Source organism: Urocampus carinirostris, chromosome 10 (genome assembly GCF_059441175.1).
Source record: "Urocampus carinirostris isolate Australia breed hairy pipefish chromosome 10, RoL_Ucar_1.0, whole genome shotgun sequence".
Taxonomy (NCBI): domain Eukaryota; kingdom Metazoa; phylum Chordata; class Actinopteri; order Syngnathiformes; family Syngnathidae; genus Urocampus; species Urocampus carinirostris.
Genome location: NC_142358.1, coordinates 11,747,031 through 11,819,119, shown reverse-complemented (window position 1 = coordinate 11,819,119; position 72,089 = coordinate 11,747,031). Strand labels below are relative to the sequence as shown.

Below are 72,089 nucleotides of genomic sequence, written 5' to 3'. Positions count from 1 at the left end.
CCATATCCAGATATTGGTGGAGCACCAAGCTAAATAGTACCAGAAATTACTGAAGTTCAGTTTTTTATTGAGATGAACCAATACAGAACCCCAGTAAATGCACATTTTGTCACCAGTGGAGAAAAAGGCGACAAAGCAGTTCCTATATCAGCTTGGGTAGCTCAGTTGGTAGAGTATCAGACTTTTAATCTGAGGGTGCAGGGTTCAAGTCCCTGTTCAGGCAAATTTGTTGATTAAAAAAAAACAAAGTTGTCTGAGGCTTCACTAAAGTCAGATCTTTCTTAAAGATCCATGCATCAAGTACATTGGTAAAGGCCATATTCAGATATTTGTGGAGCACCAAGCTAAACAGTACCAGAAAATGCTGAAGTTCGGTTTTTCTTTAGAGATAAACTAATAAAGATCACCAGTAAATGCACATTTTGGCAACAGGGGAAAAAAGGCGACCAGAAATTACTGAAGTTCAGTTATTTATTGAGATAAACCAATAAAAAGCATCAGTAAATGCACATTTTGTCACCAGGGCAAGAAAAAGGCAACAAAGCAGACCCCTTTAAGCCTGGGCATCAGACTTTAAATCTGAGGGTCCAGGTTTCAAGTCACTGTTTAGGTGACTTTGTTATTGAGAACAGAAAAACACTCCTGACATTCAATCAGGTCAGATCTTTCTTAAAGATCCACGTGTCAAGTACATTGGTAAAGGCCATATCCAGATATTGGTGTAGCACCAAGCTAAATAGTACCAGAAATGACTGACGTTCAGTTTTTAATTGAGATAAACCAATACAGAACACCAGTAAATGCACATTTTGTCACCAGTGGAAAAAAAGGTGACAAAGGAGATCCCATATAAGCTTGGGTAGCTCAGTTGGTAGAACATCAGGCTTTTAATCTGAGGGTCTGGGGTTCAAGTCCCTGTTCAGGCAATTTTGTTAATTAAAAAAAAACAAAATTGAGGCTTCACTGAAGTCGGATCTTTCTTAAAGATCCATGCATCAAGTACATTGGTAGAGGCCATATCCAGATATTGGTGCAGCACCAAGCTAAATAGTACCAGAATTTACTGAAGTTCAGTTTTTTATTGAGATAAACCAATACAGACACCAGTAAATGCAAATTTTGGCACTAGGGAAAACAAGGCAACAAAGCAGATCTTAAAAAAGCCTGGGTAGGTCAGTTGGTAGAGCTTCAGACTTTTAATCTGTGGGTCCAGGGTTCAAGTCCCTATTCAGGTGACTTTTTTGATACGAACAACAAAGATGTCTGGGAATTCAGAGCTTACTTAAAGATCTATTTACCAAGTACGTTGGTTATGGCCATATCCAGATATTTTCGAGCACCAAGCTAAATAGTACCACAAAATGCTGAAGCTCGGGTTTTTTTTTTTATAGATAAACCAATAAAGATCACCAGTAAATGCAAATTTTGGCACCAGGGGAAAAAATGGCGACAAAGCAGATCTTAGATATGCCTGGTTAGCTCAGTTGGTAGAGCATCAGACTTATAATTGGAGCATCAAGCGTTCAAGTCCCTGTTCAGGTGACCTTGTTATTGAAAAAAACAAATTGGGCTTGGGCTTCAATAGAGTCGGTTCTTTCTTAAAGATCCACGTAACATGTTCATTGGTAAAGGCCATACCCAGATGTTGGTGTAGCACCAAACTAAATAGTACCAGAAATTACTGAAGTTCAGTTTTTTTATTGAGATAAACAAATACAGAACACCAGTAAATGCACATTTTGGCACCAGGGGTAAAAAAAGCGACAAAGCAGATCTTACATAAGCCTGGGTAGCTCAGTTGGTAGCGCATCAGACTTTTAATCTGAGAGTCCAGGGTTCAAGTCCCTGTTCAGGTGACTTTGTTATTGAAAACAACAAATTGGTTTTGGGCTGCACTCAAGTCAGATCTTTCTTAAAGATCCTTTTATCAAGTACATTGGTAAAGGCCATATCTAGATATTGGTGGAGCACCAAGCTAAATAGTACCAGAAATTACTGAAGTTCAGTTATTTATTCAGATAAACCAATAAAGAACATCAGTGAATGCACATTTTGGCACCAGGGCAGAAAACAAGGCGATAAAGCTGACTTCTTAACCCTGGGTAGTTCAGTTGGTAGAGCATCAGACTTTTAATCTGAGGGTCCAGGGTTCAAGTCCCTGTTTAGGTGAGTTTGTTGATACAAACAACAAAGTTGTTTGAGGCTTCACTCAAGTCAGACCTTTTTTGAAGATCTATTTACCATGTACGTTGGTTATGGCCATATCCAGATATTGGTGGAGCACCTAGCTAAGGAATGACAGAAGTTCAGTTTTTTATTGAGATAAACCAATAAAGAACATCAGTGAATTCACATTTCAGCACCAGGGCAAAAAAAAGGCAACAAAGCAGAACTCTTTAAGCCTGGGTAGTTCAGTTGGTAGAGCATCAGACTTATAATCTGAGCATCAAGTGTTCAAGTCCCTGTTAAGGTGACCTTGTTATTGAAAAAAAACAAATTGGTCCTGGGCTTCAATAGAGTCGGATCTTTCTTAAAGATCCACGTAACTTGTTCATTGGTAAAGGCCATACCCAGATGTTGGTGAAGCACCAAATTAAATAGTACCAGAAATTACTGAAGTTCAGTTTTCTTATTGAGATAAACCAATACAGAACACCAGTAAATGCACATTTTGACGCCAGGGGAAAAAAAAGCGACACAGCAGGTCTTACATAAGCCTGGGTAGCTCAGTTGGTAGAGCATCAGACTTTTAATCTGAGGGTTCAGGGTTCAAGTCCCTGTTCAGGCGAATTTGTTGATACAAACAACAAAGTTGTTTGAGGCTTCACTCAAGTCAGATCTTACATGAAGATCCATTTATCAAGTACGTTGGTTATGGCCATATCCAGATATTGGTGGAGCACCAAGCTAATTAGTACCAGAAATTACTGAAGTTCAGTTATTTATTGAAATAAAGAAAAGAACATCAATGAATGCACATTTTGGAGCCAGGGCAGAATACAAGGCGACAAAGCGGATCTCAAAAAGCCTGGGTAGTTCAGTTGGTAGAGCATCAAACTTATAATCTGAGCATCAAGCTTTCAAGTCCCTGTTCAGGTGACCTTGTTATTGAAAAAAACAAATTGGTCCTGGGCTTCAATAGAGTCGGATCTTTCTTAAAGATCAACGTAACATGTTCATTGGTAAAGGCCATACCCAGATGTTGGTGTAGCACCAAACTAAATAGTACCAGAAATTACTGAAGTTCAGTTTTATTATTGAGATAAACCAATACAGAACACCAGTAAATGCACATTTTGGCACCAAGGGGAAAAAAAGCGACAAAGCAGATCTTACATAAGCCTGGGTAGCTCAGGAGATAGAACGATCGTTTTAGGATTAAGGGATCTCGAAGTGTCCTTGGGTAAGACATTGAACCCCCAATTACCCCCAATATGCAGGTTAGCGCCTTACATGGCTTCACAGATCACGGCCGCTATTGGGAAATGTGAAGCACAATGTAAAGCGCTTTGGGAAGTCATTGACTTGAAAAGCGCTATAGAAATGCAGATAATTTCATCATTTCATAGAGCATCAGACTTTTAATCTGAGGGTCCAGGGTTCAAGTCCCTGTTCAGGTGACTTTGTTATTGAAAACAACAAATTGGTTTTGGGCTTCACTCAAGTCAGATCTTTCTTAAAGATCCATTTATCAAGTACATTGGTAAAGGCCATGTCCAAATATTGGTGGAGCACCAAGCTAAATAGTACCAGAAATTACTGAAGTTTAGTTATTTATTCAGATAAACCAATAAAGAACATCAGTGAATGCACATTTTGGCACCAGGGCAGAAAACAAGGCGACAAAGCTGACCTCTTAACCCTGGGTAGTTCAGTTGGTAGAGCATCAGACTCATAATCTGAGCATCAAGCATTCAAGTCCCTGTTCAGGTGACCTTGTTATTGAAAAAAACCAAATTGGTCCTTGGCTTCAATAGAGTTGGATCTTTCTTAAAGATCAAAGGAACATGTTCATTGGTAAAGGTCATACCCATATGTTGGTGTAGCACCAAACTAAATAGTACCAGAAATTACTGAAGTTGAGTTTTTTTATTGAGATAAACCAATACAGAACACCAGTAAATGCACATTTTGGCACTAGGGGAAAAAAAAGCGACAAAGCAGATCTTACATAAGCCTGGGTAGCTCAGTTGGTAGAGCATCAGACTTTTAATCTGAGAGTCCAGGGTTCAAGTCCCTGTTCAGGTGACCTTGTTATTGAAAACAACAAATTGGTTTTGGGCTTCACTCAAGTCAGATCTTTCTTAAAGATCCATTAATCAAGTACATTGGGAAAGGCCACATCCAGATATTGGTGGAGCACCAAGCTAAATAGTACCAGAAATTACTGAACTTCGGTAATTATTTGAGATAAACCAATAAAGAACATCAGTAAATGCACATTTTGGCAACAGGGCAGAAAAAAAGTCGACAAAGCAGACCTCTTTGAGCCTGGGTAGTTCTGTTTGTAGAGATTCACACTTATAATCTGAGAATCCAGCGTTCAAGTCCCGGTTCAGGTGACCTTGTTTTTGAAAACAACAAATTGGTCTTGGGCTTCACTCAAGTCAGATCTTTCTTAAAGATCCATGTATCAAATACATTGGTAAAGGACATATCCAGATATTGGTGGAGCACCAAGCTAAATAGTACAAGAAATTACTGAAGTTCAGTTATTTATTGAGATAAACCAATAAAGAACATCAGTGAATGCACATTTTGGCACCAGGGCAGAAAACAAGGCGACAAAGCGGAGCTCTTTAACCCTGGGTAGTTCAGTTAGTAGAGCATCAGACTTTTAATATGAGCATCAAGCGTTCAATCCCTGTTCAGGTGACCTTGTTATTGAAAACAACAAATTGGTCGTTGGCTTCAATCAAGTCAGATCTTACTTAAAGATCTATTTACCAAGTACGTTGCTTATGGCCACATCCAGATATTGGTGTTGCACCAAGTTAAATAGTACCAGAAATTACTGACTTTCAGTTTTTTATTGAGATAAACCAATACAGAACACCAGTAAATGCACATTTTGTCACAAGGGGAAAAAAAGGCAACAAAACAGATCATATATAATTATGGGTTGCTCAGTTGGTAGAGCATCAGATTTATAATCTGAGGATTTTTTTTTTTAAACTTTTTATTTCTCACACCAATTTTGACAGAGGTTTGATTCCACCATCTTACATCAACACAAAATATATACACTTGACACACTCATAAATAACAGAAGGAACAATAAAGAAGAAAAAATACTATTAATAGAAAAGAAGAATAAATGTTCATACAATACATCCATACAAAAAGAAATATATAAAAAAAAATAAATAAAAATATACACCCAAAAAAACAAAACAAAAAAAAAAACATAATAAATAGGGGGAGGTGATTAGACATCAAGTAAAATTTGTGTGATAGGCTTCCATCTTTTCTCGAATTGGTCAAGTTTCAGTTGAAGTCTTGCAGTGATTTTTTCCATAATGTACATTTGCTTTAATTTGTCTCTCCATTGTTTTATGTCAGGAGGTTGTGGTTTCAGCCAGGACACTGTGATCATTTTCTTTGCTACCAGAAGCATTACCCTTAGTATATATTTCTGTTGACCAGATAGTAATTCTTCTGGCAAAATTCCTATTATGTAAGCCTTTGGGTCCAACCGCAACTCCCAGCCAGTAATTAATTTTATTTCTCTCTGGATACTTCTCCAAAAATTTAATATTACAGGGCAATTCCAGAAAATATGCGTAAAGTCTCCGACCCCCCCACAGTTACGCCAACATAGATTTGAGGTATTTTTATATTTTGAAGTGATAGAGGGTGTATAGAAGAATCGCATTTTTACTTTCCATTCAAACTCCCTCCATGTCGGGCTGTTTTTGTGTCTCTCTTTCAATGTTTTTTTTCCCATTCGTTGTCTTTTATCGCTACATTAGTTTCTTGTTCCCATTTTTCCTTAACTGCCATGTCCTCATTACTGAGATCCATTCTCAGGGCTTTATATAGTTTTGATATAACCCCCTTTATTGATTGTCCTTTTGTATATGATATTAATAATTCCTCTACCTTTGTTGGCTCCTTACATATATTCCCCCATTCCTCGTGTTTCTGGAGGTAATGCCTTAGTTGCAAATATTTGTAAAAATCATTTCTGGGTAGGTCAAATTCTTGTTGGAGTTGTTCGAATGATTTCATTGCCTGTGCTTCCAATACTTGGGTAATCAACATCAGTCCTTTTTGGGCCCATTTTTGAAACCCTACCTCCATAACCCCAGGTTTAAAGTCTGGGTTTTTCGCTATTTTGGTAGCCCTATTCACAGCTCTTGATATTTTTAATTTTTTTTGTATTGTTGACCAAGTTTTAATAGTTCCTTTAATCCATTCATTCTGGATTTTTAGTTTCTTCCACCTCGTGACTGATATGTATGGTAACGATTCCACAGGCATATTTGGACAAGATCGCTGCTCCATGTCCACCCATATCGTATCTTTGTCTGTAGTAATCCACAAGATGAGTGCTTTAATTTGAGCTGCCCAATAGTAATATTTAATATTGGGTAGGTCCAGGCCCCCTTTTTCTTTAGGAGCTAACAGGGTTTTGTATTTTATTCTAGGTTTCTTGTTTTGCCAAAGGAATTTTGTTATCAATTTATTTAACATTTTAAATGTGGATGCCGGAATCAGAATTGGAAGGGATTGAAACAGAAATAATAGTCTTGGTAATATGTTCATTCTAATTGTTTCTATCCTTCCGATAAGACTTAAGGGCAAAATTTCCCATTTTTCCAAATCTTTCCTTATTTCTTTTATCAACATTCCATAATTTGCATCAAACAGCTGTGTGGAATGTGGTGTAATGGTCACCCCCAAATATTTAAACCCTTTATTTGTCCATTTAAAATCAAATCTTTCAATCACCTCTGTTGGACATTTTCCTGATATCATCATTGCTATTGATTTGCTCTCATTATTTGAATACCCTGCTACTTCTCCATATATTTTAAGGCTCTCCAACAGTGGTGGTATTGATAACGAAGGTTCCTTCAGCATTACCAACAGGTCGTCTGCAAACAATGATATTTTATGTTCTGTTCCTCCTTCATCAAATATCCCCCTTATTTGCTCATTTTGTCTAATTGATTCTGCGAGTGGTTCTATGCTTATTGCAAACAAGAGTGGGCTTAAACAATCCCCTTGCCGGACTCCTCTTTTGATATCAAAGAAATCTGAACAGTGACCATTTACTCTAAGACGAGATTTAGGCTTTTTATAGATTATTTTCACCCATTCAACAAATATTTGAGGGAAGCCAAAAGCTATAAGTGATTGATGTAAGAAGCTCCATTTCACCCCATCGAAAGCTTTTTGTGCATCCAAGCTCAGTAACATCGAGGGTTGGGTCTTAGATTTTGTGCTCGTAATTATGTTTAGTATCCTCCTAATATTGTTTGCACCCTGCCTTCCCGGAATAAACCCTGTTTGATCATTTCTAATTAATTTCGCTATAAATTTCTGCATTCTTTTTGCCAGTATGCTTGTAAGATTTTTTAGGTCATTACAAAGTAAACTAACTGGTCTATAGCTTTCACACAATATTGGGTCTTTTCCTTCTTTGTGCAAGACTGTTATGATGGCTTCCGACCATGATTTGGGGGGATCTCCTTTTGTTAGAGCATAGTTAAATACTTTATGCAGTACTGGTGTTAATTCTTCCTTAAAGCTTTTGTAGAACACCCCCGGGAATCCATCTGTTCCTGGTGATTTATTTATTTTTAAGTTATTTATTGTATCTTGTATTTCCTGTTTTGTGATGGGGCGAATAATTTCTAAAGTATCCCCCCCTGTTAGTGTTGGTAAATGTAGTTTTCCTAAAAAGTTTTGTGCCGTGTAGTTATCTAAGTCATTTTCTGAGTCCTTGTATAATTCTTTATAATAATCTGCAAATGCTTCTGCTATACCTTTGGGTTTTACTAAACATTGTTTAGAGATAGGATGTTTTATTTGTGATATAATTCTATCTGTTTGGGCCTTTTTAAGTTGGAAGGCTAGCAGTCGACTGGCTCTATTGCCCATTGCATAGTATCTCTGGTTCACAAAGCGCAGAGCCCCTTCTGCTTTATTTGTCAAAAGTTCATCTAATTTGCTTCTGGTTGTTTTTAATACCTGTAATCTGGATTCATTTGGTGTTTTTTTATGTTCTTCTTCTAGTTCCTTAATCTTATCCTCCAATTCCTTCTGATTCTTTAAGCGTATTCGTTTCAGTCGGGACGATATTTCAATTAATTTCCCCCTTATTACAGCTTTCCCTCCTTCCCATAGTATTGATGGAGAAACCTCATTGTTGTCATTGATTTGGAAATATTCTTTTATACACCGTTTTATTTCCTGTACTACGTTTTTATCTGAGAGGAGAGATACATTCATCCTCCAATACCTAAAATGGGGTTCATTGTCTAAATTTAGTTTCAAAGTAATTGGAGAATGGTCACTTGTAGTAATATTCTCTATACCACACTCTACTACTGTATGCATATGTTGTCTTGAAATGTAAAAGTAATCAATTCTCGAATAGCTGCCATGCGGGTTTGAATAGAAAGTATAATCTTTAGTTTGGGGATTCTTCTCTCTCCATGGATCTATCAATCCCAATTCTTTAGTTATGTTATTCAACATCCTCGACCTCTTTGTATTTGTTCCATGTACTGAAGGATACTTGTCCACTTTGCAATTCTGTACAGTGTTAAAGTCACCTCCTATAAGTAACATTCCCTTCGCACAGTTGGTTATTACTTTAGCTAATACTTGAAAAAATGTCCCCTTTTCCTCAATTGGTGCATAAACATTCATTATTGATATTTCCCAACCGGCCATTGACCTTATAATCATTATATATCGCCCCAGATTGTCCTTCACTTCTTTTTCGACTTTAAACGCCACCCCTTTTCCAAGTAAAATTGCTACTCCCCTCCTTTTACCATAGGATGCGTAGAACACCTGGTTCACCCATTCTCTTTTTAGCTTCTTATGTTCATTCTCTGTCAAATGTGTCTCTTGTAATAAGGCTATTGAGCTCTGCAATGTCTTGAGTTGATTCAATATCTTCTTTCTCTTGATGGGGTGGTTTAGCCCATGTACATTATATGAAACAATATTTAGATTGCTCATGATTTGTATTGAGTCTCACTGATTTTTGAAGCATACAAAAACACTACATTAATTACTAACACCTCCATTGAAAAAACAAACCAAATTACTAACAAACATATTGACAAGCACACATAATTCCCCACCAAAAAGAAAAAAAACACACCCAAAAAACAAAAACCCATGTCTTCCAAGAGTCCAATCGGAGAGTTGTGGCTACCCTCCTGGAAATATGCACTCAGTGCGTGAACAACTTTTGTACCGTCGTCCATAGTTATAACTAACTAAATATTTTAGCGTAGCTCTATGCCAATATATATATATATATATATATATATATATATATATATACACATATATTGTTTTAATTTAAAGATAACAATTTTACTTGGTATTTTACTTACTTCTAACTTGTTGAATTTATAATAGAAAGGGCAGATATGGTCCTTACTCTTTCACCCCAAATCAGAATTTGGCTTCGTTTTTCTCCATGAGAGCTTGTAAGTCACCTTCTATGATGGGGGTGTTCCTTTGTCTTCCTCTCAATTCCGGTCACTGTGGTCCAAATGTTCTTTGACAACATCTTTTGCAGTGTTTCCGTGTTGTCCTCTTCCACTTCGATCCCCATTTCTTTTAGCAATGTTGCTGCCTCCATCAGTGTAGAGAATGTTCTTATTCCTGAGTCCAAAAACATCTTCAGCTGGGCGGGATATGGGGATTGTGCCTTTACGTTCTTTTCCTTTAACTTTTTGATAACGTCCCTTACTTGTTTCCTCTTTTTTGGATTTCTGTGGTGTAATCTTGGTTGAAGTAAACGGTTTTGCCTTTGTACGTTGTCTTCCGCTTCCATGCTTCTTTCATTACGGATTCTTTCACTATGTAGTCGGTGAAACGTACAATAATTGCCCGTGGCAGTGCTTTACCTTGAGACTTGTTCACCAGTGAGCGGTGTGCCCTCTCAATGCGCAAATCCATATGTCCTGTTGTCGGAATGTTCGATTTAATAAAGTTTGTTATGAAGCCGATTGTGTCGTTCCTCTCGGCACCCTCCGGAATGCCATGTATTCTAATGTTGTTCCGTCGTGATCTCGACTCCAAGTCCTCACACTTTGATGTTAGTTTGGCGGTTTGTTGGAGCAAGGAGACTGTTAATTGTTCTAGTCTTGACGTTCGCTCTTCCGTGTTAGCATGTAGCTCCTCCATGCTTTCCACCCTCCGCTCCAGCAACACAGTGCGCTCCAGAAGCTCTTCGATGCTTTTTTCCAGTCTTGCTATCGCAATCTTGTTCGCACTGGCTGCTTCAGTGTGTTCTTGCCGTAATTTACGGATTTCATGGAGGATGGCCGAGTCACGTCCCTCGTCGACCGATGACATTCCTTCTGCTCCCTCGATCTTTTTCTCCTTAGCGCCCTTTTCCTCAACAAGTTTCCCCTTCTTGACCATATTTTGTTGAAGAATTTCTCTTTAATATCAGTCACAATTTGTACCCTTTCTGTCTTTCTCCAAGTAAGTATTACATTACTCTTTAGTGATTTTTGTCAGAGCTACTTTCCTTGCTGCCGTCTACCTCATTGCGCCACCGGAAGTCTGTATCCCAATGTCCGTTCATGCAATTTTGTTGGTTAAAAAAAACAAAGTTGTCTGAGGCTTCACTGAAGTCAGATCTTTCTTAAAGATCCATGCATCAAGTACATTGGTAAAGGCCATATCCAGATATTGGTGGAGCACCAAGCTAAATACTACCAGAATTTACTGAATTCAGTTTTTTATTGAGATAAACCAATACAGACACCAGTAAATGCAAATATTGCCACCAGGGGAAAAAAGGCAACAAAGCAGATCTTAAATAAGCCTGGGTAGCTCAGTTGGTAGAGCTTCAGTCTTTTAATCTGAGGGTCCTTGTTCAGGTGACTTTTTTGATACGAACAACATCGATGTCTGGGGCTCCACTGAAGTCAGATCTTACTTAAAGATCTATTTACCAAGTACGTTGGTTATGGCCATATCCAGATATTGTGGTGCACCAAGCTAAATAGTACCACAAAATGCTGAAGGTCTGTTTTTTTCTTTTAGAGATAAACCGATAAAGATCACCAGTAAATGCAAATTTTGGCACCAGGGGAGAAAAAGGCGACAAAGCAGATCTTAGATAAGCCTGGGTACCTCAATTGGTAGATTGATTAAAAAAACAAAGTTGTCTGAGGCTTCACTGAAGTCAGATCTTTCTTAAATATCCATGCATCAAGTACATTGGTAAAGGCCATATCCAGATTTTGGTTGAGCACCAACTTAAATAGCACCAGAATATATTGAAGTTCAGTTTTTTAATTGAGATAAACCAATGCAGACACTAGTAAATGCAAATTTTGGCACCAGGGGAGAAAAAGGCGACAAAGCAGTTCTTATATAAGTCTGCGTAGCTCAGTTGGTAGAGCATCAGTCTTTTAATCTGAGGGTCCAGGGTTCAAGTCCCTGTTTAGGTGACCTTGTTATTGAAAACAACAAATTGGTCCTGGGCTTCAATTAAGTCAAATCTTTCTTAAAGATCCATGTATAAAGTACATTGGTAAAGGACCTATCAGTATTGGTTTATTGAGATATAGAACATCAGTAAATGCACAAATTGGCACCAGGGCAGAAAACAAGGCGACAGAGCAGGCTTTTTTAAGCCTGGGTAGCGCAGTTGGTAGAGCATCAGACTTTAAATCTAAGGGTCCAGGGATCAAGTCCCTGTTTAGGCGACTTTGTTGATACAAACAACAAAGTTGTCTAGGGCTTCACTAAAGTCAGATCTTACTTAAAGATCTATTTACCAAGTATGATGGTTATGGCCATATCCAGATATTGGTGGAGCACGAAGTCAAGTATTACCAGAAATGACTGAAGTTGAGTTTTTTATTGAGATAAACCAAAAAAGAACATCAGTGAATTCACATTTCAGCACCAGGCAAAAAAAAAAAAGTCGACAAAGCAGACCTCTTTGAGCCTGGGTAGTTCTGTTTGTAGAGATTCACACTTATAATCTGAGAATCCAGCGTTCAAGTCCCGGTTCAGGTGACCTTGTTTTTGAAAACAACAAATTGGTCTTGGGCTTCACTCAAGTCAGATCTTTCTTAAAGATCCATGTATCAAATACATTGGTAAAGGACATATCCAGATATTGGTGGCGCACCAAGCTAAATAGTACCATAAATTACTGAAGTTCAGTTATTCATTGAGATAAACCAATAAAGAACATCAGTGAATGCACATTTTGGCACCAGGGCAGAAAACAATGCGTCAAAGCAGACCTCTTTAAGACTGGGTAGTTCAATTGGTAGAGCAACAGACTTATAATCTGAGCATCCAGCGTTCAAGTCCTTGTTCAGGTGAACTTGTTATTGAAAAAAACAAATTGGTCCTGGGCTTCAATAGAGTCGGATCTTTCTTAAAGATCCACATAACATGTACATTGGTAAAGGCCATACCCAGATGTTGGTGTAGCACCAAGCTATATAGTACCAGTTTTTTTTATTGAGATAAACCAATACAGAACACCAGTAAATGCACATTTTGGCACCAGGGGAAAAAAGCAACAAAGCAGATCTTATATAAGTCTGAGGACCTCACTTTTAGAGCATCAGACTTTTAATCTGAGGGTCCAGGGTTCAAGTCCCTGTTCAGGCGAATTTGTTGATACAAACAACAAAGTTGTTTGAGGCTTCACTCAAGTCAGATCTTACTTGAAGATCTATTTACCAAGTACTTTGGTTATGGCCATATCCAGATATTGGTGGAGCACCTAGCTAAATAGTACCAGGAATGACAGAAGTTCAGTTTTTTATTGAGATAAACCAATAAAGAACATCAGTGAATTCACATTTCAGCACCAGGGCAAAAAAAGGCGACAAAGCAGATCTCTTTAAGCCTGGGTAGTTCCTTTTGGAGAGCATCAGACTTGTTATCTGAGCATCCAGCGTTCAAGTCCCTGTTCAGGTGACCTTGTTATTGAAAACAAAAAATTGGTCCTTGGCTTCAATCAAGTAAGAGCTTACTTAAAGATCTATTTACCAAGTACGTTGGTCAGGGCCATATCCAGATATTGGTGGAGCACCTAGCTAAATAGTACCAGGAATGACAGAAGTTCAGTTTTTTATTGAGATAAACCAATAAAGAACATCAGTGAATTCACATTTCAGCACCAGGGCAAAAAAAAGGTGACAAAGCAGATCTCTTTAAGCCTGGGTAGTTCAGTTGGTAGAGCATCAGACTTATAATCTGAGCATCAAGTGTTCAAGTCCCTGTTAAGGTGACCTTGTTATTGAAAAAAAAAACAAATTGGTCCTGGCCTTCAATAGAGTTGGATCTTTCTTAAAGATCAAAGTCACATGTTCATTGCTAAAGGCCATACCCAGATGTTGGTGTAGCACCAAACTAAATAGTACCAGAAATTACTGAAGTTCAGTTTTTTAAATTGAGATAAACCAATACAGAACACCAGTAAATGCACATTTTGGCACCAGGGGAAAAAAAAGCGACAAAGCAGATCTCTTTAAGCCTGGGTAGTTCAGTTGGTAGAGCATCAGACTTATAATCTGAGTGTCAAGCGTTCAAGTCCCTGTTAAGGTGAACTTGTTATTGAAAAAAAAAACAAATTGGTCCTGGGCTTCAATAGAGTCGGATCTTTCTTAAAGATCAACGTAACATGTTCATTGGTAAAGGCCATACCCAGATGTTGGTGTAGCACCAAACTAAATAGTACCAGAAATTACTGAAGTTCAGTTTTATTATTGAGATAAACCAATACAGAACACCAGTAAATGCACATTTTGGCACCAAGGGAAAAAAAGCGACAAAGCAGATCTTACATAAGCCTGGGTAGCTCAGTTGGTAGAGCATCAGACTTTTAATCTGAGGGTCCAGGGTTCAAGTCCCTGATCAGGTGATTTTGTTATTGAAAACAACAAATCGGTTTTGGGCTTCACTCAAGTCAGATCTTTCTTAATGATCCATTTATCAAGTACATTGGTAAAGGCCATATCCAGATATTGGTGGAGCCCCAAGCTAAATAGTACCAGAAATTACTGAAGTTTAGTTATTTATTCAGATAAACCAATAAGGAACATCAGTGAATGCACATTTTGGCACCAGGGCAGAAAACAAGGCAACAAAGCTGACCTCTTAACCCTGGGTAGTTCAGTTGGTAGAGCATCAGATTTATAATCTGAGCATCAAGTGTTCAAGTCCCTGTTCAGGTGACCTTGTTATTGAAAAAAAACAAATTGGTCCTTCGCTTCAATAGAGTTGGATCTTTCTTAAAGATCAAAGTAACATGTTCATTGGTAAAGGCCATACCCATATGTTGGTGTAGCACCAAACTAAATAGTACCAGAAATTACTGAAGTTCAGTTTTTTTATTGAGATAAACCAATACAGAACACCAGTAAATGCACATTTTGCACTAGGGGAAAAAAAAGCGACAAAGCAGATATTACATAAGCCTGGGTAGCTCGGTTGGTAGAGCATCAGACTTTTAATCTGAGAGTCCAGGGTTCAAGTCCCTGTTCAGGTGATCTTGTTATTGAAAACAACAAATTGGTTTTGGGCTTCACTCAAGTCAGATCTTTCTTAAATATCCATTAATCAAGTACATTGGTAAAGGCCACATCCAGATATTGGTGGAGCACCAAGCTAAATAGTACCAGAAATTACTGAACTTCGGTAATTTTTTTAGATAAACCAATAAAGAACATCAGTGAATGCACATTTTGGCAACAGGGCAGAAAAAAAGGCGACAAAGCAGATCTCTTTAAGCCTGGGTAGTTCAGTTGGTAGAGCATCAGACTTATAATCTGATCATCAAGTGTTCAAGTCCCAGTTAAGGTGACCTTGTTATTGAAAAAAAACAAATTGGTCCTGGGCTTCAATAGAGTAGGATTTTTTTTAAAGATCCACGTAACTTGTTCATTGGTAAAGGCCATACCCAGATGTTGGTGTAGCACCAAACTTAATAGTACCAGAAATTACTGAAGTTCAGTTTTTTATTGAGATAAACCAATACAGAACACCAGTAAATGCACATTTTGGCACCAGGGGAAAAAAAGCGACAAAGCAGATCTTACATAAGCCTGGGTAGCTCAGTTAGTAGAGCATCAGACTTTTAATCTGAGGGTCCAGGGTTCAAGTCCCTGCTCAGGTGAATTTGTTGATACAAACAACAAAGTTGTTTGAGGCTTCACTTAAGTCAGATATTACTTGAAGATCTATTTACCATGTGTGTTGGTTATGGCCATATCCAGATATTGGTGGAGCACCTAGCTAAATAGTACCAGGAATGACAGAAGTTCAGTTTTTTATTGAGATAAACCAATAAAGAACATCAGTGAATGCACATTTCAGCACCAGGGCAAAAAAAGGCGACAAAGCAGATCTCTTTAAGCCTGGGTAGTTCTGTTTGTAGAGCATCAGACTTATTATATGAGCATCCAGCGTTCAAGTCCCTGTTCAGGTCACCTTGTTATTGAAAATAACAAATTGGTCTTGGGCTTCACTCAAGTCAGATCTTTCTTGAAGATCCATGTATCAAGTACATTGGTAAAGGCCATATCCAGATATTGGTGGAGCACCAAGCTAAATAGTACAAGAAATTACTGAAGTTCAGTTATTTATTGAGATAAACCAATACAGACACCAGTAAATGCACATTTTGTCACCAGGGGAAAAAAAGGCAACAAAACAGATCATATATAATTCTGGGTTGCTCAGTTGGTAGAGCATCAGATTAATAATCTGAGGATCTAGGGTTCAAGTCCCTGTTCATGCAATTTTGTTGATTAAAAAAAACAAAGTTTTCTGAGGCTTCACTGAAGTCAGATCTTTCTTAAAGATCCATGCATCAAGTACATTGGTAAAGGCCATATCCAGATATTGGTGGAGCACCAAGCTAAATAGTACCAGAATTTACTGAATTCAGTTTTTTATTGAGATAAACCAATACAGACACCAGTAAATGCAAATATTGCCACCAGGGGAAAAAAGGCGACAAAGCAGATCTTAGATAAGCCTGGGTAGCTCAGTTGGTAGAGCTTCAGTCTTTTAATCTGAGGGTCCTTGTTCAGGTGACTTTTTTGATACGAACAACAAAGATGTCTGGGGCTTCACTGAAGTCAGATCTTACTTAAAGATCTATTTACCAAGTACGTTGGTTATGGCCATATCCAGATATTGTGGAGCACCAAGCTAAATAGTACCACAAAATGCTGAAGGTCTGTTTGTTTTTTTTTAGAGATAAACCGATAAAGATCACCAGTAAATGCAAATTTTGGCACCAGGGGAGAAAAAGGCGACAAAGCCGATCTTAGATAAGCCTGGGTAGCTCAGTTGGTAGAGCATCAGACTTTTAATCTGAGGGTCCAGGGTTCAAGTCCCTGTTCAGGTGACCTTGTTATTGAAAACAACAAATTGGTCCTGGGCTTCAAACAAGTCAAATCTTTCTTAAAGATCCATGTATAAAGTACATTGGTAAAGGCCCTATCAATATTGGTTTATTGAGATATCGAACATCAGTAAATGCACAAATTGGCACCAGGGCAGAAAACAAGGCGACAGAGCAGACTTTTTTAAGCCTGGGTAGCGCAGTTGGTAGAGCATCAGACTTTATATCTAAGGGTCCAGGGATCAAATCCCTGTTCAGGTGACTTTGTTGATACAAACAACAAAGTTGTCTGGGGCTTTACTGAGGTCAGATCTTACTTAAAGATCTATTTACCAAGTGTGTTGGTTATGGCCATATCCAGATATTGGTGGAGCACGAAGCCAAGTATTACCAGAAATGACTGAAGTTGAGTTTTTTATTGAGATAAACCAAAAAAGAACATCAGTGAATTCACATTTCACCACCAGGCAAAAAAAAAAAAAGTCGACAAAGCAGACCTCTTTGAGCCTGGGTAGTTCTGTTTGTAGAGATTCACACTTATAATCTGAGAATCCAGCGTTCAAGTCCCGGTTTAGGTGACCTTGTTTTTGAAAACAACAAATTGGTCTTGGGCTTCACTCAAGTCAGATCTTTCTTAAAGATCCATGTATCAAATACATTGGTAAATGACATATCCAGATATTGGTGGCGCACCAAGCTAAATAGTACCATAAATTACTGAAGTTCAGTTATTCATTGAGATAAACCAATAAAGAACATCAGTGAATGCACATTTTGGTACCAGGGCAGAAAACAATCTTTAAGACTGGGTAGTTCAATTGGTAGAGCAACAGACTTATAATCTGAGCATCCAGCGTTCAAGTCCTTGTTCAGGTGAACTTGTTATTGAAAAAAACAAATTGGTCATGGGCTTCAATAGAGTCGGATCTTTCTTAAAGATCCACATAACATGTACATTGGTAAAGGCCATACCCAGATGTTGGTGTAGCACCAAGCTATATAGTACCAGTTTTTTTATTGAGATAAACCAATACAGAACACCAGTAAATGCACATTTTGGCACCAGGGGAAAAAAAGCAACAAAGCAGATCTTATATAAGTCTGAGGAGCTCAGTTTTAGAGCATCAGACTTTTAATCTGAGGGTCCAGGGTTCAAGTCCCTGTTCAGGCGAATTTGTTGATACAAACAACAAAGTTGTTTGAGGCTTCACTCAAGTCAGATCTTACTTGAAGATCTATCTACCAAGTACTTTGGTTATGGCCATATCCAGATATAGGTGGAGCACCTAGCTAAATAGTACCAGGAATGACAGAAGTTCAGTTTTTTATTGAGATAAACCAATAAAGAACATCAGTGAATTCACATTTCAGCACCAGGGCAAAAAAAAGGCGACAAAGCAGATCTCTTTAAGCCTGGGTAGTTCCTTTTGTAGAGCATCAGACTTATTATCTGAGCATCCAGCGTTCAAGTCCCTGTTCAGGTGACCTTGTTAGTGAAAACAACAAATTGGTCCTTGGCTTCAATCAAGTCAGAGCTTACTTAAAGATCTATTTACCAAGTACGTTGGTCAGGGCCATATCCAGATATTGGTGGAGTTCCAAGCTAAATAGTACCAGAAAATGCTGAAGTTCGTTTTTTTTTTTTTTAGAGATAAACCAATAATGATCACCAGTAAATGCACATTTTGTCACCAGGGGAAAAGAATGCGACAAAGCTGATCTTATATAAGTCTGGGTAGCTCAGTTGGTAGAGCATCAGACTATGAATCTGAGGGTCCAGGGTTCAAGTCCCTGTTCAGGTGACCTTGATATTGAAAACAACAAATTGGTGTTGGGATTCACTTAAGTCAGATCTTTCTTAAAGATCCATGTATCAAGCACTTTGGTAAAGGCCATATCCAGATATTGGTGGAGCACCAAGCTAAACAGTACCAGAAAATGCTGAAGTTCGGGTTTTTTTTTAGAGATAAACCAATAAAGATCACCAGTAAATGCATATTTCAGCAGCAGGGCAAAAAAAGGTGACAAAGCAGATGCTATATAAACCTGGGGAGTTCAGTTGGTAGAGCATCAGACTTTAAATCCGAGGGTCCAGGGTTGAAGTCACTGTTTAGGTGACTTTGATATTGAGAACAGAAAAACTCTCCTGACATTCACTCAAATCTGATCTTTCTTAAAGATCCATTTACCAAGTACGTTGGTAAAGGCCATATCCCGATATTGGTGTAGCACCAAGCTAAATAGTACCAGAAATGACTGAAGTTCAGTTTTTTTATTGAGATAAACCAATAAAGAACATCAGTAAATGCACATTTTGGCACCATGGCAAAAAAGGCGACAAAGCAAACTTTTTGTATGTCTGGGTAGCTCAGTTGGTAGATTATCAGACTTTAATTTTGATGGTCCAGGGTTTAAGTCCCTGTTAAGGTGACTTTGTTATTGAAAACAACAAGGTTGTTTTGGGCTTAACTCAAGTCAGATCTCTCTTAAAGATTTATTTACCAAGTGCGATGGTCAAGGCCATTTAAAGATCTTGGTTGAGCACCATTTAAACAGTACCAGAAATTACTGAAGTTCAATTTTTTTTTTAGATAAACCAATAAAGAACATCAGTAAATGCACATTTTGGCACCAGGGCAAAAGAAAGGTGACAAAGCGCACCCTATTTAAGCTTGGGTAGTTCAATTGGTAGATCATCAGACTTTTAATCTGAGGGTCCAGGGTTCAAGTCCCTGGTCACGCGACATTGTAATTGAAAAGAACAAAGTGGTTCTGGGCTTCACTCAAGTCAGATCTTCCTTAAAGATCTATTTACCAAGTATGTTGGTAAAGGCTGTATACAGATATTGGTTGAGCACCAAGCTTAACAGTAATGACTGAAGTTGTGTTTTTTTTTAATTGAGATAAAGAACATCAGTAAATGCACATTTCAGCACCAGGGCAAAACAAAATGGCAACAAAGCAGAGCCTTTAAAAGCCTGGGTTGCTGAGTTGGTAAAGCATCAGACTCTTAATCTGAGGCTCCAGGGTTCAAGTCCCTGTTCAGGTGACTTTATTATTGAAAACAACAAAGTGGTCCTGGGCCTCATTCAAGATTTTTATTGAGATAAAGCAACAAAAAACATCAGTAAATGAACATTTTGGCACCGGGACAAAAAAAATGTACAAAGCAGACCCTATTTAAGCCTGGGTAGACCAGTTCGTAGAGCATCAGACTTTAAATCTGAGGGCCCAAGGTTCAAGTCCCTTTTCAGGTGACTTTGTTATTGAAAAAAAAAAAGCGGTCCTGGGCTAAACTCAAGTCAGATCTGTCTTGAAGATCTATTTACCAAGTGCTATGGTAAAGGCCATATCCAGTGGACAACGCATGAGCTCTCAACCATGCACCTTCCCTCGAGGTGCACAGCCCACGGAATGAGACACCACAGGCCCACAAATGCTTCCTTCCATGTTTAAATATGTGACTAACAACCGGCCTCATTTATCAAGATAACCTGGGCACTAAATGGACAATATGATGTATGGTTTTTGGGTAGCCGTTAACTTCAACACACATTTGTTCGTGTCATTTCTCAAATTAGACACATTAACACCGAATCCTAAAAAATAACAGCCTTGCCATCTTCACTCAACTCCTTTTCCACCCACACAGTTTCGCCTTTGCTAATTAGAAATGCGGGTTTCCTTCGTCAACAATGTCCTTAATTCTTTTTTCCTTGTCATGTAAATAAATGTAGTTTGTTAGTATCAAACTACTTGCATTTTTATGTGTCTTTGCTATTTTCCTTCTGGACTGATCAATCATTATCCAGATCAGTACACTTAAAAATCACTAATTCATAGCTAAAATCTAAATATGTTTAGAGTATTGCTTCCTTCATGATAAATGCCAGAAACAATATGAGGCTATGTCGAATTACTTCAGGTGGGAAACCGTCAGCACTACCTGCTGGCCAAATAGGTAACCACCCAAACTAGATTCCGAACCAAATAAGTATCATTTAAATTTTCTCTACAGCCAAGAAAATGTTTATACAAAAAAAACAATATAAATTATGGTTTAAATTGAAGTTTTAAGCTTTGAATTTAAAAGAGTAAGACAATTTTATACTGATGCCTTTCCAAATAAATAATCCGTTTTTTCACATTGATAAAAGGTCCAAGATGGTCGACCATTGACCCCATAAACAAAGGAATGTTTAGTGTGGAAAATATGAACTTAGTTAATTTTCTTGCACTGTGTGTTATCACAGAATATTTGAGACAGACACTGCCATCCTAAAAGGTTTCCTGTTTAGACGGTAGTAATGAACTCTTCCAAAATTCCTGACGCCCTAGTTATGTGTGTTTTCTTTTTTATTCACAGTATGTGAGATTTTCAGAAGCTGTGCAAAAAATGCAACGACGACGTTGACACAACTTGCTATCAATTGACCTGTGTTGAATAACAGAAATGCAATACTATCTGATAAATAATAGTACTGTTGTTTGATTCTTTCCTAATCTCATAAAATACACAACAAACAGATTTTTGAGGAACTTGTGATTTACTTTTTTACATCCATACATGCATTTGATCTCTCCATCTGGTCGCTTATAACGTCTCAGATTTCTATGTGGGTTTCTGTCTGTCAATGCTGGAATGCTATGGTCAAACCAATATTATAATAAAAAGACATCCTTTGATCTTGTTATTGTCCAACTGTCATTTGATAATATGCATGGTCGGTAGTGATTGAATGTTATAAAGAGATTATGTTTCCAATTCAATAGTCTTGCACAAAACCCAATAGAAAGAGTTATTGGGGCCATGTAGATTAAAAAAATAATCAGAGAAAACCATGACAAATGCAACATGAAGTTATGATTTTTATTATGGTAGACTTGAAAAATGTCATAACAATTTTTATCTGAACTCAGCTATAATTATGAATAATTCAGTTTTTATTCTCTTATACTCATTCCTCTAAAGCATTTGCTTTTTTTTCCAATTTACTACAGGGTAATGTTTTTTAATTTCAATTTTATGTGTACGTACATAATTCTGGTTATCAAGTTTTATTTTTGGTAAAATGAACTCTTATTTTTTACCATATTAAAGTTTATTAATGTGCAAGGTCCTGGAAAATAGTTTAACCTGATAATACACCAGTTTCACTTTCATTCTTATAATAAGGTCGACATTTTCATTTAGTTACAAATTTATGTAATTCACTGCTAGCCCTTTTAAATCTTTTACGTCGACCATTATCACTTTATTTTTAGATTATTATGAAGTTATTCTATCTAACTGTCACATTTTCCCCATATTATTACAACTTTATGACTGCAAAGCTACATTCATCTTGCATAATGCAAAAAAAAAAAAATCTTACCACTTTAAGTCAAGTCAAGTCATTTTTATTTGTACAGCCCTTAATCACAAAGGGTCTCAAAGGGCTCCACAGGTTATTGCACAGACTATTATTTCAGACTATTATTACACCATCCCCTGATCTGGAAACAACATGAGGGCAAGGAAAAAGTCAAAAGCCTCAACATGAGGAAAATGAAGAAACCTTGAGAAGGGACCGCACATGTGGTTTCCCCTTTTCAGGATTACCAGACAGCCAAGGATGTTGCAATTACAAATAATACAGGGATATTGTCCACAAAAAGTATAGATTATTCATATGCTATAGAGTAGAAGTGTGTTTTAAGCTTAGATTTAAACATTTCCACTGAGGTTGCAGATCGGATCTCATGGGGAAGAGCATTCCACAGCACCAGTGCCCGGATGGAGAACGCTCTCGAACCTGCGGAACACTTCTTGACTCTTGGGATCACCAGTCGACCGTCGCTTTCAGATCGAAGGCTTCGGACCGGAACATAGGGGGAAATCAGATCTGAAAGATATGAGGGAGCAAGTCCATGTATGATTTTTAAAACGGCACCACTGCAGCGAAAGCGGTTCCAAATCAGGACGAAAGGGCACTCCACCTGGACTCAACCGACGTGAGAAAGACCCTGAGAGGGGTCAACACAAGGAAGGCTCCAGGCCCGGACAACATTCCGGGGCGGGTACTTAGGGAGTGCGCCGATCAGCTGGCTTGTGTACTAACAGACATTTTCAACACCTCACTAGACCAAGCCAAAGTACCATCATGCTTCAAAATTGCCAACATCATCCCTGTGCCAAAGAAACCCCAGATCTTATCATTCAACGATTACCGGCCCGTTGCACTGACTCCTATCATAATGAAGTGCTTTGAGAGACTGGTTAAAGAGCACATCACCTCCAGTCTCCCCTCCTCATTCGACCCCTTTCAGTTTGCCTACCGGACAAACCGCTCCACCAGGGATGCCATCTCCTCTGCGCTTCACCTGAGCCTGACACACCTAGAGGAGAAGAACACCCATGTGCGAATGCTGTTCCTGGACTTCAGTTCAGCATTCAACACCATCATCCCGCAACATCTGGTAGACAAAATGAGACTCCTGGGTTTCAACACCCCCCTGCGGAACTGGCTGCTGGACTTCCTCAGTGACAGACCCCAATCAGTGCGGATAGGTCAGAACATCTCAGATGTCATCTACCTCAGCACGGGCTCCCCCCAAGGCTGTGTCCTGAGCCCCCCAAGGCTGTGTCCTGAGCCCCTTGCTGTTCACCTTGATGACACACGACTGCGTCCCTAGGTCCGCCACAAACCACATCGTGAAGTATGCTGACGACACAACAGTGGTGGGCCTCATCAGGGATGACAACGACCTGGCCTACAGAGAGGAGGTGGAGCAGTTGGTGGCCTGGTGCAGGGACAACAGCCTGGTTCTGAATCTTGACAAAACTAAAGAGATCATTGTCGACTTTAGGAAAAACCAGCCCAACCATGCCCCACTTTGCATCAACAACAAGGCTGTGGAGGTTGTCAGCAGTATCAAGTTCCTAGGGGTGCACATTACAAACAAACTCACCTGGTCCGTGAACACTGCATCACTGGTTAAGAGGGCACAGCAGCGCCTGTACTTCCTGCGGAGGATGAGGAGAGCCCACCTGCCCCCACCCTCCCTCATCACATTCTACAGGGGCACCATAGAGAGTATCCTGACCAGCTGTATCTCTGTGTGGTGTGGAGGCTGCAGCGCTACCGACTGGGGTAGTGTGAGGAGGGTAACGAGGACAGCAGAGAAAATAATCGGGACTACACTTCCCTCCATTCAGGACATTGGCCAGAAGCGCTGCCTATCCCATGCTAAAAACATTATCGGGGACCCCTCTCACCCCCATCATGGACTGTTCACTCTGCTAGCCTCTGGGAAGAGGTACTGCAGTGTGCGGTGCAGGACCACCAGGTTCCGCAGTAGTCTAGTCCCCCTGGCCATTAGACTGTTAAATGGTCAATCTAACATATAGTTAACCTAAATCTTAACGGCTGCTAATCTGACTTTTTGCACTACTGGCAGTTCTTTATAGCTTGCCACTCCTTGCACATTTGCTCTCTGCACTATTGTACTTACAGCGTTACTGTTACAGTGTTAATGTTACTGTTTACCTGACTTGTTTAACCTGAATGCCCATTTTGCACATCTGGTTAGCTACTCCTCTTGCACTATCGGCACTATGGTATGGTAAAATACTATACGTAGCCATAACACAATACAACTTTTACTTATATCTGTACATTCGAGGAAACTGTGCGGGTCAGATGTATCGACATTTCGTTCTGTATACACGTGTACTAGAATGACAATAAAGTAGATCTGAATCTGAATCTGAATCTAAGAGAACCTTGAAATCACATCTTAGGCTAACAGGGAGCCAATGCAGGTTAGCCAAAATCGGCGTGATGTGATCGGCCTTTTTTGTCCTAGTTAAAAGCCTCGCTGCAGCATTTTGTACCAGCTGAAGACTCTTGATTGTGGACTTCGGAAGACCGGAGAGTAGTGCATTACAGTAATCGAGACGGGAGGTAACCAACGCGTGAATTATAATCTGCATCCGACTGAGACAGCGTAGGACGAATTTTAGCAATGTTGCCAAGATGGAAGAAAGAGGTTCTAGTAATTTTCTTCACATGTGTTTGAAAGGACAGATTGGGGTTAAATATGACACCTACATTTTTAACTGAGTCACTCTGTGTGATGCGACATTTGTCAATGTTCACAGCAGTTTTTGAGAATTTTTTATTTCTTTTAATTTTTTTAAATTTAGCAAATAACAAACTTATTTTTAGTGTACTGTTTTCAATTTTAAAACATTTAACCAGTTTTTTTTGTAAAAATATCCACTTAAAGTGTTTTATATATACGGGACTTACAATATTGTCTTACGTCGCAGAAGGTAAAGGCTTACGTTTATTTTAGGGTTTTTTTCTGATCTTGGGAGAAGAAAGTTCTTAAATTCACTAGATAAATAAAATAAAATCATCTTCAAAAGGAAAAAAATATCTTTAATGGTGGGGTGCGCAGTTTAAGGTATCTTTAAAAAGTTCAAATTAATGACTTCGATTTCATGTTGACATTATCTGTGTATTATTTGTTATTGCAGCATCCTTTGCAGCCTGTTCATCCTGGAAGTTGAATTACCTCATGTGCGGTCCCTTCTTAAGGTTTCTTCATTTTCCTCATGTTGAAATTTTTGAGTTTTTCCTTGCCGTCATGTAGGTTTTAGATCAGGGGATTGTGTAATAATAGTCTGTGGTTTGCAATAATTTGTGGTCTGTGCAGCCCTTTGAGACTCCTTGTGATGAAGGGCTATACAAATAAACATGACTTGACTATTGTCTCAATAAAGTCTGCCCAACTGAGTTCAAAGAGCCTTTAAATAATTTTTGGACCACGCCTATCTGCTTTTTTCATCGTGTTCTGGCCACATGACAAAATTAGGCTGGAGGAAGGGAGGCGGGGCGATGGGGGATTGGAGAGAGATTTCACGCACGATCCATTTTAGGATGAAAACAGTAAAAATAAAAAAACGACTGTTTCAAATACAGTCCAAATGCTAACCCAAACCCCTCCAAAATGTGAAAAAGGAAGAGTTATTCGAGCATGTTTAAGAGATACACATACTTGCATGTGCAAAACAAGCAGCTTGAAAGAGGCTGCAATGATGATTTCCGCCATTAGATGATAGGCTACATTTTCTGTCAATCGGTTGATTATTTTTTTTTGCAGTGCATCACTTATCATTTTAAATTTTTCTTTTTTCATATTGTACAAAATGTGACTTCCAGGAAAACCATTTTTTGCTTGTAAAATGGTACATTTATTATTATTTTGATTAACAAATTCTTTCTCTGTTAAATGGTAAATGGTAAATGGTCTGCATTTATATAGACCTCCGAAAGCGCTTTACAATGTGTTTCACACTTACCCAGTCACACACACACTCACACACCAATAACGGCCATGCAGCCATGCAAGGCGCCGACCTGCTTGTTGGGGGCATTAGGGATTCAGTGTCTTGTCCAAGGACACTTCGACATATAACTTCTGTCTATTTCTGTCTCCCTATCCCTCGCATCTTTAATAAAACAATTTAAACTTCTCTTAAAATCAAAACACAGAAGTTGGAAAAACGGTAAAAAACAACAGGTAAGAAATTAAACTGTAAAACTGGTTCCAAAAAATACTTTTGTCTGAAAGTCTCAGGTGAAGGCAGAAACTAACAGAAGAAATGTTACTGGATAGTGTTAAAATTTCAAACATGTTTGTAATCAAAATCTGTTGCGTTATTTGCAATTGTGACAAAACTTATTTTGAAGTACATACAGTGGGAGCATGTGATAAATTCACCACATTTCATTTAAAAGATGAATCCAGACATTTCTATTGTAACCATGTCACTCGTTCAATTTGTATTCCATACATGTGTCCCCAGTTGACACTTCAACTGACGTTTATGTTGATTTTAATATGCAGAGTGGATTCACACTTCATAGTAGCATCACGCATACAAAGACATGTGTTTGTGTGGGTATGCGTATGCAAATATGGGTCATGTGTTAATCTTTCCAGCTGCTTCTTTTCATTAGATCAGCTCAGACTGCAGAGGTGAAGAGTTGATGGATTAATGGACAGCTTTGGAGGGGTAACCTTCCGCCACATGTGTCAAGTTTTCAAAATAATACATTTCTGATAATGTGGGATCTAATGAGAAATGGGAAAAAGCTCTGACAATAGTAAATCAGCCTCAGTCACATCACATTGTTTTTCCTTTACACCCATTTCGCAAAAGTTTGATACTTTTGTTAATTGCATTCCGGATTCTAAGTTTATCCATGTATGTTTACAAGTGTTATCGAATGATGGGACCAGATGATAAAGGAGCTGTATCTACTTGGAGGTTTCTCCTGCTACATGTATCAATGGAAACCAGAGTGATCTGTTTCATGTGGGGGAGTAAATGTCTATCCCCCAAAAAACGACCTGGAGAGGGATGGGCACCACCAGCTGTACCAAGACACACGACAAGAAGACGACTAAGAAGTGGCCCCAACGAGCCAGCTGGTTAAGGGATTAGTGAACTGGGAACCTTTTTTCAAAATAGATTATTATTAATTATTAATTATTATTCGTTGAGACTTAAGTTAGTGTAAACGATTTTCAATATCCATTATGTGAATAGTATCACTGCACTTACTGCAGGTATAACAAAAGAAAATACACTTTCGTGATTATAAGCTTGGTTTACCCTTAACTACATTTGGAATATTCCTTGGGTTGTCTCTGTATGATACTAATTGGTTTGATGATCTGTAAGCTTTGTGAGTGATGATGATGCAAAAAACACATAATTCATGAAGAGGGGCAAAACTTTTTCAAGGAACTCTCTCTTGACATAATTCTAATTATTCTTTTTGTCTTCGGAACTGAAATCATTTTGCATTTATTTTGTAATTAAGGTCAATATCATTCACAGTATTATGGTTAGAAATCCTTGTGTTAAAAATAGATTATTGGTTAAAAACGCAGAAATGTAAAAAATAGTAGTAGTTATTGAATTCTAACTGAATTGCCTCAGGATCTTAAGGTCAATAAGAGTATGAGAGAAATCATGGAAAATGTTTTGGTTGGTGTGCTGTCAAATTGTGCCTCGGTTACTCGCAAAAGTAATGGTGGTCCATCTATTCTATTGGATTAGAGCAGGGATTTCACTGCAGTATTAATCTGTCAAGACAGCAGCCGGCCACCCAGTCTGGACTCAAACCGAGTGGGCTGTAGTCCCTGCGACGCTCTCGCTGTTTGTTCACTGCCATCAGGACGCAACATGAACCTTTTCTGCTTCTCTTTGGTAAGAAATTAACAATGCTGTTTTTATTTTCCATTTTTGTTATTAATATTACATTCAGACTATTTAACAGGGTGATTTTAACACGATATAATTCAATCGGTAGTGTGTAATATGAAACACAACTCTTGTTCACCCTCATCTATAACAAATAGCCACAGAGATGGGTTAACCGGTAATATTGTGCAAGCGTACATGTGACTGCTCTCATCTTGAGATTGTGCACCAGCAATGAGGATTACTTTTTAACCTTTAGCTTAATTGTTTTCCCCTACATCACGTGCACTATAAGAATTGAAAGTGATTTCAATATGACATACATATAATATTAAGTGAGACACATAAAAGCAATGATTACCCTGGTTTGGATCCATAGCAATGAGTTATCACATTGCTTTAGAACGTATTATCATCTCTAAAGGGACTTTGTTATAAAGTGGGTGAGGTGAAACTGGTTAACTTCCTAGAAGGAATGTGAAGGAGCCAAATATACTGTATTAGTAATCCGCAGTCAAGGGATTTTGAGATGATTTTCAATCTATTATGACAGCAGAGCTTTGGAGCAGCATTGGCATTAATATACAGACAACCATGAAGGATCTAATCCTCAATATGATTTGATTCTTGATGTTTACTGTTACTCCCTACCACTGGTTGAGCTAAGTTGTTCAGAATGCATTTTCCACAGGATATAATGTTAAGTATTTATCAACTGTAAACATGACAAAACTAAAGTAAATCTGGCAGTATAGTAGTATATGATATTTGGCATTAAAAAAAAAAGCCAGCGGTGAGCAAACTTTTTAAACTGCTGCCCGCATTACGTTAAAAACATTTAAGAAGAGGGCCAGGGTAACGAGATTTGATTTTTTGGACCTGCTGACACAGAGTCTCGAATCAGATACCTCGCCAGTACATGAAGAAAAAGGATAAGCTATACAGAAATTGATTTTGGAATAACAATACACAATGAAGTTAGTTTGGACGTTTATTTTTTAAATTCACTGTTAACTGTAGACCAATAATGAACCCACCATAATTAGACACGTTTTTTTCTTCTTCTCCAAATATCTATCCCTTTTCATTGAGAAATGACGTTAATACAAGAAGCAGTTCTGCATGACATATGAATAAATATTCAGGCAAACATCTAATTTTTTTTAAATACACCGTTTCATCAAATTGGCTCACAAACGATCCTGATTAAGGCAAAGTAACGGATATGATGTCCCTTTTTAAAGCACTATTTGATAATATTCAAAACACAATGAGATTGGTTCAGAAGTGTTTAATATTTTTGCAAGAAATGTGTTGAATATCTTGATAAATAAAATATATGGTAAAAAAAATATAAACTACAGAAAATTGTAGACAACGTTCCCATTTTGGGCTTTAAACGTAGTATAAATGAATGCATCACGAAACACTGGGGAATAGAGAGGCACAGTAAATGTTTTTCCTAGTAATACTTTTTTAACATTTATATATATTTTTTATTTGGCGGGCTAAATTAAAAAGCCTTTCGGTATGTTGTCCTCAAGCCTTACTTTGCCCACCAATGTGCTAGAGATATAAATATATACGAATCCAAAACACTATTATAACAATTGATTCTTGGTGAACTGAAATCTAAAGTTCGAACTTTTAACTGATCGAAGCACTCTTGTAAAGAGGATAAGCAGTATCTAAAATGAATGTATAGATAATGTGACTTAGGGGTCTTGCTGTATTATGCTTACTATGGTTTTGTAGGAGCTTCGTTGCACAAAATAATGATTTGATTAGTCTATTTGATTTCAAAGCTAGCCTAAAGCTCCCCTGTGTATTTTGTGGCATTCAAAAATTCGTGTTAGGGGTTGGTAATCATTAAAACGGCTCAAACGTGTCTACCAAACATGCCAGAGTACTCAAATAAATGATTCCTTGCTTGCCATTGAGTCTTTTCCAAAATGTTTGAAATCTGTGTTTATGTTACCAGGAGGGTTCACTGGACAGCCTGTATGAGGCTGTGCAGACCTCTGGGGACAGCCCCCCTCAACCCGTACCGAGCCGCTCCTGCAGCCGCCAATGCAGCCGCTCGTGCAGCCCGGCACTCTTACTGGACGACAACATGAGGTGGAGGGGTTCTGGCAGGTCTATTTCAATGGTGAGAGGCATTCAAATAGGGTTGGAATCTTGAAAAGTTTGGTACATGAGCTCGGAGGAATTTATTTGTGGTTTACCAAAAAAAGGGAAGTGAGGGAACAACCTGTAGGAGGAACTGATGAGAAAGGACGCATTCATCAGATTGAATCACATAATAAAAAATCTAATTATGAAATTATAATCCCAACAATCTAAACCTGCATGTGGTTTGCTTGAAACCCTTTATTGGATAATGAACCACATTTGGGAGAAGAAATTATAGGTTCTAGGGTTACATAATAAAGAGCCTATAGGTTCTAAGGTTTTTTTAGCTTGTTTTTAAATGTATTAACGAATTTGGGCCATCTTATCTGTCTGTTTTGCTTTTATTACCATATTTTCACAACCATAGGGCGCACATTGTCAAAAGGCACAGTCTCCGTAGCTGGTTGTAATTCTGTATTTAACATTACACAGGGCGCACTGAACGATAGGGCGCGGGTGCCCTCTGCTTGCTTGGAATGTCACCCTTCGCGCATACAAGGTGCATACGCTTCGGGATTTACTGTTCTATTCCATTCCCCCAAACATTAAATACAAAGACGACGGGGTACATTTCATGAAGGCCGGGAGGCATTTTTCGGCTCGACACCACCTTACAACACAAAGAAGCAAGCATACTAATGTGTGTATTTAATAATACGGCGGTAGGAAAATAGAGTTTGGTTGTGGTTTATTTAAGTATTGATTACAAAATAAAACACACAGATAAAAACTTGTCGGAGTTCGTTTTTCAGCTTCCTCCACTTGCGAACCTTTGATTCATGGATCTTCAATTTCTTCACAGCTGCTTGGTTTCCATTATCTTCCACGTAGTGTAGAAATCAAAACATCATTGCACACAAAAACAAAGATGGCATTCAATGGAGGGAAAGTGAGGTATTGGATTCGATTAATACTTGGTTAGTCCGTACCTTTCCATAATTATACATCATTTCTTGTATTATTATTTTTTGTTTTTATTTTAGTTATTAAATGTGTATTACGTTTTCCGGGTTGTTGTGTGGGGAAAAAGGAGGGGATTTTATTGTGTTATTGTACACTGATTTTTTTTATACAGAACTTTGAGTGTCAATTCATTTGCTGATGAGTGCTTCACAAATACAGTTGATTAGAATTTGATTCGAGTTTTAATAAATTCTGTGATCCACATGATAACTGAATTTCATTAATGGGGTGTGTTTATTATCATTGCAAGAAGGCAATGACTAAAACATTTAAACTAAAATATTAATAAAAACGTTACAGCTCATGATCAATATCTGTCATTGTATTTATTTTCTAAGAGTGGCAAATTGAATTAACCAGGTAATAAATAAAGACAACAATAAATTATAAAGATGGCCAACAATTATGTCAGCTCCCTGTACGTGAGACTCATGCTATGTAAAATGAATGCAAATCTTTAGACCTATAAGCATTTTAAATAATACACATTGTATGACCGCTCATGCATTTTTGTTTATTATTAAAATCAATGTTTTTTTTCCAAGAGGTGCTAAATAATACACATTTTCTCTTGAACGGAAGATTTGTATATACTTAAGGCATTTTCATTTCAATTTCTGAATCCTAAAACAGCACACAATTTCCAAATAATATGAGAGAAAACTCAACAAAAAATATTGTATGATTTTGACCATCAATATGTCAAACATTTAAAAAAACTGTTCATAGTTATTGCTAATCTAAAAAGAATGCACTAGCGTACAAACATTCTGCCACATTTAACAAGACTCTAAAAATTGTATTTTTCGATTTTCTCATTTTATATTTGTTAAAAAAAAAACACACACACATTTGGTCTTACCAAATCTTTGGAACATAAATGAAATTCTCCTTAGCTTTCATCATACTGTTAAATAAATGTTTGATTGCTGATCAATATCCCAGCAAGAATCCGACTTTAAAAGTGGCAGTGAGAGTGCCAAAACTTAACCTATAGACTACCAGTGCCACAAATGACAAGTGAGAAGGCATTAGAGCTGATCTCGGAGGTTAGATTCCCAGTTCCTCCCTGTTATATGTCGAAGTGTCCTTGGGCAAGACACTGAATCCCTAATGCCCCCAATAAGCAGGTAGGCGCCTTGCATGGCTGACTCCCTATTGGTGTGTGAGTGTGTGTGAATGGGTAATTGTGAAGCACATTGTAAAGCGCTTTGGGAGGTCTTCATTGACTTGAAAACCGTTATATAAATGCTGACTATTTACCATTAAAAACAAAATAATTGATTTTCCCTCTCGGAGAACAATAAAAAATATGGAACGAATCCATTGTAATCACCTTTAAATTAGTTCCTGATTAATCGATTGGTTGTTGAACCTACTAAGCAGTATAACATCGAACTCCTGCAATACTTGGTAAGAATAATTATGTCATGTTTTTTTTTTTAAACAAGGAAACAACACTGAGGCCAGGCAAGAAAACTCACAAGAATAAAATAAGGTAAGCTTTTGATTCCTACAGAGAACATAAAATATAAGGGATTTTACTCATACAGTAAAATGTCTGGCATATTTCTGTTGTATGAGCTGGCCCAATTTGCATTATAAATACTTAGTAATCCAGGCTGGCACGCAGTTCTCGTGGCTATGTGTTTTTTATTCTGGGATGCAAACATGCAAACCAAAACATTGCTTGAAATGCTCCATGTTTACGTTATTTTGCTGCTAATCGTTCTAAGAGTAAAGCAAACCGACTCTTAATAAGCAACGCAAAATCTCTACATTCATCCGTCACCCGTCTGCAAGAGGCCTTAAGGAAGCGGACAGCTTGATGGAAAGAGACTTTGGGGATTGCAGATGTTATAAAGATTTAGCTTTTCGTGGTCTGGGTAATGCAGAATATAGATTAATCAGATTATGGCTTTGGGATAGTTAAACTAAGCGGATTGAAAGACCACCTACTTAGTCCCCATACTCTCAATACACCTTCATTTCCTTCATGTTGGCCTTTTTAAGGCCATGTGATAAAAATGAGGTTGTATTTTAATCTGAATTGAAATTAGTGAGAATTTATGTAAATCACGTAAGTAAAACATAGACTTGGCCCCTTTGGCACTATATGTGAAGTCAACTGTTCTTAACCTGGGCTTTAAGACGGACAGTGATTTTAAACTAGATCAACAAATAAGTGCAGTAGGGACATTAAGCATCTTCCATCAAAGGCAGTTAGCAAAAGTGAGGCCCTTTGTCACGCGTGAGCATTTTGATATTATGATTCATGCCTTCATCACAAACCGCCTGACTTTTGCAATGCATTGTATTATGGAATCAGCTAGTCTTTCATTTCACTCCTACAGCGGGCCCAAAATGCTGCTCCTTGGCTTTTAACTGGCACACATAAGAAGTGGCAAATTACACCGGTTCTGGCTTCCCTTCACTGGCTTCCCGTGCATTTCAGGATTCATTTCAACATTATTTTATTTCTTTTAAACATTTAAATGTCATGCTCCTGCTCAGTGCCTCAGGTCGGCCGATCAGATGCTGCTGGAGGTATCGAGGTCTAAGGGGAAGCTTAGAGGGAATAGAGGCATTTTCTATTGCTGCTCCCAAACTTAGGAACAATTTACCATTGCAGAACAGATAGACTCTCTCACTGTTCATTTTAAAACTTGTCTTAAAACCCATTTCATTCCGTGGCTTTTGACCCACCATGAGACTTCTTCCCTGTTTTATTATGTAGTTACTGTATGTTTGTTCTTTTCACGTCTTTTCATTGTTTTATGTTCTATTTAGGTTTTTTGGAAAACTATGTGTCACTTGTTCACAGCAATTTGTCTTCTGCTGTGAATGTTTTAAAGGGATGTATAAATAAAGTTGAGGTGAATAAATATAAATGGTTCTGTAAATTATGCTTTCAGAACACAAGTCTCCAAATCCGCATCCGACAACGAATTATTGGGTGAGTCAAATCAAAACGAATGTATATATGTATTTATATATATTAGTAATTACATAGCTTCTAATGCAGGCGTCCTAAAATTTATTTTACTTAGGGTCTTTTGGATTTTGGGTCTGGATAAGTGGGGCTGCATCGGGTTTTCTTTAAAATAAAAACATTCCTCTAATCTCAAATATTTGTATTCTATGCAAAAGAAGGTCTCTCTCTCTCTCTCTCTCTCTCTCTCTCGCTCTCTCTCTCTCTCTCCCTCTCTCTCTCCCTCTCTCTCTCTCTCTCTCTCTCTCGCTCTCTCTCTCTCTCTCTCCCTCTCTCTCTCCCTCTCTCTCTCTCTCTCTCTCTCTCTCGCATGCTTTCAATTAGAACAGGAAGCCAAGTACAATGACTTTCCAACAATGCGTTTAAAGCACACCGCGGAGGAAGGTGGTGTTTTGGGAGTTAATGTTTTTTTTTTTTTTTTTAATCCTGCATGCACTGTAATTGTTAGCTGCATTTGTGAGTGAATTGTTCCTCATTTCGAGCCCTACTTAACAAATTACCTTGGAGGTAACATACATATGAAACCCGCACGGGCCACACTAACATTAAACTTTTATATTCAGGTGAGGGTCTCAAACTATTGACATTGGTGGTCTATGGGCTTCAAGTTTGAGACCCGGTTCTAATGTGTAAAGCACTTTTGTAGTCAACCAGAGATGTTCTACTGATTTGATTGAACTTAGCACTGACCTACTCCATTGGCTTTTTCTGCTTCTGATTACACTCAATTCACCCTGACTTTCCAACTAAAATCCTCAATATTTGTGATTTGTTCCCCCCTGCTCAGCGGATGACGTTGCTTGTAATGCGGCAGTTTGGAAATCTACCAAAAGCCCAGAAGATTTAGTCCACTTCGCCAATCATCACAATGAAGGTAAATAGGGAATAAATCGGTTAAGATGATCTATGCTCATTTTGAACCGCAGCAGGCTGCTTTCATCCTCCCGTTTCCCTTCAGAGACTGTTCATTAAGTGCACATAATTTTGCAATGTGAAATAATTAGAAATATAAAAAGATAACTGCAATAGTGCTGGTAATGACCATAATGAGCATAGTCCTCCAGGTACCAAATTCGTGTTTCATGCTTTATTTTATCCTTTTTTGTAGAGATGAGGACAACAAAGCACAGAGGGGACAACAAAGGAGGAAAATCAGCTCCTCAACCAGGCACCAAAAAAAAAGACAGAATTTCTCCACGACCGGTAAAATATTCAGCTTTTTTTTTTTCAAGCCTATTAAATCTAAGATGTGTCTAGTAACCAATATTTAACATTGGTCATCCATGTTTTCCTGCCTTCTGTTCTAAGTAACACTCAGTAGACTTTAGTAGGAAAACCTTTGCAATTACTAAAATCAAATAACATTAAAAACCCACAATGAACTCACCTCATGCAAAGGCTTAAGTAGCCTCCAAGAAGAAGTTTTAGCAACAATAACCTTACATGTCTGTTAAACACAAAAATCACCAACTTATTATGATAATACTTACACAACATTGCTTTTACATTGGTTTAATACAGTGACATGTAATGCATTTTGAGTCTGGTGAGGCATAGTAAGAGTTACAAAAAACAAACCTACATTTTATTAATAATTTGCTTGGTAGAGCAAAATGGAAATATATATTTATATTGTAGCAGAATTTCTTTTTTTGTCCTAACTTGAAAATGAAGTCTGTGGCTGCGCCTTTTGAATAAAAGCACCAATAACTAATTCCCCACTATTTAAAAAGAACTTTAACACTGAATAAATATAGCTATTTAATATATATTTTATCTTATATTTCCATGATGATAGGTGGGGCTGTGCCTCACCTTATGCACGTCACTGCTTTAATGAATGACAACATTTTTTAATTCAGTAAAATGCATCGCCTCACAGTTGGTTGCATTGTGACAACAAATGGGTTCACCTGAAATTTAATATCCATTGTACCATACAAATTCCTAATCATATCAAAATGCTTTTACTTGGGTATTTCATAAAAAGTGTACAGGTTTAATTCAAACAATCTCACTTATCACAGTGTTGACTGCTAAAATTCCCATCACAATTTCAGGATTACCTAGCTCACTGATATTTCTTGGGCATGGTTTCTGTAAAGGATTAATAAAATGTTTTTAGCCTCCTCTTTATGCTATACATTCAAGTGCAGAATATGACCTTAATACTCTTCTCTTTTTATAATGAATTTTCTAAAGCAATATCAATTTGTATGTACACTCATCTCTAGAAGGTTGAAAGTTCATATTGATTGGGACTATTTTATGGTCACTGGTGAAAATAAATAGCAGAGGAATTGAACATAAATGCTGATTGGATTTTTTAATACAGTGCAGATGGCCCAAAGAGTGGCACGGCTATGTAATCTCTGAGCCACATGGCAGGGCAGGAAAACGGGCTTAGTGCCCCTGTGGCAGGTCACCTCACGTCTATTCCCGCTAAAGCTTATAATAGTAAGGCAAATATAAGCAGCAGCAATATATTTATTACACAGATAAAAGAACAAAACAAAACAAAGAACCCTAAAATTAGTTGTTTTTATTTATTCATTCTCCTGTCTGCACTTGTTTTTAGCACACCAAAGGGCCTGCAACAGAATCTAAACAAAGAGCAAAAAAGAAGCAAAAACCTGCAAAGAAATCAACAGGAAAGAATGGGAAAGAAGGGGCAAAGAAGAGTTCCAATACTACAGGTAAAGCAAGTTTATACAAAAGCAGAACTCAGTACAATAGAAAAATGCTTGCCAGATTGCAAGAAAACTTTTGTTATTTTAAGGATTATTATTTTTTTTAAATTTGCTCAATTTTTGAGGGGAAATTATGTACTATATGTCAATTCCTGGTAGTATGAAAAGAACCTCATTAAGGTAGAAAATTAATTGATTTGAATAATAAGAAAAATAACATGAACTGTCATCTTAAAGTGACCTACTAAAATACTCATAGGTTGAGAAATTTGTTTTTACATGCGGCTTACTTAATGGGAGCTAACATGATTATCCATCATCTTGCTACTAATCTACGGGTACCGAAAACAAAATTATCACGAAAGGCTGTGAAAAAAAAGGATGAAGTCTGTTCACTTTGAGTCTCTGTTAGTTTGTATTACTCCTTGTGCTATTAGTAATCATTTTTAGTTGCATCTCACAATGCAGCGACATCTAGTGGTCCGATAATATGCACTTTTCAGTTGATTAATAGAAGAAAATTCTTAAAAGGCTGATTTTTGCTCGTACATCTCTTTGAAATTATATATATATATATATATATATATATATATATATATATATATATATATATACAGTAATCCCTCGGTTATCGCGGTTAATGGGGACAAAAACCACCCGCGAAAAGTGAAAATCCGCGAACTAGCGACGCCCCTTCAAAAATGCTTAAAAAGAATATATATAATTTTTTTTTTTTAATTATTTTATTTTATTATTATTATTTTTTATACCCGGTTAATGGGGACCAAAACCACTTGCAAAAAGTGAAAATCCGCGAAGTAGCGACGCCCCTTCAAAAATGGTTGAAAAAAAAAAATAAAAAAAAATTATATGTATATTAATATATATATATATATATATATATATATATATATACACATATATATATACATATATTAATATATATATATACATATATATATATATATATATATATATATATATACATATATATATACATATATTAATATATATATATATACATATATATATATATATATATATATATATATATATATATATATATATATATATATATATATACATATACATAATGATTTGCCATCAATTATATCAAACAAAGATGCTATTTTAAAGGAATAGTTGTCTAGTTTTACAAGAAAAACAAGTGTAAAATTTCAGTAAAATAAAAAAAATGGGTGCGTCATTTGAGGTGTACTTCAAAAGTTGAAAGAAAAATATTTTCTCTATTAAGTATGCCTTAAAACGGCCAACTGTTCAAAGAGCCCTTATGCTTTATTTTTCACGGTGTCTATCTGCTTTTATCTTATGTTCATCAGAGCTGTTCAGGGTGGAACACATTAGGTTTGAAAAAAGGGGGCTGAGGGAGTGCTTGAGGTTGACGTCCTGCTCGTCCCTACAGTTCTTTATTTTTTTTATTTGTAGTTGTCAGAGTAGCATGAAATGGTGAAAGTAAGAAAATGCCTCCGTTAAGTAGAGTAGTGCAAGTATATTCAAGCGCGTCTAAGAAATGCACATATTTGTATACATATCATGAACAACCTAACTATAGTTGCAATGATGACTTGAGCCAGGAGATGGCGGCAGAGAGGAACAAAGTTCCGAATTCCATACAGCTCCCTTAAAGCAGCCATTTTCTCTGAAAAAGGTGTATGTGTTTTTTTTAGTTTAGAGCACCAAATTGTGAATGCTCATAAATCCCAACATACTACATACATACTAATTTACATTTTTAATATTGTCCTCAGAGTACCTCACATCTGGAGTCACAAGCCCCCCAATAGCTCCAAACTACCTGGAGGTTCCTTACAGGTTCGACAGAGGATTTTACCTGGACAAGGCCTCAACCCTTCCCACTCATGAAAACACAACTGCAGGCCGTTGCAATGAAATGCTCACCTTGCCAGGAGGTGCGACGCCAACTCACTACTACAACTTCAACCAGCGCTGGAGCAGTCCAGCTGATAACTGTCTAGCGTGGGGCAGCCTCCAGCATCAATGCTGCAGATACGGTCCTTACACCAAAGACTTCAGCCTTCCTTGTGAGAACGAGATGCAACAGGACGGCAAATTAGGAATGAACTGCAAAGTTCAGATTTCTTCAACGGTGACGCGGTCTGCCACTGACTATGGTCTGTCAGGACCCAATGTAAGTCTCATAACAACAGTATTCATACTTTTTACGTTTTACAAGGTTAGGTCAGAAGGATCAATGACAAGTGGTTCTAGAACAGGGGTGGAAAAACTATGGCCTGGGGGCCTCATGCAGGCCGTCAGGGTTTTTAATCTATCTCGTTAATGTTTGTGCTAGGGGGGGCATTTTATGCAAGGGTGGGCATTTTAGGCACAGCACAGACAAGCATACAAGTGTGCGTATACAAGTATATGTATTCAAAAATACAGCAGTAGCAAAACTAAATGTTGTCGTGGTTTATTTAAGTATTGATAGTAAAGTAAAACACACGGATAAAAACTTGTTGGAGTTTCTTTTTCCGCTTCCTTCACTTGCGTACCTTCAATTAAAAATCGTGAATTCTCTGACGGCTGCTCAGCGTAAAAATCAACACACAAATGCGGACAAAAAACACGGAGAGCATTCAATGGAGGAAAAGTAAGGTTTTGGATTTAATTAATATTTGGGGGGAACAACTCTGTTCTCCTTTAGGTAGCACAATAACTCACAATTTGCTAGATACGCAACTGCGTTAGCATCCATGAGCACTTCCGCTAACAATGCGTTGCGTGTGACATCACGCATCTTCTTCCTGCAAGCGGGATATGACGGCAATGAAATTATCTCCAACAAGAGACGCGTAAAAGTCATAGGAGATGCATAGAAGTCGCATTTAGTTGGAAATGTGAACGATCTCACAAAAACATCGGATTTCACACAAAATTGTTGTAATGTTGTAGAAATTGGAGGTCCGATAATCGAGAGAAAGTCTTCTCATAAGTGGATAAAAGAAATAGACAGGAGCCCGCTTCGTTATGGAGGGAGATGTCACTTTATTGATGCGTCAATAAAGATCTCACAGAGCTAGGAACATGACAATGTATTTAAAGCTGGTAGTGACGATTAGGCTTCGATTGAGTACACCCCAAAAGGCGGTCCTGTATCACGTATCAAGTACAGAGCGTCCCGTCCCTTGCACGCTATCTTCAAGGAAACTTAATGTCTGCCAAGAGTATCTTCAAGGATGTCTACCCGACCTTTTCCCACAAACGTAAGCAAGTCTTTCTAAATTTCCACATGTATGCAAATCCATTCTACATTTGCAAGTGTATTTGCCACAACATATCCCCCCTTTTTTTTTTTTTTTTTTTTCTTCTGTTACCTTATCCTCCCTTTTGGGAGTTTATACTCCCACTTTGAATGGAAATTAAAATTGAAAATCAATACAGAGTAGTGGCAAAGTATTACAAATCATAGATATCAATACACGGACAGAGTTTACGCGAATCGAAAATAACCTAATTTTAACGTTACTGCCCTGTTGATCTTGCTTGGTCTCGTTGACGGTGGCAGCGTGAGCCGTGGTACCGCGGTTCAGATGGTACCATGTTGAGCTACCCTCGACCTGGACTGCGGCCAGCGTTGCCCTCACGACGGTGTACGGTCCCTCACGCCTCGGATGGTTCCACTTTCGTTGAAACCTTGATGTAGACGAGATCCCCTGGGACGTCTTTTCAAATGGTTGTTCGACCTTGGGCTCTTGTCTCTTAACCAGCCGGTAGATGACAGCCGTCAATTGTCCCATACAGTCTCTCAGTTCAGTTTGTAGTTGCTCAAGTGGCGGCCCCTTATAGGGACCTCCTAGATGCGGTGCTGGTCTGCCTGTTAGCATTTCATGCGGTGTTAAATGCGTGATCCAATGAGTTTGCATGCGATAACTCATCAGCGCTAACTGTAGCGCATCCCCTCAGTCGAGCCTAGTACTCACAAAGATCTTGTTTATCTTTGATTTTAATATTCCATTTACTCTTTTCCACCATCCCTTGACTTTGTTGATAAACCTCACCGAACCGTTGTTTAATGTGTAGTTTTTGTAAGATGCCCTTCACGACCTTTTGAACAAATGTTATCCGAGCTTATTTCTGACGGTATGCCAAATCGCGGAATAACTTCTCTAATCAAAAACCTAATTACTGTTCCCGCACCTAGATCTTTTGATGGCACTGCTCCTATTATTCCTACTACTCCTATTATTATTATTCTCTCCGTCTACCGTGGCCTGTATCTGATATAAAGTCAAAGGTATTCCCCTGTTACCTATTCTCCTTAATAATCCTCCTGATGCTCCTGCATCTGGAGACACATCACCGTTTTCCTGGAAAGCAGATTCAAAATACAATTTTAGCAGTATTTCTGTGTTAAAAATAAAATAATTCACAATCCAAACGTATCAATATTCCTCAGATTTGTAAACACTACGTCAATCAACAAGATTCTAGCGTGATTCAATGCAGACTCGTGTTGTTCGTTATCACCGCCTCGTCGACGGCCTTGGCCGTCTGGCTCAGTCCATCGTGACGTTCCACTCGCAATCCGCTGCAGGAATGTGCCATGAACTTTATCAGTGCCACACTGACCTTGGTGCCCAGTTGTCTACCTCTTTCTCCTCGAAACTGGCTGCAATCAGTTCAGATTGCCCCCTGCTCACTGTTTGAGGACAGCCTGGATGTGCTCCAGTGTCCCCACGACCCTGCTGTAGACAAGCGGCGCAGACAACGGATGAGTGAACGTCTTTGTTTGTTTTTTGCCATCTTCAGCCCTTTTCAACAGTCCGTCTGACTTCTGAATCCTGTTAAATCGGTTATGTTTACAAACTCGGATGTTTAGTCTAGGTTAAATGACCATGAAGAGATCACCTAAGCAATTAAATTCTTAAATTTGTCATGGTCTTCCTCAAGATCGAGTAATCTGCCCCTCATTGTCTTTTGAAAATGCTTGCCAAATTGTTTCCTCAATTTACCCAAACTATACTTATCACGTTTATCGGAACAAGATCCCACAAATCAAAAGGCCACACGCAAACGGAGCACTTGACGAATTAAGTAATCCCTCCACTTTTTTTTTTTTTTCATACAGTAAAGGAGCGAAAGACGGGGGAAAGACGGGGGTGGGGCGGGAATATACACGGTTGAGCTCAACTCACACAGAGCGAAAGACGGGGGAAAGACGGGGGTGGGGTGGGGGCAGGATAACCCACAAAAAGCAAGAAGCAGTCACTCCATCATTCATCCATGCGTCCTTAACTCCCCTCCCAACGCCAAACAACACAAAAAAACAAAAAACAGTTAAGTATAAATCACCCGCGCACATTCACTCAGGCGGGCGGGGGAGAAACCGAACCGAACAGAACACACATCCACAGACAGAGAGACACACGCACAATTAACGCCAGCTGGCACACACACCAACATTTCCGAATGAGACATCTCCCAGACTGAAAACATGTCAGCAATTCTCACACATTCTGTGTATCGCTTGTTTCTATGCGAATATATCTTAATAATACAACATCTGATTACTGCTCATTTTTCTAACGCCGGTATAACCTTTTAGATTGTAGAAAATGGCGAGGTTCCATGCACCACACTTTTTCCTAAGTGCAAGGTTACATATCCCTCCCAAATCATCAATCGACTAGGGAAACACATAAAACATGCCCCGTATTAACCATACATAGATCGTCCACTCTCGAACTGTCACTTCAGCAAATGACGACGTCTTATCACAGCTTTACACAGATCTCAAGACAATCATAAATATACAAATACCGACGCCGCTGCAACCTCTTATCCAGGTTTTCAAGCAGCCTATGTCCCAAAACAAACAGGACTCTCTGAGCTCAGAACTCCCGGGACAAAACAAAAAAAATAAATCTCAACTCAGTTTACATATCTCATCCGTCCGAACTTGGGCCTGACTACAGACGGAAAATCCCACGTGCACGAATTTTCATAATTTAGCTCCGACGTCACAGGCTCCCGTCCCCCCACGAATCTCGACAAGCAAATTGAAACAAGGAGAGAAAAAAACTATCCTTACCTCAACCGCTCATTCGAGACCGTTCCACTGAGAAGTCTTTTCCCTTTTCTGTTTATTTAATTAGTGCCAATCCACGTTGCGGCGCCAAATGTTGTAGAAATTGGAGGTCCGATAATCGAAAGAAAGTCTTCTCATAAGTGGATAAAAGAAATAGACAGGAGCCCGCTTCGTTATGGAGGGAGATGTCACTTTATTGATGCGTCAATAAAGATCTCACAGAGCTAGGAACATGACAATGTATTTAAAGCTGGTAGTGACGATTAGGCTTCGATTGAGTACACCCCAAAAGGCGGTCCTGTATCACGTATCAAGTACAGAGCGTCCCGTCCCTTGCACGCTATCTTCAAGGAAACTTAATGTCTGCCAAGAGTATCTTCAAGGATGTCTACCCGACCTTTTCCCACAAACGTAAGCAAGTCTTTCTAAATTTCCACATGTATGCAAATCCATTCTACATTTGCAAGTGTATTTGCCACAACAGTAACTGTTGCCCAACTTGAGGGCCACCAAGCCAGTCAATTTACATTGCTCTGAATGAGAGACAGGGCACACTGCATGATTGGGCGCTGCTGATAACAGTTTTCGGCACGTGCTATTTTTTTTATTTATTTTCACTTACATTTATTTAGCAAAATAATGAAAAAAAAAAACACTTCTGGGTTAGCCCTATTGCATATTGAAATAGTCTATTTATAGACAAATATAACATGAAATATAACATTCAACTGTAAAAGTCTGCGTATTAATTCGCAAATACATATGAGAAGAATCGAATACGTTTATGTGTATGTCCGAGGTATAATATTTGAGACTCTGTATCAGCAGATACAAAAAAATCAAACGATCGTTTTTCCCCAATCCTACTCGCGAGTTAAAAAGTTTGCCCACCCTTGTTCTAGAAACCAATGACTAAAAAAAAACAAATGCAAGGTAAAATTTGTTTGAGCAATGACAAGGAAGACAAATACAAGGAAATAACTGAACACAATATGAGAAAAAAAAAATCATATCGTTAGATTCCAGCTCAGACTTCGACAAAAGAAATTTGGAGTAAATGTGGGGTAAGGGGTGTTTAAACCTGCCCCCATTTAAATAATAAATTTAACCTCCTCCCTGCCAAACGAGGAATAACGAAATAATTGACCGCTATAAATGTCAGTAGTAGTGAATGAGTTATATAGAAAATCGAGGTATGGCATACATTCTCCAGAATGATACGATAACAACCCCTGAAAGTCTTCGTGTGATTTTTTAGAGGCATCTTTATAAAAATCTGTCCATCATCAATTTTTATAAGACGGAGCTAAGTAGCTTGCTTTGTTGTTGTGAAGCAGGGAAATGTTTTCACATATGAAAGCAGTAAAAAAATAAAATCTAAATCCTTACACCATCTCTTTTTTGGTGTTGAAGTGACATGATTCTAGATGATTTAAACTTTATTTATTAATTTCCCAATGCTGGGCTTTGCTTTTGAGGAAGTGCTGATGCTTGAAGTGGTAACTTTGTTGTGTTGAAATTCATTTTGACTCGTTGGATACTCTTTTCTTTGCTGATCGTATGAGGCACTCAAGGGCTTTAATAGTGGAAAAACACCCACGAGCTGGTATCCCTGGTGGATTATTACAGGAGTTCAATCGCGCAATTGTTAAAAATTGAATTCTAAAGACAAAATGGTTTTCTAATCCCTGCCTTTGTAATCAACTACAAATTCCTGTCAATCCAGATTACAGTACAAGTATCTCATTTTTTTCTCGTTGACCCACAAAGCAGGAGTTGTGTTTACAATGGTTTTGATCACTCTTCTTCGTCATTTGTTTATCTTAGCTATTTAGAATAACTCAAAATTACAGTTTCTGTGATATTATGCGTATCGTTCAAAACAAGGGGTTTCGCATCACCTAGATAACCGACTTAGTTGACTATGGTTTAATTCAGTGGAAGATTTACTATGCTTTCAAGGTAAAAAAAATATACATTGCTTAGCGTTTCCGTCACCAGCATACCCTTATGAGAAAAATTTCCAACCATAGATAAGCAACCACCCACATCTACACAGTTCACACACATTGGCCTCAATATTTTATATTCAATATCCAACTAAAAAGCTGGTTTCTAGATGAAAACCACAGTTCTGTAAAAGCCCCTTAAGCAGCACAGTTCTTAATCTTTAAGGACCATTGACACTATAGCTCCTATAGGGATCTTGTCATCTATCTCTGGGATCATCCTTCTCATTGTAAACAATCGCCTCGTAAATCACATTAATCTTAAGAAAACGTGGCAAAGATAGGGCACGTGCTCACTGGCCATCGTCATCAGCAAGGGTCTTAAGTTGGGAAAGATGTCAAACAACCACATAAAGCTTTGACCTCTAGGGTCAGACAATCAGGGCTGTGATGACATCTACCAAGTAAATTTTGCACTAAATAAAGACATGAAGAGGTTGAGCCATATTTGAATCGAATGTTTAAACATAGTTTATTTGAGACGTCCAAAGTATTAGTCAAGATTTGAATTGGTCTAATTTTAAAATAATTAGTAACAAGAACATTTGACAGCTAAACAACAATCACAGTTGACCATAAGTATGTTGTAGCAATTTTAACTACTTTTTAAAATGTTTCAGGAAAATTGTAAAACACCGTTGTGTGTTTTATTTAGTGTCAACTGCTGGTTAAAAAAAAAGAAATTAATCAATAAAAAAACAATATTGATTTGAATGACAAGAAAAAATACATGACCTATTACTGTATTTTTTTTTTAAATACTCGTAGGTTGAGATATTTGCACTCAACATCTTATGAGCCTCGCCTAGGGGAGCTGACATAATTGTCTGCAATCTTGCTGCTACGGGTACCCAAAAACCTTGCAAAAGGCTGGGTGTAATGGTTAGTTGCGCTATGGTTACTTTGAGTTTTCCCTAGTTTATATTCATCCTTGTGCTTTTTAGCACTCATTTCCGGTTCCACTACATAGGGGTTGCCAACCTCTTTGGAAGAGAAAGCTTCTTTTTTTATAACTGATTAGCGCAAAGGGCTACCAGTTTGAAAAGCATTTCTAAAATAGCATGTAATTACTAGGTGTTATTCATTAGAGGTTAAAATAGTCTAAGCGATTTAATTTCATAACCAGTCAATGGGCTACTCAAGTGGTCTCAGGGGGCTACCTGGTTCCCACATGAACCACGTTGGAGACCCCTGCACTAGACAATTCAGATAAATCTAGTATTCAAATAATAGGATAACCAAATTTTGTCTTTGTGTATTTTCTAACTGGAAACTAGTCTAAGGTCTAATCTAATAAAAATGCTAGGAATAGACCAAAATAACTCGCTCGACATGTGGAAGGGGACTGAGGGAGAATGTTTCAATCATTTTTCAAACTAGAAAAAAGAAGAAATACCATTATTGGAGCAAGCCAAAGTACAACTACAACATTACAAAACAAAACAATGCATTTTTAATGTCAAGTCAAGTCATGTTTATTTGTATAGCCCTTAATCACAAAGAGTCTCAGATGGCTGCACAGACGTCAGATTATTGAAAATTCCAGACTATTATTACACCATCCCCTGATCTAAGGGCAAGGAAAAACTCACAAACTTCAACATGAGGAAAATGAAGAAACCTTGAGAAGGGACCGCACATGAGGTAATTCCCCTTCCAGGATGACCAGGCTGCAATGGATGTTGCAATAAAAAATAATACACAGATATTTTCAACATAAAATATAGGTTATTCAAAAGCTATAAAATAGGAGTGTGTTTTAAGCCTATATTTAAACAGTTCCACTGAGGTTGCAGATCAAATCTCAGGGAGCAGAGTATTCCACAGCACGGGGGCCTGATTGGAGAACGCTCTCAAACCTGCGGATCTCTTCTTGGCTCTTGGGATCACTAGTAGACCAGCATTTTCAGAGCAAAGGCTCCGTACCAGAACATATGGGGGAAATTAAATCTGAAAGATATGATGGAGCAAGTCCATGCATGATTTTGTATAATACCAACATAACCTTAAAATCACATCTTAAGTTAACACAGAGCCAATGCAGGTTAGCTAAAATCGGGGTAGTGTGATCTAATGTCATATTCACCTCAAGTGTTATTTCAATTCAAAACTAAACAAAATGACCGAGTTTTTCTTCGAGCCGTGCCACAAAGCCTTAATTTTCCCCTTTCAAAAGTGATTCTGCAACGACAGACACAAAGTCGATTGCTTCACATCCTGTGTGAGGCAAGCTAGTCAGACACTCAGCCATCCAGCCTCAGTTCGCACTTGAGAGTCAGCAGACCAAAAAGAAAGAAATACTTGATTTAAGTGCAGAATAGAGAAGATGTTACAAAGGGCAGCTTCCAATGTCTCTGATAAAACCAAGAACAGTAAACCAAAGGTAAGAAGTGATATTTTCTATGAAATGCACACTGAAATATCAAGTGTGGCCTTTAAAAAAATTCCAAACATAACTTAAAAAAAGAAAAAGAATCTCTAGCATTTTAATACTCTCGCTTTTGTACACCATAATCCGTAAATTAGATTAAAAATATGGTGACAGCTTTAAACCTAAACCCTCCAACTGGCCTGTTTATATTTTGGACGGTGAATGACGTTGTTTAGCCCATCCTGGAATTACTGTATGTCAGTCCTCTGTAGACCATCGAGGAGCGGCAGCTCAAATTTAACCCAGGATTTTCGCAGGGATTACTTGATTTATATAATTATTCGCTGCTTTGTTGTACAGATGACTGAGGGTTTGGGAGGAATTATGATGACATTAGCTTTATTGAAAATTGAGGCTGAAAAAAAGAATTATTAAAAGACGTAGACAAAGGGGAAGCAAGCATGAGTGCATAATGGCTTACCTCTGTTGTTGTTTGAGTTAGATAATTCATTAATACTCGTCACGAAAATGTGTTATTTAACATGCACTCACCTGGTAAAACATTAGGTAAATCTACGCAGGTTAGGAAAATTCAAAACATAGGCAGAATTGAAAACTTGGGGCTGATTTTGTGGGTTTGTATCGTGACCCTTGAGTCTCAAAATATTAGAAAGGGTTCAACTCAACAACTTTTTTTTTTTTTTTTTTTTAAATGATGATGTAGCCTAAATTAACAGTATAATCGTTTTTCTTATCATTTGTTGTCACTGAGCTCAGGAGATAATATGTTATTCTTTTTTTGTCAATAACTTTGGCTTAGTTTTGGATGTTACTATGCTTTCACCCAGGGGTTGGGGACCTATGGCTCTTTTCATAGGTACATATGGCTCAGAGATAAAAGTGAACTTGTGCAACTATTTAATACAGTGTATTGATGTGTGCAGTGCCAATCGTCACACATGCAAAGCTGGGACTATATTGATACAGAATGGGTCTGGTCCAATATATATAGGACACAATTTTAACGACAGTGTACAGTCAGGATGTCACCCCACCAGACCCTGTTGTGGCTGTAAATTGCTAAATAATCCTTTATATGGAAGCTCAGTAAACAATCCATGTTAATTGTTGAGGTGCTGTATAATAAAAAAAACACTCAAAAAGCTTTGACCCAAAACAAACTTTTTACCCAAGAGCAATTTGATTGGGTGAGTGGTAGGAATGGAAGCTATACACAGGGCGCATGCACTCTTTCTCCTCACTCAGCGCCATCTGCACTGAGGGGAAATACTTTAGTATCCTGTTTGCAGTATTTTGTGACATTTTTACTAAATAACTTTGCTTGCACCTTGTTTTGAAACAATCATTTAGGGCAAAATTGGCTTTTAAAATTAGCTTCAACACTCTTATTTAACAATGGGAGGTAGACTAATTTTAAGTGGCAATTTATATTGATATGAGACACATGCTCTGACATTATTATTTCATAGATCCGGCCAAATCAGTAAACATCACACAGTGAAATAAAATGTGATGAAAAATTAGCTTTTGTGTGGAGAGCGGGTTTACGGTGTGGCTCGCTCGAAAAAAAAATTCAAAATAATTTTGCTTTGATGGCTTTTGGGGTCAAAAAGTTTCCCTAACCCATGCTTTGAACTATTTTTCTATATCTTTATTTTGATTTCTCAAACATTTTTTTACACTAGGCTCTAACTTTTTTGTGATTTTCATTTTGGATGAGAAAATCAGCTAAATTAATTGTAAGATTTTACATAATTTGATTTATTTTACAATTTTTCTGCAGTGTAATCATAAACAGTTTCTTGAAACAAGGTACTTATATATATTTCCCTGTTCCACCTCATCAGCAGATAAATAGTAAATAAAAAGAAAAAAAATAGTTATCTGCTGTCACCTACTGATATAGATGTATGTTAGTTACTCGGATGATAAATGGAAGAAAGCGGAAATACTGAAAAAGAGCATACTTTTTTTGTGAAGATACGTTTGGGCAATTTCCTGCAGCACACTGGAAAAGCTGTCACAGCACACTGGTTGAAAACCACCTCATTAAACTAATAATATTAAATGTTCTCCACAGCGGTCCACAAGCTTTGGAAGGTTTGAAGGTCACAGACATAATCCGTCACCAACAAAACCCGAGGAGGGTGAAACGAATATGGTTTGTGGATTTTACGTTTCAGTGTGGATGGGCAAAACCAATTTTTAATGTATCAGGGCTCGACACTGCCACCAATTCAATCACGAATGCGCTTGGACGCAAAGTCTATCCCCAAAAATGAATAAGTTTGCATTACGTGAGTTTAGTTGTGCAAAAATGACTATATGTTGCTGAAAGCTATGACGAACCCCATTGGGGATACCCCCAATATTTTGCCGCAAAATCATACCCACAGACAATACCGGTTTACGAGTTAGACTACTGTTTTTTTTTACCCCTTAAAGGCCCAGTTTGTAATATTTGACCAATAAATGCCACAATATTGTCAAATGTAAACGAAAAACAGTGCCAAGAGCACAGCATAGCAGCAAGATGCAAAACATGGCGGCGACTTCGAGGTAGGGATTCCACTATGTTAAATAAATAAAAAGTTCGTGTACTTTTGCTTAGCATTCAAAGCAATGTTTTTTTTTCTCCTGGAGGCAAGTTTTTTGTTCCATCAGGAGGCGCTAAATATTACACACTGTCCCTTCAAAAACGCCTTTTTTTTAAAAAGAAAAACAAATCTGTCGCTTTTTCAAATTTAACAACAACAACAACAAAATCTTGACTCGAAACTAGTATTCTATTCTATGACTTTATTTTGAAGGGAGAGTAAGTCCTTGTGTGTGAATAAACCGCTCCAACGATCGCATAAGATTTCTGTTTTGGTAAAAGTTAACCACTTCCTGTTTAAACAGCACATGATGTTGTTGTTTTTTGTAATATTTTTGAGACGGATTGTGTTTCACGTATAAAAATAGAGTGCACAATCTACAGCTTTTTAATGTCCAAAGGTTGGCATATATGCCAGATCCTAGGAAAAGTTAGCAGCACCAATACAGCAGTGTGAAGCCGAAATACAGTACAGCTAAAAACCTTAATGTTCATTTCAAATAGATATATTGTCATATATTGTGTAATACTCACGAGTCCCCTTTTTTAAAACCATACATGGACAACTATAAATAGTCAAGCTCATTAATTGTTTAATTGTAGACCAAAGAGTCTGTAAAATAACTATATATTTCTTTTACAAAACCTACTTTTACAGCCTAATGAAGGAAGTGATAGCCTGGAGCCAATCAAGTCTGCTGGAATCGGAAAGAAAATGAAAGCCATCTCCCTAACCATGCGCAGAAAAATGGGCAAAAAACATGCCAAGTCGTTCTCTGAAGAGACGGTGAGCTTTCCTAAACAGCAACATACAATTATTTAAACCCACACAGTTAGTCTGTGTTAAAAATTGAGCTGCAATTCCATTTGTTTTGTGTTACAGAATGATGACGTGGAGATTACAACTGCAACAGTAAAACACTCAGGAAGGGCCAGCAACTCCTTGGAGAGTCTTTACAGTGGCCTAAGTTCCTCAAGTATGTGAACAAAATGACATGATCACATTTTGTTCTAATTTAGAGAAAACTGATTCGACAATGCTTACTGTCTAAGTCCAAATATCCTTCTTGCATTGAGTTAAACATGTCATATTTATTATTTTACTTATTTTTTTCTATGTATTTCTGCAATACTTCTTGTTCCCTTGACCATTGTCAACTTAATATTATTGGGTGACTGTTGCATGCCAATTTCGTTTGTAATGCGGGAATGTTCAAACAGGACTGCTCAGAATCAACACGCCTGATATATTAAATTACAAATTTACACTTGGAATTAAAAAAAAGATACCTATTTTAAAGCACTATCTATCCTATTTTCATTTTTTTCATCTTTTTTTTCTTTAAAGCCTTTAATTAGATGTTTATTCCAGAGTGCCACATCTACTCTTTTTGTAAACAATGGTCACTATGTTTTTATCAAGAACAAATGGACAATATAGACAATTCTGATTCTAAATGTGCAAAAACTTAAGGCGAGTGTTCTGCAGAATTACAAAAAAAAATGTTTTTTTTTCACAATATTAACTCAGGTGGTATAACCAGTGAGTCAAATGGTTCCAGTCAAAGGGAGAGTCTTAAGTTGGAGGAGGATGGTTCCTACCTGGGTCAGTTCTGTGGTAAAGCTCGTGTCCACACAGATTTTGTCCCCAGCCCGTACGACACAGATTCCCTCAAGCTTAAGGTAAAGCATAGGTCTTCATCACTGGGCTTGTGCCAATTCAGAAAATCAAGTCTGACCCAAATGACTCATTTATATTAATATTCCAGGCTGGTGACATTATCAGCATCATCAGTAAGCCTCCAATGGGAATCTGGACAGGCATGCTTAACAACAGAGTGGGAATCTTTAAGTTCATCTATGTGGACGTTTTGGTGGAAGAGGAAAAGGATCTTGAAGAAAAAGGTGATAACGACGGTGATGATGAAGCTCCTAAAATACGAGAACAGAAACTGTGCCAAAGACCTCGGCCTAAGACCCTGCTGGAGTTGCTTGAGCGACTCAATTTGGAGGTGAGGGTGTCAGCATTGAAAAGTATCCAAATAATGTCTTTCCTTGTGCGTTCAAGTACATAAATTGACAGGGTTGTCTTTTCCAGGAGTACGCCTCTGCCCTGCTTCTCAACGGCTACCAGACAGTTGAGGACCTTGCTCACCTGCAGGAGAAACACCTTATCGAGCTTAACGTAAAAGATCCCGAGCACAGAAGCAAGTTACTTGCTGCCTCCCAGTGTCAATACATGGAAGGTCAGAATTATTATTATTTTTTTGCTCCCGACTCCCAGTTGATGAAGTGGCATTGTTCATTACCACTGATTAATAATGATAAAATGGGGAGTCATGCACGTTAGGCAGCAGTCTGGCGTGGAATGACAGGAAGCCAGAGGTCGACGAGATCGATACCAATTGTCCAAGCAGATATCGGACAGATGGGGTTGATGCCGGACATGACGGGACAGACAGGATTGATATCAAAACAGGGTATCAAAATTAAACAGGACAAACTAGACGGGAACAAAACTGGAAACCGGTATTAAACAGGACAGAATAAACGGGAACTACTGGACAGGAAATACCAATAGGAAACAGGTCCGATGACGGACTGACAAAGGAAGCGTAAGAGCACTGAACTTAAATAGACGGAAAGCCAATCAGTCAACGAGCCGCAGCTGGCGCCACACGGGCGGGTCCAATTGGGCGCCATGGCAACCGTGACAATACTAACATATATATTTTTTCTGTTTTATGTTCTGCAAACCAAATAAAAGTTGTTTGTTACAGTAAAAACAAACACACTGAAAATGTGCAGAACTTCCCAATTTATTTAAGTCATTGAAAATATGATAAACATGCTATACAAAAATAACATTTTAAGAAAGAGAATGTCAGGATAAATAGGCAAATATTTACAAGGTAGTGCTCAGAGACAGGCATACGTTATAAGTGCATCAGAACAATAATGCAATGAAAAATAGTGCAAATGCATTAGCAGAATCGTATTTCCAAAACTAGAGTCAAGTAATAAAATATGAATACTTAAAATCCTATGCAAAGGCAATACATTAATCCGTCACCATAACGCGCTTTACTTTTCTCAATTTTGCCACTATACGGATTTGCATTGTGTTCTGCATTTTGATTTGTTAAACAATCTAGCCGCTTATTATATTTAACGTTACTGTAGGTCTTTGTTAAAAAAATGAATAAATACATAAATTTATATACAATAGTTTTTGGGGTTTGACAAAAGCTTGAGCCTGTTAAATGGTTTGCTTTCAGTGTAAAATAGAGTGTTTGATTATATAATAATTGTTAAAAAATAAAGGTTTCTACTTCAGGGATTTCATCTTTCAAGGGTATATTTTGAATCCTATCCCCCAAGGTAATCAAAGGATCACTGTAGAGGTAAAACAAGAAAAATAACACTTACAATGAGAAATATATCTGCTACCCGAGCAAGAATGTTTTAGTTCACGGTTTACTATTTTTTTCTACAGTACTTGAATTTTTGCTGTACAAAAAAAAGTTTCTTCGCAACTGCAGAAAAGCCACCATCACAACATGTTATTCTTTCTTAATTTCCCCCCAGTTAGCTGGAAATGTTTTTTTTTCACACCTACGATTATAACGTACCAGATAAGAAAAGACATACAGGACCTCTTCAGCATGGACTTCCTGATAGTCATATAGAAAGTGCTGAGAAGGCCAAAAGGTGATTCTTTCCCCGATGTCTCAAAGCAGAAAGTAAAAATAGCTTTCCTAAGTTTCCAGACAGAATTGAATGTATTACATGCGTGTTAGGAAAAAGAGAAGTCGATGGTTTGTTTTATTTTTTCCCCCCTCCACAAAAAAATGGAATTTCAGCCATTCGTATTGATGCGACACCATTCTATGGGTGGAACCGACAACTATTTTAATAGTCGACTACTTACCGACTATTGGAACAATTAGTCGAAAAATCTGATAATAATTATTATTCTTAAATTTAACCTGTAGTTAATTTAATTTTGAGGAAAATGATAATAGACCCAGTAAACAAACACAATGAAAAATACATTATTTTTAACATACTGCGTATTCGTACAAAAATTAAGATAAAAATCTAAAAACAATCAGAGGCACTGCTCAGTCAGTAGAGACATAAATCCATAGACAAACCTCCGTGTCAGGAACCGGACTAGGACGAGAACCCAAATGCGTGACGTGTCTCACACAAGCCTTTTATTTTACGGGAAATGGGGCAGTCATGTACGTTGGCAGCAGTCTGGCGTGGAATGACAGGAAGCCAGAGGCCGCCGAGATTGATACCAATTGCCTCTCTCCGTCGTAAATACATGTCTGGCGACAATAGTTGACAATGAAATTAATTGTCGACTCTTTTCTATTATTGATTTATGTTTGAAAACGTTGACTAATTGTTGCAGCCCTTGTATATTCGTATAGTATTTCGCAAACCCCGTGGGAGATGTACGAAACGTTAACAAATAGCGCTTCATATGAAGAAAAAGTCAATTTTTTTGTGCATACAGGGGACGACGTCAAAGTTGTGGACGAGACCAGATCTTCGGGCGGTCCCCAGGAAGAAGACAGTGATTGCCCGAGGGACTCGGGTTGCTTTATCCCGTCCGAGTGTTCAGACAACAAGGACGATGCGGAGCATCTCACAGATGCAGTGGTTTCCTAACATTATTCTCATCTGTTCATAAAACAAAAACCAAACAAGATCAAGGACATCTGCAGTATTTGCAATCTCTTTGTTGCTGTACACACACATGTCCCGACATTGTCTTGCTTGAGTTTGATTAATATTCTGAGCAGCAACTTTCACATTTTCAACAACAATCACGGTCTAATTCAGGTAGTTATTTTGTGAACATTTGATTCTTGTATTTATTTAATTCAGAACAAGTATTTCTCCTACTTTATTCATCATTTCATCAAAAACTCATTAACATACTTTCAAGATGACATTTTTTTTTAATTTGTGTGAATACTGTGATAGTTTGAAGATTTTGTCGATATGAAATGTGAACCTTATACAATATAAAATCCAAATTGCCTTATGCTGTATATATGGTACACATTCTGTACACTGTGCAGGGTGGTAAATATTCTTGTGTGAATAATGTGATACTGTATTGTGAATATTTCTGTACATATTAATAAAGACCGTCAATTGTCCTATTATGTCTTACATTATTCTTATTTTTACAAAAGTGAAAACATTCAACAGCATTAATGATAATAAAATAATTCTGTGTTATAACAATGTTAAAACATGTACAAAAAAAACAAATTTAATACAAACAAAAGTAATTTCAAGAAACTGTTAATTTAAAATCTGAAATAAATATCAGCCTTTTGGTTCTACTTGTGCATATATATATATATATATATATATATATATATATATATATATATATATATATATATATATATATATTAGCTGGGATGGGCTCCAGCTATGGATATATATATATTCAGGGTTGATGGTAACCTGTTAAACATCAGGAGGCTACAGGCAACTACCAAGCTGACTTCAGAGACCATCATTGAGCTACGGTATGCTGATGACAGTGCCCTGGTTGCCCATACACTGGAGGCTCTGCAAAACATTCTCTCGGCAGCTGTAACTGCATACACCAGAATGGGACTGACGATCAACACCCAGAAGACAGAGGTACTCTGTCAGTCCAGTGCTGACCTCTTACCAAACCCAATAATCCTCACAGCAGCAGGGCAACACCTGCTCATGGTGCCCACCTTCAAATATCTGGGGAGCATAGTGTCTGACACCTGCTCAATGGATGATGAGAGCCAGAGCCGTCTCAAGCAAGCATCAGCATCTTTCGGTTGACTAAGGAGAAGGGCCTTTCAAAACAACAACCTTAAACTCCACACCAAAATGCTGGTCTACAGAGCTGTATGCATCACCACATTACTGTATGGATGTCTGAAGAGCCTGGAGACCTTCCATGTAAGATGTCTTCAGAAGATCCTTGGCATCACATGGAGGGACAGAGTGCCGCACACAGAGGTGTTGGAGAGGGCAAGCAGCTGCAGCATGGAATCCATTATGGCCCAACGCCAACTCAGGTGGCTGGGGCATGTTGTTCGAATGCCCAGCCACAGACTGCCACGCCGTATCCTCTATGGTCAGTTACATCTAGGCCAACGCAGTGCTGGTGGGCAGAAGAAGCGGTTCAAAGACCAAATGAAGAACATCCTGAAGAGATGTCGGATAAACCCCTCCTCACTGGAGGAACTTGCTTCCTGCCGAGACTTCTGGCGCTTCCACTGCTCACAGGGAGTGGATTACTTGGAGGAACAGCGCATGCAACACCGTGCAGAAAAGCGTGCTAAGAGACATGCTCGCCAGGCCACCCCTGCTCCCCCCAGCACCCCCTTCACATGCTCTGTCTGTAACCGCATTTGTGGATCCAGGATCAGACTGTTCAAACATCAGCAGACTCACAATTAAAAGAAGATGGTCATCATCGAAACGATGGACAACCCCAAGCATAGTCCTTTGAGAGTTCTTGTGATTAAGGGCTATACGAATAAACCTGATTTGACTTGACATTCTCAACGCAATGTTTTATATGATCACATTTATCAATCAGTGAACACTTTGTTGCACCTATTAAACTATGAGTCATACTCCCATTAAGAAATACTGTATGCGCAAAAAAATGAGGAAAATAAAACACCTGACAATATTCATTTCTGAAAAAAACATTGTGGAACTGTCTTATGGACTGAAATAATGATAATGATAATGGTCTGCATTTATATTGCGCTTTTCAAGTCAATGAAGACCCCCCGAATCGCTTTACAATGTGCGTCACACTTACCCATTCACACACACGCACATACAGATAGCGGCTTACGCCATGCAAGGCAACTAACAATTCGCTTATCAGGGGCATTATGGATTCAGTGTCATTTATTTATTACTCTATTATACATTGAATCCAACAAAGTCACTTCAGGACATCACGTTTTGAAAACCACTGAAATCTTTTTTGTTTGAATATTGTAGAAGTTGCTTTTGAAAAAACCCAAAACGTTATAGTTATCAACATAACAACGATGTAAATGTAAAATTGCATTTAGGACACCACATGTAAAAACCGAAATGTGTGTTGCTCTGCTAAAACTTGCAAGTTGTCGGAAATGTGGTTAAAAAACAGCAAATACTGTCGGTTTTATGTTGACGTCAGCGCTACTTTTGGACTTCTTTACCCAGAGTTCCTCACAACACGTCGCCAACGATGACGCGCGTTTGATTAAAAAATATTTTTAGATGTTACTTTTACCATGAAATTGTTACAACCGTCAAAATCACGACTGTATAACCGTAAAATTGGATTCAAGAACCCCAAATAAAGAAACGTGTAGCATATATGGTTATACAGTGACGCCCAAAACTAGCATTGTGGGAAATGGTAATCGAAAAACGGTTTGTTTTTGTTTGACGTCACCGCGACATTTTGAATACATTACCCAGCATCCTCTTGACACGTAGCCTTCCCCGGGCGCGTGTCTGGTAATGCTGTAATTGTATTTTAAGAAGTTACTTTGAACATAAAATTGTTATAATTGTCAACATCATGATATCATAACAGTATGTTAGCATAAAGATAACACATATGAGATAAGGGTTAAAAATAACTGGTCTGATATTTTATTGTGGGAAATGTAGTAAAAACGGCAAACACTGTTGCTTTTATCCTGGCGCCATCGCAGCTCTTTGACTACATTACCCAGCACTACCAATACACGCAATGCTGACGTATGTTTAGTAAAAAGTGTGAATGGCGCATTCACGTAATTATCGTCGGTGTTTGACCAAACACAAAGTACCCATTAGGTAGATTCAAAAACGTTCTTTTTGTGGTTATTCCAACCACCCCAGGAATATTGAAGATGGCAGGAGAAATCTCAATAATTGGTAAGTCGAAATAGCAAACTCCCAAGATATTAACTGTCTGCCTCCCGTCTGTATCTGTCTGAAATAAAATATTGACCTCATTGTATATACAAATATCCTTCAGGTTCTATGATCCTGGCTCTGTTTTTGGCTGGTTATTTGGGCCAGCAGTACTTACCCCCTCCCAAACCCAAAGTGATCGGCCTGGACCTGGGCACGACTTTTTGCTCCGTGGGCGTCTTCCAAGCGGGCAGTGGACAGGTGGAGGTGATAGCGGACGAGGAGGGCAGGAAGAGCCTCCCTAGCGTCGTGTCCTTCACCAACACCACCGTGCTGGCAGGCCACGATGCCGTGGACGTGGCTGACACCAACCCACGCAACACCATCTACGATGCAAAAAGGTTTATCGGAAAGATCTTCACTTCAGAATTGCTGGAGCAGGAAAGTAGCCGCTATCCATTCAAGGTGGGTGATGTATTTGTATTGAGAGTATCAAAGGGTTGCACGGGCCACCGTTATTGTAAACACAATATCCCCTGATCTCAAAGCTACGCGAGGGCAAGGAAAAAACACGGAAACGGGGTCGCACATGAGGTAATCCTCCTTCGTGGACTAAACATTGTCAACATCGACAATATACATAAAAAGTAGCTGAAATTTGTGCATAAAAATCCAAGACAGCAACGACAAAGCTTCTGTCTAAATCAGCCAGTTAAAGCAGTAGGTTCTAGTAGATTCCAGATGGTCGCTTGCTGACTCAAAATGCATATATTGTGCAACATCTCAACTAGTTCTCCCTCGCTAAGCCACCAGCCAGATACCAGGAAAAAAACCCGAAAACAATAGTATAAAGTCGGCATCAATCATAAGCTATTGAATATAAATATGTCTTAAGTCCAGATTTAAACACTTGCAGTGAGGTTGCAAATCTTGTGTCTGGGGGCAAAGAATGCCATAACATCTTTGCCCGAATGGAGAATGCTCTCGAGCCTGCAGATTTCTTCTTGTATAAATCTACAGGCCTATCACGTGATGCTAATTTGAAGAGTTTCCTTTATTAGATTCTCATAAAAAAAATCAAATGACATTTGTGTACTTTTAAAAATCTTTTCATACAACAAAGTGATACAGCAAAAAAAAAAAGCTGTTGACAGATTAAAAATGAAAATAACACTAGCGAGTTCATTGGACTTCTAATAATGTGGCTGGTTATATTGAAAATCAGAGTGTAGTTGATGCACTGCATGATCCTGCTCTCCCCTTTTTAAGTACACCCATGTATTTTTCGAGCATGCTAGCTTTCAATGGACATGAGAGTGAATACTGTTAATAAAATGAGAGAATGATGATGTAGCGTATGACTCACTTTAGCCAAATCAAGATAATAGTAAAATTAAGTCCTGCCTTATGTACAGTGCCACATATTTATCACTCACAAAGTTTTGAGATCTCATCTCATCTCATTAGCTGCACCGTTTATCCTCAGTAGGGTCGCGGGGGTGCTCGAGCCCTTCCCAGCAATCATCGGGCAGTGGGCAGGGGACACCCTGAACTGGTTGCCAGCCAATCGCAGGGCACACGGGGACAGACAACTCACTCACTCATTCACACCTAGGGACAATTTGGACCGGCCAATTCACCTGAAATGCATGTTTTTGGAATGTGGGAGGAAACCGGAGTGCCCGGAGGAAACCCACGCAAGCACGGGGTGAACATACAAACTCCGCACAGGAAGTCTGGAGCTGGATTTGAACCCACGCAGGAGGTTCCCTAGACATGAACTGTGCTGCACATGCGCTAACCACTGCGCCGCCGTGCTGCAGGTTTGAGATCATAAAACCAATTTTAATATCACACAGAGACAACTCAAGGAAATACAAATGCAGTTTTCAAATGCTGACTCAATTTTTTTAAAGCACAAAAAAATCTAGGGCTATCTGGCCCTATGTGAAAAATCCCAAGAACACAATGGACATGCGACGATCCAAAGAAATTCCAGAAGAAATTAAAAAAAAAAGTGAAATCTATCAGTCTAGAAAAGGTCACAAAGCCAATTCCAAGGCTGTAGTGCTAATCAGAAAACTGGAAACAGTGGTAAAGTCTCCCAGAAGTGGTCGACCAACTGAGATTACGGCTCATCCCGGAGGTTACAAAAGAACCTCGAAAAACATCCAAGGAACTGCAGGCTTCGCTGGCCTCACTTAAGGTCAGTATTCATGACTCCAGTATAAGAAAGACACTGGCCAAAAATTACATCCATGAGAGAGTTCCCTAGCAATAACCACTGCTGTCACAAAATAACTCATTTGCCAAAAAGCATCTTGATTATCCTCAAGACTTTTCAAGAAACATTCTTTGGACTGATGAGTCAAAAATTGAATTTTTTGGAAGGTGTGTAGCCCAATGCATCTGGCGGAAAAATTGCTCAGCATTTGACAAAAAGAATATGATACCACCAGTAAAGCATGGTGGTGGCATTGTGAAGGTCTGGGGTGGCTTAGCTGCCTCAGGACCAGGGCAACTCGCTGTTGTTGATGGGATAATGAATTCTGGTGTTTACCAGAAGATCCTGAAGGACAATGTCCGGTCAACAGTTTGTGCCCTCATAACTCAAGCGCCCCAGTCCAATGATGCAGATTTTAAACAATTTTGGAAAGGACAGTTGGCCAAAATTCCCCCACAGCGTAGTGAAAGACTCATTTCCAATGATCTTAATCGTTTGATCTCTCTGCCAAAGGTGGCCCAATTCACTATAAGCATCAGGGGGCAATTACTTTTTCACATAGGGACAGACAGGCCTAGGATTTTCTCTAACCTTAATAAATGGAATCAACATTTTAAAACTGCTTTTTGTATTTCCTTTTCTTCTCTCTGCCTGATACTAAAATTGATTTAATGATTTGGAACCTTTCTGTGTGCTAAATATACAAAAACACAGAAATCAAACTGGGGGCACATACTTTTTCACGGCACTGCCGCTCAAAGCCAACCAATGTCTTTCAGGGACCAAACGACTTATCATCACAAACCAAAGTACGTGTCTGCAAATTAAAACGGCTAAACTATAGTAAGTTAGCTCTGTACTGTTAGTATGTAACCATTAGCCAAGGTCTGACTTGCGGCTAACAAATGTAAGCAGAAGAAATGTATTATTGATAAAATATTGGTAAAGCTGATTTGACTGCATTCTTATCTTCCTTCTTCTTGTGTGCACCAACTCTTACCCGAGTAAAAGCGAACTTCACGAGGATCATTCTGTAGGAAGCCTTTTTTTGGTTTTATTTCGGCAGAAACCTAAATGCAACACAAAGCATTGCATAAGAAAAACATCCACTGTACAGTAAAAACACATTTCGCAGGTGATCTCCAATAACGAGAGTGCCCAATTTGTGATCGCCACCAACGTCACATTCACGGTGACACCCGAGTTCGTCGGCTCCCGTTTGCTTCTGAAAATGAGGAAGATGGCCGAGCGGTACCTGGACAAGCTGGTGGACAAAGCCGTCATCTCGGTCCCTGCAGAGTTTGATGAGAGGCAGAGGGAGTACACTGTCAAAGCAGCCAAGCTCGCAGGTCAGCCATTAAACGCTAACTGACACGACTCGATAGCCCAATTTTTCCCGACTAACATGAAACCGATAAAGGCTTGGACGTCCTGCGAGTGATTAACGAACCGACGGCGGCGGCTATGGCGTACGGCCTTCATAAGGTGGACTCGGTCTTCAGCGTGCTGGTTGTAGACCTCGGCGGCGGGACCCTGGATGTGTCTCTCCTCAACAAACAGGGGGGCATGTTCTTCACCAGAGCCATGGCCGGTAAGATGCTTTTTGAAATCTCGGTTTTGAAAAAAGGGAGAACAAAGTTGAATTCAGATAATTATTGTTTATGATTTAGGCCAGTGGTCAGCAACCACCTCAAGAGAAAATAAAGTCATGTTATATTTTGCTTATACTGTATTTATTCGTGTAAACACGCATTTTTTTCACCCCCAAAAACTCAAAAGTTTGAGTGCGCATCATACAAAGGTTTTACGGTAAAGTACTACCATATTTGAGATTATGGTTGACGACGCGACAAATATTGCTGACCACATTTATTCAGCATTGGAGGGAACATTTATCAATCCCGGATTGCGGCGTCGAGTGCGTCAAATCCTAACCACTGGACCACTAGAGATGTGTATGACATTGGAAAAGGCCTTTGAGTTGATCTCTTTACTCTCTGTGCTATGTTGTACGTTTTCATGTAGAGTTATGGGAAAGAGTTCATCCAAAACAATGTTATGCAACGTGGCACCATGAGTATAAATAGTGTGATAATAAGATACAAGTAAATGCCTTTTCCGATGTCATCTAGATCCCCAGTGGTCTAGTGATTACACAGCGTATTTAGGCTCATTATTATTATTGTCATACTTATTACTAATGTTAGGGTGCAAAATGTTAAGCGGTAAAACCAGTCTGTGGTACAGAAAACATTTGCAGTCCAATAATATAGGTGATGCGGCAAAAATATAACACGATTTTACTAAGAAAATAAATATTACAATTTTATTATGAGTCACTTTTAGATGTGTGATTTAGACTAATTCTTGCATTTCTAACCATTTCCTGTTCCATTTAAAAGGACTGTGTGTATTATTTCACTACTGTATGGCGCTGCTAAGAAGAGGTACCACTGTACGGCTAATTATCCTCAAACTTTGCATATGTCTAGGAAACAACAAACTCGGCGGTCAAGATTTCAGCCAGAGGTTACTTGAGTATACCATCGAGCGAGTACGACAGGAGTTCGGCATGGTGCCTACCCTCAAAGAGGACCTTCACCGTCTACGGCAGGCAGTGGAGGCGGCAAAAATCAAACTTACCCTTCAACCCAACGCCACCGTCAGCGTGACACTAAACCTAGGTGAAGACTCCGTGCCGAAACCGACTCCCTTTGAGGCCATTTTCACTCGTCGACTTTTTGAGGAGCTCAACGAGGACCTCTTTCAGAAGATCCTGGCCCCGGTAGAGACGGTGCTGGCCCAGGGCCAGCTGGACAAACAACAAGTGGACGAGATCGTGCTGGTGGGCGGCTCCACCAGGATCCCGCGGATCCGCCAGATCATCGCCAAGTTTTTCGGCAAGGACCCCAATACTTCGGTGGACCCCGACCTGGCCGTGGTGACTGGAGTGGCCCTCCAGGCGGGCATCATGGGAGGAGCGTGGCCCTTACAAGTCAGCGCCATTGAAATCCCCAACAGAAACCTTAAAAGGACTAATTTCAACTGAGGACAAATATTAAGCACGGTTCTGAGACCACATGAATGTACGGTGTGAGGCATTAAGAACTCGATATCATGCGCGTGGTTGTGGTTTGATTATAGGATGAAAATAGTAAATGTTAGAAAAAGACATTTTCAAATACAGTCCAAAGGCGAACTCAAAACCCCAAAACAATGAAAAAGGAAGTTTATTTGAGTGCGTCTAAGAATCTCACATAATTTCAAAAAGAGCTCCAATTATGATATCAGCCAGAAGATGGTGTCAGCAAGTAGAATATTTTGAAGTTACCTACACCATCTTAGAATCAAATTTTTAAATAGCTTTTTTTATAATACACACTGTCCTTCAAGCTAACATTAGCACTCAAGCTCGGCAAAGATAGCCTGGTTCAAAACATATGGTGCTCGCTATTTTTTTTTTTTTTTTGCTGTTGCGTATTTTTCGTGAGATATGTTTAAAATGCGGTATAAATTATTTTTACACTAGCGTTAAAGGGACAATGTGCATTTTTTTGACCACCTGATGTCACTGTATTGTCTTTCAAATGAATACCAGTGTTTAAAAGCACAGGAAAGCAAACAAACTACAGGGGCTCAAAGTGACCAAACTGCATGATATTTCATTAATTTTTTTTGCCCAGCCTTTCATACGATTTTAGTTTTTTGGGGAGTACTCGTAGCAGCAAGATGGCCCACAATTATAAGTCAGGTTCTACACAAAAAAACAAAAAAGATGATTATTTTATTTTCTTGCATCAAAACGTAACTCAAAATGTTATAAACAAATGAGCGTTCCCCCCCAAAAATGCACCTTTACATAAGTTTATGTATCCTGCTTATTATTCAAAACAATATTGTTTCTTATGATCCAGTTCCCAGCCTTCCTGTGCTGATTTTGCATGTTCTACCCATGCTTGCATGGGTTTTTTCCGGTTTCCTCCCACATTCCAAATACATGTATGTCAGGTTAAATGGCCGGTCTAAATTATCCCTAGGTGTGAATGAGCGAGTGAGTTATCTGTCCCTGTGTGCTCTGCGACTGGCTAGCAACCGGTTCAGGGTGCCCCCTGCCCACTGCTCGAAGATAGCTGGGATGGGCTCCAGCACCCCCGCAGCCCTACTGAGGATAAGCGTTGCAGAGGCACAGAATGATACACTCAGTCCTTTGAAGCTAACATTAGCACTCCAGCTTAAAAACGTCAGCCTGTTAAAAAAATGGGCTCATTTTCTGCTGTATTTTTCATCAGTTATGTTCAAAATGGAATGCAGAAGTTGTTTCCACTTGCATTCAACCACAGTCATGAACTCCTTTACGCCCGTTGACGGCAAAGACATCAAAGTTTTGAAATAGAGTAACTTCCGTGGCCCCTGATTGATTCTTTCCGATGTCTCAGGTTAGGATTTTAAGACCAAGCTTCATGGTGATTGTCCATACAGCTTGAATGTGGTTTCCAGGTCGGATCTGAGTGGCTCAATTTCACACGCACACAAAAAGAATTTTGTGGTTTTATCATTGACATTCCAATTTGGCTTGGAAACAAAAAGGGCCAAAATGCACTTTGGATGAAGGATCTCAGGAAGTGTGTGTGGATTTTGTTAAGGGGGAGCAGAAACTTGTCCAAGACCCTATGTGGACTTCAAGAACTGTTACGATATGCCTACACCCTTCCCTCTACCTCCCTGTCATTTAATACATTAACATGTCCCAGGAATGTTCTCACCCCTCCAGAATGACCAGCGGACAGCCAAAAGGCTGTGTTATTTAAAAGTAACAACTGCCCATCTCATCACCATTGCTCTGTAAATGCGGCAAGACGGGGTTCAAATGGAATGTGGTTAGTGTAATATTGATAGATGCGTAAAGAGACAGTTGGCAAAAATACTACAAAACTAAATATCAAATATAGTGCTTCAAAACAGGGACCTAATATATATTTTTATCTTCATTCTGACAAGAAAAAAAACAATAGAAGAACTTCAAAAACTACTCCAGTATAGCTGATACAAAAATACCATATCAGAAATATTACAACCGAAATACTAAAAAAAATGAACTACAGTAATTGTAAAATAAATATAAAATACTACAAAGGTACTGGTATGAAAATATTTTAAAATAATTCTATAGAACAAGGGTCAGGAACCTTTTTGACCCAAAGAGCCATAAAGCAAAAAATGTTTTAAAAAGAAATTGAGAGAGCCACATCATATATTTTCAGACAAAAATGGAAAAAAACTGCCAAACACACACTCTAGAGTCTAGACAAAAGCTAACTCTTCAGCACATTTTATTTCACTGTGTGTCATTTGATGATATAATCAAATGTATGAAATGATAATAATGCCAAATTCTGTGTCCCGAATCAATGTAAATATGCTATTTAAAATTTGTCTTCCACCTTCAGTTAAGAGTGCTGTGTCAATTTTTTTCCATGAAATTTGTACTTAATAATGGTTTCAAAACAATGTGCATGCAAAGCTCTTTTGTGAAAATGTCACAAATGACTGCAAACGATAAGCCTATCGTGATATTCACTTTCGGTGTAGACTGCACTGAGCGAGAGAGAGAGAAGGAAGTACCTTGCGCTGTGTGCGGGGATCAACCTACCTCTACCGCTCACCCAATCAAAGTCGTTTGCCAGCGTTTTTATTTATCAGTTTAAATGGTTTCTTATTGAACTTCTGCATTAAGTTGCTTCGGCTTCATATGGACCAAAACCGTGATGAAATCGCTTGACTTTGGAACGCCACAGAGAGATGTGCAATACCTGTAGTTACATTTTATTTCGGAGCCATACCTACTCATCAAAAGAGCCATAGGTTCCCTACCCCTGATCTAGAAATACTATAATACAAAATTACTGATATGCCAATTTTAGCACAGAAATACTATAAAAATACTGATACAGTACACAAATATCACGACAGAAATACTAAAAAAGTACTACAAATATTCTATGGAAATACTACAAAACAAAGCTACTGTAATAGTATAAAAATACGGGCTTGTTACGCCCCCACCAAACATTCTTTTCTTCACATCAGCATGCAAAGGGTCATTACCGAGTCGTCCGCACCAAAGTTGACCTCATTTACAGATCAATGGTGAAACTAATCCATTCAGGTGGATTTCCTTTGGGCATTCTATGTAGGAAAACCAAATTGCTTGGCTGCGGTACTTCTAGTGTTAATAACTACTGTATATATCACAAAATGCTTTACCAATTGCAATGTGCCTAGCATTACCAATTGAAACCTGTCATTGACAATATATTTTTGGATTTAAAATGGTTGAATTAACAGGTGGCAGCAGGTCTGCTTGGGTTCATATTTTGTCTCTGCCTTCTGCGCCGTTTTCCTTGTTGGAACTTATATTTTAGGTCATTTAATTCTACTTTAATCATTTTAAATACTGTATATAAACACAACATGAACACGTAATAACAGTTTTTTTAGTCTTCAAAAGCATCATGTTTTACCTGTATTAAAACCTAGAAACTAGAATATACGGTCAACCCCGGGATACGACATAATTCTGAGGTGGAGTTTGCAAAGTAAAATCATAGCGGGGTATAAAAAACTGGTAATAAGATGATGCGTTCCGAAAAACCCAGATAAAAACATTAAAATAACAATATAGTATACAGTATATAGTATAAGTACTACTTGTGTGTAATGTATGTGCATACGTCTAAAATTTAGACTCTAAATGAAAGAACATTTTGATGTGACTTGATCTGGTCAAGTTAAGTCGCGGGTAAATGTAAAAGTGGGTGGAGACACAGTTTAAAAATTAACCATATTTTAACCCACTTGCAGGGATAGTCATACCCCATAGAAGAGTCACTTAATTTTGGTTGCCTTATTTTAAATAATGGTCCCAATCAATTTGTCATGGCCATGCAACATCGTGAGCTGGTCAAGTAGGGTAGCAGGTGGATGGAAAGGTGGGAGGGAATGCCGACGGGATTCGGGATTTTAAAACCCTTTTTTTTTTTTAAAACTTTTTATTTCTCACACACAATTTGACAGAGGTTTGATTCCTCCATCGTACAGCAACACAAACAAAAACATATATACAATTGACATACCCATACATAACAAAAGAAACAACAACAAAAAATAATAAAATAAAAAGTGAGGTGCTTAAACATCAAGTAAAATTGTGTGATAAGCTTCCATCTTTTCTCGAATTGATCTCGTTTCAGTTGAATTCTTGCAGGGCTTTTTCCCATAATGTACATTTGCTTTAATTGATCAAAAATGAGAGATTTTTAACCCATTTGTGGGAATTGTCATGCGCTTAAACCAGGGATCTCCAACCTTTTTCAGACAGATACTTTTTTACTAATAAGCGTATCCAATTTGCTATGCATTTCTAAAATATCATGTTATTATATTGTCATATGTTATCACTGGGTTCATTATTGGAAGTAGTGGTAAGTAGTCTCAGCCAACCACTAAAATAAAACCTCAGCTGTGATTATGGGGCACCATGTTGGAGACCCCTGCCTTAGACGATCGTCTTTAATCGTCTCATTTTAATAATAGTCTTGATTGTCAATTGGTTATGGCCATGCAACTAAGCTAAGGTAGAAATTTGTGTGACTTCTTTGCATTACTTCTCCCTTTAGCATCACTGCAAGTCTTGGAATTAATGATAAAGTTCATTGTAGTAGGTAGTTCAGCCAATAGGGTATCAGTATTTTCATGTTGAAAACCAATAGAATAGCATTTTTGACGATGTCGACCAATTGCAGTCCGCCATCTTCAAGATGTTACTCTTCATATCCCCAAACGCAGCAAAATTTTTGTTTTTGGTTTGTGTTGTCCATTTCACAAAGTGGGGATAATGCCGTAAAAATGCTGTAAACTGGCTAAAAAAATTATAGATTTGTGGCAAAACTTTTCGGTTTAAATCGAAATGTTATGTGTCAGTTTTACCTTACCTAAATTATGCAGGGGGTCTCCAATTGTTTTCAAACTCGGAGCTCCTTTTTTGTTACCAATTAGCGCAAAGGGCAACCACTTTGATATGCCTTCTTAAAATAACAATTTATGCTATTACTATGCTGTGACTGTTATTTTGTTTGTGTCTTGGCATGTACAGCCTGGTGGCGCCCATCCCTCTCCAGGCTAACAAATGTTTCCACTGTTACATTGTTAATTAGATATAGGGTGAATCGAAATGTTATGCAACAGTTTTACCTTAGCAGCACGGCGGTGCAGTGGTTAGCACGTGTGCGGCACAGTTCTGTGATCATTAGATCCTACCTCGTGTGGAGTTTGCATGTTCTTCCCGTGCTTGCGTGGGTTTCCTCCGGGCACTCCGGTTTCCTCCCACATTCCAAAAACATGCGTCAGGAGCATTGTGATTTTCTCGTAAAATTATATTTGTAGTGGTTGACTAAGCCCGTTAAACCCTACTTTTTAATAATTTACCTGGTGACAACATAGTAATAACATGATGATTTGTTGTTTAAGAAATTCAGATGAATAAATTCCAGTTCATGGCGTTTAAGGTTAATCGGTCAGTCCAAATTGGCCCTAGGTGTGAATGAGCAAGTGAGTTGTCTGTCTCTGTGAGCCCTGCAACTGGCTGGCAACGAGATCAGGGTGTTCCCTGCCCACTACCCGAAAGATAGCTGGGATGGGCTCCAGCACCCCCGCGACCCTACTGAGGATAAGTGGTGCAGATAAAGGATGGATGGAGGGTTAACTAGTTCAGGAGGTAAAGCGCTTATTTTAAGATTAAGAGGTCGCGGGTTCAATTCCTGGCTTTTTCGTGTTTTTCGCGGTCTCCATCGACTTGAAAAGCTCTATATAAATGCAGAACATTTACATTTAAACAGGAGCTGAAAACGACTTAAGGTGAGGGACAATGCAAGTATCCCCGGGGTTCTAGTGCATATTCTGTGTGGGATGAAAAAAGTCCCTTCAAACTGACTAGAAATTTTTTCAAACTTTATTTAACTTCCGAGGCACGGTACAATTCAATGACAGAAAATTAACACACTTTACCCTCAATAGTGTCCCTTTAGTTGACTCACGATAGTATTATTCACTTCATATTTTTACAGCAGCAAGTTACATGAAGTCTTTGTAAACACGACCCGCCAAACAGACTCGACTCCCGTTTGTGTTCCGTTGGCTTGCAAAAGACCAGTTTTTATGTGTAGCGTCATCGCATGCACAACACGGCACACTGGCTCAAAAAAACACGCGCACACAACTCATCGGTATGCATAATAAAGTGGTTTAAAAAGAGGAGTACTGTAATACCTTTTTGTCCCAGCTGTTCAGCTCCCATTGAATATGATCATAACTGTTTGTTGCAGGACCTCTTTAGACAGCATTTACTCCATTTCACACTTTCAATACAAATCAGGAGACACAGCAGAATAAGTATTTGAGCTTATGAGCATGGGTGGGCAAACCTTCTAGGGTCACAGGCCACATTCGGTTGAAAAATTTGGCCGAGGAGCCTGGAAACATCCAACTTTACTCATTTATATACACGCAGACTACATGTGCATGTTTTTAAATCCATTAATTTCCCAGAATTGGTTTTGAAATTCTCACAAAGCCAAAAAATGTGTCACTATTTTAAGCACAAACTCTGATCTTTAGTTTTGTAACACTTGAGGAGCATTACTGTTGTAATTTAGTAGTATTTTATAGTATTACTGTAATTGTATTTTGTAGTGTGCCTGTCATACTATTACAGTATTTATGTAGTAATTTTGTCATATTACTGTAATAATTCTGTAAAATGAATAGCTTTTATTCTCATTATACAAGTATGATTAAATTAGAGTGCTTTTTCATTGCAAGTAAAACAGATTAAAGACAAAACGTTAAACAATATGATATACGGTAATTACTGCAGTTGTAACTGGGTGGTATTTATGTAGGATATTTTTGCAGTCCTGTAGGAGTCTTTATGTTGTATTTTTGTAGGATTTTGGTAATATTTCTTTGTATTATTGTAGTAGTATTTTAGTGGTATTTCCGTAGTGGTTTTTTTTATTTTTAGAATTGAGTTATTTAATATGTCCCTGTTTTAGTCACTAAATGTAATAGTTTTGTAGTATTTTGTCGTATTTCTGTAGTATTTTAATAGAATCTATGTAGCAATTTTGTAATATTATAGTGGTAATATTTTATAGTACTTCTGTAGTATGATTTTTGTAGTATTTTTTTGTTTTTATATAGGATTGTTGTAGTATCTTTTCAGAATTCAGTCAACATAATGCAATAATAGACTCCTATTTCCAAGCACTAAATTTGAGATGTAGTTTTTAAGTATTTTATGTAGCATTTCTGTAGTAGTGTTTTGTAGTAGACCCAAGATGGCACCCAAATAAAAAAAAAAACATTTTTTTGTATTATTACTACATTAATTACTGTTATATAAAAGCCTACAGGCCATAGTTTGCCCACCCCTGAAATGCATTTAGGTTCTGTACATAGCATACTTTAAGTCACTTAAATAATAAAATGGCATCAGTGCTTAAAATGAAAAGTACTCCTTTTTGGGAATGAACTTAAAATGAAGAATTGGGAATTCTTCCATTAAAAAGGTCAAGCCGAGGAAATTCCCCGGCTTGGAAAGTGCAGAGTCCGTCGCGTGTCCGCCGAGCTTATTTACAAAAGGAAATGTACACGAGGGGACACAAAGTCATTCCGTAAGTCCTCCGTCTTGGTAGTAGTCGTTGATGCCGTCTGTGTAGGGCTCCTCGCTGCTCCCCACACCGTTTCCGACCTCTGCGGGAGCCCAAAGACATACAGCTGCTTAGACCGGATTAAAGAAGTCAAAACGTTGTACAGTAATTCCTCACAATAACGCCGTTCGCCTATCACTGTGTCGCTGATTTACAAATTTTCATCATGCATAGTGTTCCGATTGGCTAAACAGTCCTCAAGAGAGGAGCTATTGGTAAAACAATAAAATAATAAAATGTTGAGAGGAACAGTATTCAGTGCTTAAGTCCTTGGTTTTAAAGTTTAATGTAATAAAGTATTTCTTAAAAAAAAAAAAGTTTCTACCTTCAGGTTTCACTTTATTCCTATTTTTCAATAGTTCTAACGCCTAATGCCACAAGATGGCGCTTCAAACCATCTCATTTTCCAATCATATACTTTACCAGCCGTGTTCAACGTGGTGCCCCCTAAGGACAGTTGAGGTACCGAACATCTTCTGAAAAAACCTCATCAGTGCAGCATTGTGATTTTCTCTAAAATTATATTTGTAGTGGTTGACTAAGCCTGTTAAACTCTACTTTTTAATAATTTACCAAGTAACAACAGTAATAACATGATGAGTTGTTATTTAAGAAATTCAGATAAATAAATTCCAGTTCATGGACAAAAAAAAGCTTTACAAGTATTGATAATTAAAAGAATGAGAATTTATTCATGTATCTAATACGTTTAATTATTCAACTTTTTATAAATTTATTTTACAGGGAATACAGCAAGCTAAATTCCAATTTATGGGTTGTATAAAGAAATGAGCAAAAAATGTGCAGTTTTTTTTTGCTCGCTATCAGGCACTCTTTAGCTAGCTATCTTCCTTCCTTATTAGCTATCAGCTAGTGCTAACATTTTACCTTTGAACTAGTTATCAAGCTAAATTTTGTCATCCTTTCTAGCTAGTTATCTAGCTTTCTATCTGGTTTTGGATGGATTTTTAACTCTTTTAGCTAGCTATCTAGCTCCCTTTTAGTTTTTTAATACCTGTTAGTTATCTATCAAGCTACCTTTTTGGCAAGCTAGCTAGCTAGCTTTATACATTTTTGCACGCTATCTAGCAAATATCTGACCTATTTTGCTAGTTATCGAGCTAAATTTTAATCTCCTTTCTAGCCATCTATCTAGTGTTTCGGAGTAAATATTTTACACGGTTGGTTCTATGGATTGTCCTTGATATAACAAAGCCATTTTCGCAGACATTCAAAGAAGTTGAACACGGCCAGGGGACGTAATTGTGAGTTATGCCAGTTTTATAGTTTTCGGGGATCTTGTTTCAGACTGATCGCGATGTTTCTCTGATATTTTGAAATGGTCATCATATCTTGAATCCCAAGAGTTTAATCGTTACAAGACGTATTTCAGTGACTGGTGACATTGTACAGACACATATAGGTT

The 72,089-nt window shown here is 38.3% G+C and overlaps 3 protein-coding genes and 7 non-coding genes across 14 annotated transcripts in view; 9 read left to right on the top strand and 1 right to left on the bottom strand.

The window, feature by feature from the left end:
* Positions 1 to 150: 150 nt before the first annotated feature.
* Positions 151 to 223, top strand: trnak-uuu (transfer RNA lysine (anticodon UUU)). Its single transcript has one exon. It is a non-coding gene; the product is annotated as a tRNA-Lys (tRNA).
* A 2,492-nt stretch (positions 224 to 2,715) lies between these two features.
* On the top strand, positions 2,716 to 2,788 carry trnak-uuu (transfer RNA lysine (anticodon UUU)). The gene has a single exon. It is a non-coding gene; the product is annotated as a tRNA-Lys (tRNA).
* A 1,387-nt stretch (positions 2,789 to 4,175) lies between these two features.
* On the top strand, positions 4,176 to 4,248 carry trnak-uuu (transfer RNA lysine (anticodon UUU)). The gene has a single exon. It is a non-coding gene; the product is annotated as a tRNA-Lys (tRNA).
* A 9,783-nt stretch (positions 4,249 to 14,031) lies between these two features.
* trnak-uuu (transfer RNA lysine (anticodon UUU)) lies at positions 14,032 to 14,104 on the top strand. The gene has a single exon. It is a non-coding gene; the product is annotated as a tRNA-Lys (tRNA).
* Positions 14,105 to 15,285: 1,181 nt separating this feature from the next.
* On the top strand, positions 15,286 to 15,358 carry trnak-uuu (transfer RNA lysine (anticodon UUU)). The gene has a single exon. It is a non-coding gene; the product is annotated as a tRNA-Lys (tRNA).
* Positions 15,359 to 16,524: 1,166 nt separating this feature from the next.
* trnak-uuu (transfer RNA lysine (anticodon UUU)) lies at positions 16,525 to 16,597 on the top strand. Its single transcript has one exon. It is a non-coding gene; the product is annotated as a tRNA-Lys (tRNA).
* A 1,726-nt stretch (positions 16,598 to 18,323) lies between these two features.
* On the top strand, positions 18,324 to 18,396 carry trnah-aug (transfer RNA histidin (anticodon AUG)). The gene has a single exon. It is a non-coding gene; the product is annotated as a tRNA-His (tRNA).
* Positions 18,397 to 27,721: 9,325 nt separating this feature from the next.
* On the top strand, positions 27,722 to 54,927 carry samsn1a (SAM domain, SH3 domain and nuclear localisation signals 1a). Its single transcript, XM_088344928.1, has 15 exons — positions 27,722 to 27,863; positions 29,839 to 30,006; positions 32,444 to 32,490; positions 33,908 to 33,948; positions 34,772 to 34,858; positions 35,093 to 35,187; positions 36,563 to 36,680; positions 38,444 to 38,844; positions 49,226 to 49,306; positions 50,400 to 50,528; positions 50,625 to 50,718; positions 51,273 to 51,424; positions 51,511 to 51,753; positions 51,840 to 51,987; positions 54,270 to 54,927. Exons 1-15 carry the CDS (start codon positions 27,840 to 27,842, stop codon positions 54,422 to 54,424), a joined length of 1,983 nt encoding a protein of 660 aa, XP_088201054.1. The 5' UTR covers positions 27,722 to 27,839; the 3' UTR covers positions 54,425 to 54,927.
* A 2,329-nt stretch (positions 54,928 to 57,256) lies between these two features.
* On the top strand, positions 57,257 to 69,209 carry hspa13 (heat shock protein family A (Hsp70) member 13). The gene is made up of 5 exons (XM_088344932.1): positions 57,257 to 57,694; positions 57,798 to 58,138; positions 61,033 to 61,246; positions 61,318 to 61,488; positions 62,390 to 69,209. The coding sequence occupies exons 1-5, from the start codon at positions 57,670 to 57,672 to the stop codon at positions 62,944 to 62,946; spliced, it is 1,308 nt and encodes a 435-aa protein (XP_088201058.1). The 5' UTR covers positions 57,257 to 57,669; the 3' UTR covers positions 62,947 to 69,209.
* The window catches only part of gdpd5b (glycerophosphodiester phosphodiesterase domain containing 5b), a 43,259-nt gene continuing 40,056 nt past the window's right edge, over positions 68,887 to 72,089 (bottom strand). For all 5 annotated transcript variants that reach the window (XR_015851457.1, XR_015851458.1, XM_088344929.1 and 2 more), the window contains one exon: positions 68,887 to 70,706. Coding sequence is in view for 3 of the 5 variants with exons in the window: in XM_088344929.1 (XP_088201055.1) it covers positions 70,621 to 70,706 (86 nt within the window). In the remaining 2 variants the exon portion in view is untranslated. The remainder of the gene's footprint in view (positions 70,707 to 72,089) is intronic.

What these genes read in the sequence shown, in the direction of transcription:
- samsn1a (XM_088344928.1), top strand. Translation starts at nt 27,840, where the DNA reads ATGAACCTTTTCTGCTTCTCTTTG. An exon ending in ACCTTTTCTGCTTCTCTTTG is followed by an intron (nt 27,864 to 29,838) that starts GTAAGAAATTAA and finishes TTATGTTACCAG; the next exon opens with GAGGGTTCACTGGACAGCCT. An exon ending in AGGAGGGTGAAACGAATATG is followed by an intron (nt 49,307 to 50,399) that starts GTTTGTGGATTT and finishes CTACTTTTACAG; the next exon opens with CCTAATGAAGGAAGTGATAG.
- hspa13 (XM_088344932.1), top strand. Translation starts at nt 57,670, where the DNA reads ATGGCAGGAGAAATCTCAATAATTG. An exon ending in AGGAGAAATCTCAATAATTG is followed by an intron (nt 57,695 to 57,797) that starts GTAAGTCGAAAT and finishes AATATCCTTCAG; the next exon opens with GTTCTATGATCCTGGCTCTG. An exon ending in CTTCACCAGAGCCATGGCCG is followed by an intron (nt 61,489 to 62,389) that starts GTAAGATGCTTT and finishes GCATATGTCTAG; the next exon opens with GAAACAACAAACTCGGCGGT.